Source organism: Mus caroli, unplaced genomic scaffold (genome assembly GCF_978045245.1).
Source record: "Mus caroli unplaced genomic scaffold, Mus_caroli_1 scaffold_7, whole genome shotgun sequence".
In the NCBI taxonomy this organism is placed as follows: domain Eukaryota; kingdom Metazoa; phylum Chordata; class Mammalia; order Rodentia; family Muridae; genus Mus; species Mus caroli.
Genome location: NW_028227262.1, coordinates 4,083,827 through 4,146,312, shown reverse-complemented (window position 1 = coordinate 4,146,312; position 62,486 = coordinate 4,083,827). Strand labels below are relative to the sequence as shown.

The 62,486-nt window shown below is 47.1% G+C and overlaps 1 pseudogene; it reads left to right on the top strand.

The window, feature by feature from the left end:
- Positions 1–20,093: 20,093 nt before the first annotated feature.
- LOC115031419 (small nucleolar RNA SNORA17) lies at positions 20,094–20,208 on the top strand (annotated as a pseudogene).
- The last annotated feature ends 42,278 nt before the right edge of the window (positions 20,209–62,486 follow it).

Genomic DNA, 62,486 nt, shown 5'->3' with positions numbered 1-62,486 from the left:
GAAAATAATCTCAAAGAGCAAGAAGCAGGGAGACATTTGCCATTGTAAAGGAAGAGCTGCTGGCACCACAGGCTGGCAGCCAAGGAGGTGACAAGATGTGGCTGGGCTCTGGCTAGAGTCGGAAAGGAGGCCTGCAGAATGTTGGTAGACTAAAGTGAAGTGGGAGAGAAAGAGACAAGACAAAATGATCCTAGGGATTGACTTCTGAGCAACTGAGGGAAAAGAACTTTAATTATATGCACACATACGGGAGTGCACGCACACATACACATGTACACACATGCATGCACATACTCACACATGTACACACATGCATGCATACACACATGCACACAAACACATACACACATATATGCATGCACATATACATGCACACACTTGCACATATATACTCATATGCAAACACATGCATACACATGCACACAATGTATACAATGCATACACACACGCACATGCATACTCACACATACACACAAGCACACATATACACATTCAGACACATATACATGCATGCACATACACACATGCACACTCACACACACAAGCACACATACACATGCATGCACACATGATCATACACATGCACATACACACACAAGCACACATACACATGCATGCACACATGGGCACACACATGCACACACACACAAGTACATATGCTCACATATATGCAGAGGCATGCACATGGGCACACATGTGTACAAACAGAGACAGCATGCAACATATTCATGATTTTCCTCAATCTATAAATAAAGCAATCACCAATCAATTGTGTGAAAGGTTGCCTGTCTACTCAATACCTCGCCTCAACATCATGTTTAGCTCTGTGCAACCACTCAAACTGTTCTCTGAACAATAGCGTGCTGGTCCACATACCAACCTTGGATTCTTCATGAGCAAGGCTGTGGCATTTTGACTTTTGAGAAACAACTGCTATTTTATAGATGTCATGGACTTGGGAGTGTTCTGTAAACCTAATCTGGTATTCCGCACTTGATAGCAGCTACAATTGCAAACTCCAGGTCCCACACCCCGCAAATGGGCCTAAATGTAATGCTTTGGCAAAGAGCACAGACGTTTGTACTTTGAAATGTGGTGTATCCTCTGCCAAGACTGTGGCGTTTGAAAACACACCCAGCAGGGCTGGCAACCTCTGAGGGGCTTGAGGAGCATAACTACGGCTTCAAAGTTAGCCTGACCCTCCTTATTTATGTTCTCTGTGGACACCTGGGAAATGTGTGTTTCTACCATAGCCTGAGATCTAATACTTACTCAACAAGGAGTATTTTCTTTGGCTGATAAATGAACATTTTGTGCTAGCTATCAACTCTAAAATAATACGCCCATATCAGATTTCCACTTTTTAAAATTTAAACCAAAAGAAATCCTGGCCAGCATACTTTCCAAGGGAAATGGATAGTGTCTGCCAAAGGCACTGCTGGCTCTCCATCATGCTGCCGAGTTTTAAAGACTCTAACCTTGATGACCACTGCTATTGGCAGAGACCACAGGAGATGAGGACGGCTTGGCTCAAATCACACACTGGCCCTGACCAGTCCTGCTCCTGGGCCCACTGTTGTGTCTGTGCAAGGCATTCCGGATCTTGGAATCAGTCTTCCCAAAGACTGACCCTCAGCAGACTGTCTGCGATTCTAGACTCCTTGGAAGTTTCTACAGCCTGGCAGCACCCATGGGTCCTGCCTGCTCTGACTTGCAAAGCTCTCCAGCCTTAGCCTGAGACCTCCAGCTGCATTTTGATGCAGGAAATGAGCCATTCCTTCCTCCCACCAAATTAAACCTTTTAACATAATTTTGAAATGTAATTGGCAAAGCTCACTCTACTGTAGTAAAGCACTCTGTAAATTCGCCAGAGTTTAATACCACCAGACCACACTGAACGAGGTTCCAGCAGACAAGGGAAGGACTTGGGAAGCAATTAGACCAACTGTGTTTACTTAAACTTGAAGATCTTGCCTCAATTATCTTTTTTTCCACTGGCAAGGCGTACCAGCCTGGGAGGCACAGGGTAACTGCTTCTGTGCTGCTGACTGGTGCGAGCGAGGGACCTGCTGACTGAGCTCAGCACTCTTGGTTTGCACACGGAGAGACCCGGTCCCAGAGGAGCTTAGCTATGGCCACCTGGGTCTTAGAATCACACTTTCTGTTGTCCCTAAAATCTAAGTATTTGTTTGGAGGGAGCTCCAGAGAATTAATGTTTTCAGAGTAGATGTTTTAAAGTTTTGGGTTTATTTGCTTGCTATTTGATCTGTGGTGGACATGCACAGGGGTTCATGCGCATCTACAGAGCGGTACCACGGGGTCACGTGACCATTTCTGGGGATCTTTTAAAAAAGACACCCAGTGAGTGCACCTCACCTCCCTTGACTTCTCTCTCCTTAGTCTGGCTGCCCAGTGTGGATTTGCCACCCTAGACATTGATTTGGGACAACACATGAGAAGTGATGTAGGAAGAGGCTGAGCTAATGACATCGTGGAGTCGCAGAGACTCTGATGAACTGAGAGGATTCACATTAAAGCACTGTTATTCAAGTAGATTCTAATATGTAAAATCCACCTTGGGGCTGGAGAGCTGGCTCAGAGGTTAAGAACCCTCACTGCTCTGGAAAGGACCTGGGTTCGGTTCCCAGAGCCCTCCTACAGCCTTCTCAGCATGTGTCACTGGCACACACAGACCATCTTCTCAAACTCGTAAGTAAAGAATAGAACCTTAAAAACATAGATCTGACAACATAAATGTCACACCACCTTGAAGGCTATATTTCTAAAACCCAGACTAGGTGATGTTCCCATTGAGAAACAGCTCCACACGGCTCACAGAAAACAGTGCAATGCCCTTGTCAAGCAATAAGCATCATGCCGCCTGACTTCCAACACGGTCTCAACAGCTTCACTCTTCTTGCTTAGCTCTGGTATCACTGAATCTCGAGCACCACACACAGTTCGTGGAACTGAACTTCCTCCCACTCTGCGTCTCTTGGCAGCAAGTTTTCTCTTTGTCCCTTAAAAGCACGCACCCTCCTCCTTGGATACCTCCCCATAACCCTACCCCTGACCTCTAACCTCTCTGTGTGACCCTGTCCTTGCTTTAACAACTGCCCCTGTACTCTATGTCCACATCTGGGAGGCTTTCAGGAGCTGGCGAGTTCAGCTAATTTAAACAGGACATGGACTGTTTTCAGGGAAAGAACCAGAGAACAAGAAGACAAGGTAGATATCAGTAAAGAGTTTACTCAGTGAAATTAATTTGCCACGGGGTTGGAGAGATGACTCAGTGGGCTAAAATGCTCGCTGCTTTTTGAGAACCTGGTTTCAGTTCCTGGAGATCCGACTCCCCTCGTGAGCTTTTGGATACACATGGTGTACATTCGTAACTCTCAAGACACTTACAGTACACATAGAATAAATGAATAGATAAATATTTTCTAAAAATCAGCTTACATCTAGAGACTTGGCAACACCCCTGGGATCTAATTACTTGTTTTTTAACAAGCACTGTGGTCCTGCGAAGTATGCTGGTGGTTTTTAACTTAATTATTCCCTATTAGGTTTTCCTCAGCCTGGAAGACCAACAGTTCTTCTAAGGTCCAAATACTCGGTATTTGGACATATTTGGGTCCAAATACTGAGGAGAAAACCCATATAAAAGAGTTGAGCACCATTAGATATATTAGATGGGAAGTGTGGGCGTATTAAATCTAATTACTGATTAAAGCAAACATAAAATGTTCAGAAACAAAGCTCAGGCTGTTGCAAGATCAGCAGCTGGCAATGTACTCAGACCCCCTCCCCCATCTAGGATTAATATAGAGGTTTGTAAAATTGGGTGAAATGGGAGATACAAGGGAATTAAGATGACTATTTTTGCTTTAGGTTTATTTACACCTTAACTAAGATAATCCAGTGTTAATTTTGGGTATCCACGAAGTTGTAGGAACATAGTAAGACAGAACCTCCCAAATCCTGGACCCTTTGGACAGTTAGAGATCATGTTATGTCTCACAAATATAATCCTAGCCAAAAGCATGTTTGCAGTCTACACTCAGAAGAACTCATCTCTCTCTGCGGGTTAAAGCATTTGCACGGGCAGTAAGTTACCATGGAAAACAAGGAAATAGCTTTCAAAATAGTCAGGGCTCTCCCTGGAGCAAAGGAGGGGTGAGCTAGAGATGGGCTTCGAGGGCCTTAAACACGTGTGCTCCTTGACTTATGGTACACTTAGCCTGCTCTGTCCTCTTGCCTTGCTGTTTCCTTCACTCGAACATGTAATTATACATGTATGTTGTACATGTAATTCTATGTGCATGTTATACATGTAATTATACATCTGATATACATGTAATACTATACAATGTATAGTGCACACTCCTGTTTACACAGTTACTTCCCAGTTTAAAAATGATGAACATAAATATTAGTAGGCAAATGTCAAGTGCTCTAATAAATGGACAAAAAAATCAGAAGTAAATGATCATTAGATGTTTAAAAATAGATTCAATATCACTATTAAAATGCAAGTTAAAAGCACAGTGATTTGCTATTTAAAGCCCAGCTCATGTGCTCAAATAGTTTGTCAGTATCCAGCAACCATCAAGCTGTGCAGGGACAGGAACGTGTGTGCATCTGGGCATCAAGTTAGATAAAGAAGTATTTGGGTTGTGTAGCTGAGCTACAAACACGGATGGACGATCTACAACCCAGACACAAGTCCAGGGTTCACACACAGTGAAGTTTACGGTAACATCGTTACCCTTGTGCTCTGGAAATGACCAAAGAGCTGATCACAGACGAAAGGATAAAGCCTTCAGTGTGTACTCCAGTCAGAAATCAGTCAACTGTGGTTGCAGACTCCTGGATGGACGAATGTTACCTACAAGCCAAGGAAAATAACCCAGGGATACCAAGAAGGAGGATGCCTCACGGAGAGTTAAAAGTGAAACGTGTACATCAGCACACGCGCGTGCACACACCAAGGTTCGTCTACAGTGGGAAAGTGCAAAGAATCCAGGGATCTGATGGCTACAAAGTCCCAGAGGATGGTTGCAGCTGCTGCTCTGCGGGCAAAAGGATTGACACATGGAGACATCAATACATTGCTAATGTTTGGTTCTATCTCCTGGGCTGAACAGTAGCTATAATAAAAATTATTCATTCTATTTTAAAGCCACAGATACATCTTCAATTATTTATATATTTCATTTTGCATTTATAAAAAATGTAAATGTAATTTGATGGCTAAGAAGATACGCTAGTAACATATCCTGTCTCAAAAGATAAAAACAAAAACTTGGCATGCACGAGGTGGATGGTGACTGAGGAATGACAGCTGAGGTTGTACAGTTGTCCTCTTGCCTCCACATGCACCCGCACACAGCCGCACACACACCTACACACACACACACACACACACACACACACACACACACACACACAGAACTTCCCAGGAAGAATTGACGAGATTTTACATCCTTATTTATGGTAGGAATAATTCACACACAGCTCCGAGTCTACAGACCAGATTTGAGAGTATGTATATGCGACAGTCGCTTATCGGTTTGCAAACACTCCACAACCTCTTACTCTGGGGTCTCCTGACTGGAAAGTGTCACATACAAGGCTGAGCCTGCAGTAACCACCTCCTGCATGCCAGGGCAAATGGACTTGAAATTAAACCCAAGAGAGCCTCCAAGTCTTCCCATAAAACAAAACTAATGCCTTTGATACAAAGACACCAGTTTATGAGAAGAAAATCAATACTTAATTTTCAGTTTTCTTGTTTCGCTTTTGCTGGAAACCAGCTAACTCTTTTTCTTAATGCTCTGTCAGATCTTAACACCCCACTTTATCTGCGTTAGATAAGAAAGTGCCAGAAGATTTCATCCCGTCTGCCCACCTCTCTCTGTAGGCAGAAATTTACCTTGCTTAATAAGTTAGGAAAATCAGTATGGTTCCAGAACACGCGAGCTTACTATGGGGAGACTGGGAAGTCTGAGGCGTACAGTCACCCGATTCACCACTGAGCAGCGCGCAGTGGCTCCTCGGTGGCATCTTTGCCTCTCAGGGTTTCTTTGCAGAGTAAGGAGCCCTCCTTCTTGCACTGTTCGGTCCAGACCATAACAACCTCCCCTTCTCTGAGGACGACACAGGACACTGATGATCTTGCTAATTCCTCAGGTGCTGAGGAACTCGGGACCTGCCTCTGCCTGCCAACCGCACATCCTCCGTCCTCCCCTTCCCACCCTCCGCCTCTCCCGCCTCTCATCCTCAGCCCTTCCGTCCTCCCGTCCTCACATTCTTGTATGGATGTGTGCTCTTGCTTTCGCTTTTCCTTAAGATTTATTTATTTTTATATTTTTAGCTTTCTCCCCCCCCCCCAGTGTGTGTGCGTGGGTGTGCACGGAGGCCAGGCAAGGGTGTTGGGCCCATTCAAGCTGAAGTTTGAGGCAGCTGTGAGCTGCCCCCACAAGGGGCTGCTCCTCACTACTGAGCCATCCTTCCAGCCCCTCTATTTGCTTTCCTAAAGGGCTTTTAACTGTCAGTGGTTACAGGTCCATTCCTTAAGGCTGGGTCTACTGCGTGGTAGACCCCTGGACTTTTCCAGAGGTCATAGTCACGTGTTTCGGCTCTATGCCTACTGGCTTCACTGAGTGAGATGAGAAGAGGAAAGGGGAGTCAGCTGGGAAACCCGAAGGCACAGTTTATTCTTCCGTGCGAGATGCTCTGTTTGTCCTTTTCAGTCTGCAGGTATTGAACGACCCTTTTATGAATTTCAGCAGAACACACACCCATCTTCTCATGCCGAGAAACATCTGGGCTCTTGGCAGAGTTTGCCTGACAGGACTCTGCACCCAGGGAGAGCTCTGTTTTCCGATGAAGAGCAGGAAGAAGGGAGTAGGGGCGGGTGCTGGTGCTCTCTGACTCACCACAGTGAGACGGTTCCCTCGCACATCTTGCCAGAGCTCGGTGATTGTCTTAATATTCTCAATTAGACAACCTTTAATTTTTATGAAGAACTGACTTAATGCCATTTAATTTCATAAAACCAAAACATGTGTCGTTCTTTTAATGTTTAAAATTCTATAAGGAACGCCCGTGGGATCTCTCACAAAGAAATATCACAAGCATGCTTGAAAAAATGAAGTCTGTCTTTCAGGACCAGGTATTAAAACTTCCTTATGGAACTGGTCAGACATTGATGTGCCTAATTCCCTGAACTCACGGTCAATATGGAGGCAAACACACCATTTGTACACTAATAATAAATAACTTTTAAAACCAGATTAGTAAACGTCTTCTGTTTGTTTGTTATTTGCATGTGTTCACCGCGTCTGTGCAGGCCAGCAGACAGCCGCGGGTGCTGTTCTTCAGCATAGCCTACTGCTTTGTTGAGCCAGGAACACCTGGCTGGGAGCACGCTAAGTTGGCTAAGTTGGCTGGCTTGCCGGTGAGCCTTTCCTCCTTGCTAGGATTGTAAGAGCATTGTGGTGGTTTGAACATGCTTGGCCCAGAGAGTGGCACTATTAGGAGCTGTGGCCTTGCTGGAGTAGGTGTGGCCTTGAAGTATGTCACTGTTTGAGAACCTCCTCCTAGCAACTCAGGTCTCCTGGCTGCCTTCTGATCAATATGCTGAACTTTCAGCTTCCTCTCCAGTGCCATGCCTGCCTGGACACCGCCACACTCCTGCCTTGAGGGTAATAGACTGAATCTCTGAATCTGTAAGCCAGCCCCAATTAAATGTTGCCCTTTTAAAGAGTTGCCTTGGTCACACAGTACCTAGCTCTCTGTGTAGGCTCTAGGGAACCTAATTCAGAGCCTCGATCTTGAGGCTATACTTTACCACACAAGCCTTTCCCTGGCTCAGCACATATATTCTGTTCTTTACAGTAGGGAGGCTGTCCTGGGTTATTTTATGTGTCAACTTGACACAAGCCAATGTCATCTGAGAGGAAGGAACCTCAATTCAGAAAATGCCTCCATAAGTAGGCAAGCCTGTAGGGCATTCTCTTAATTACTGATTTTGAGGGAGGGCTCAGCCCATTGTAGGTGGGGCCATCTCTGGGCTGGCAGTCCTGGGTTCTATAAGAAAACAGGCTGAGCAAGCCATGGAAAGCAAGCCAGTAAGCAGCACCCCTCCATGGCCTCTGCATCAGCTCCTGCCTCCAGGTTCGAGTTCCCTTCCTGACTTCCTTCGATGGTGGACTATGGTATGAAATCATAAGTGGAATAAATCAAACCCTTTCCTCCCCAAGCCGCTTTGGTCATGGTGCTTCCTCATGGCAATGGTGACCCTGACTAGGACAGAGGCTCAGACAACTGTGTTGTGGTGTCGGAGATGAAGAGGGAAAAATGTTCCTCAAAGTTAATGTACAAGGAGGCTGGGGAGGTTGCTCAGTGGGTGAAAAGTGCTCGCTGTGTAAGCATGAAGGCCTGGATTTGGATCTCCAAGATGACTGGCAGCATTTGCCTATAACTGCAGTTTGGAGAGGGGCAGGTGGGAAATGTGTGTATGTGTGTGTCTGTGTCTGTGTCTCTCTGTGTGTATGTGTGTGTGTGTGTGTGTGTGTGTGTGTGTATATATATATATATATATATATATATATATACACATGTATATATAAATTGCAAGTCTAGGAAAGCACAGACAGCTCTGGGAGCTGTGCTGAAGAGCAGAGGTTGAGTCTGCTGCTTCACCTACTGGCAAGAGCTACACAGGTAAGCACAAAGAACTGTGTGGTGGAAGACAGCGCAGGGGAATCAGCCTGAGAATGGCCCCGTGAAGCTGTCCAGTGTAACCGGTCCCCTCTGGTAAGAGACCTGCCATAGGAGAATGCTTGTGCCAACTTTGTGTGGTCATTTTTTTCCCCTTAAGTTTGTCCAAATAATGATTCTTGGAGCTTCTACTTTTTTTAGTTCAAATTCTGTCTCTCTTGGCCACATGGACTGGAACAAAAGCAGCCATCTTCCCTCAGACAGCTACTCAAGCATTGACGTCGTCAGTCCCTTTTCTGTTCTTGTCATGGCTCAAATATCTCTTCTTTAAGCAATCATTCGCCACATGATACGGTGATCAGGGTTCCTTCCCTCCATGAAGTCACCAGCTTCTTAACTCTGTATGTCTTCGTTCTCACACAGTGACACTCTCTGTTTACCACAGCTTTGAGATGACCTCAGTGTGCCATGGAACAGCCAGTCACCACTGACTCTGGACACGGAAGGACAAGAAGGGTGAGGCCACCTTCATTTGTACTTAGCTTAGTGGGCAGCACAGAACCATTAATGGAAGACATCCTTCCAGCTGGGGACAGGTCACGGGCTGAGGGGAGAAAGGGCCATGAAGGGCAGGGGGTCACACAAAGTGGTCCAGGAAAAAGGGACATGCACAGTGGGTTAACGTTCTGGGAGATGAACAACGGCTCAGAGGACGCAGAGGCCGACGTCACAGCCTTGGCCGCTCATTAGCTGGAGCAGAGGAGGAAGGGTCAGATGTATAAAGTCTACACAGCTCAGTTCCAGGAAGGGGCTGGGTTGGGTTTGGCCATAAGAGGTTTGATATGACAGCCAGGACTCACACTGAAAGAAAAATTGGAAAATCATTCATTCTAACTGGCACAGTTTAGGGGTAGAGGGTCTCAAAGTGATATCTTTATGGGAAGGGGGGGGGACCTCTAGGAAAGCCCTGTGTGCAGAACCAGCAAGAGCTGAAACAGTGGAGGAGAGTGTCACATGAGCTAGGCGTGGGGAGAACGGGAGCCTCCTGTTTATCCTCAGGTGCTGAGATGTGACACATAACGCACAGCCAAGGGTGGCTTTAGGAGACAGAAATCATGTTTGGGTGTTCAAATACTACTAGGTTATGAAGAAAGAGAAAACACAAAAGTAGATTTTTCCAATTAAGATAAGACTCACATGATAAAGGAAGATGTTTGATGCTCTGATGGTTGTTGGAGGCCTTTTACTTCATTTTGAGTTTTAGACTGGAATGACGTGAACAATGTCTGTGAGGGAACAGTGGAGGAGGAGAGAAAGGGATCAGGATGAGGGAGAGGAGGGATCAGGATGAGGGAGAGGAGGGATCAGGATGAGGGAGAGGAGGGATCAGGATGAGGGAGAGGAGGGATCAGGATGAGGGAGAGGGAGGATCAGGATGAGGGAGAGGAGGGATCAGGATGAGGGAGAGGAGGGATCAGGATGAGGGAGAGGAGGGATCAGGATGAGGGAGAGGGGGGATCAGGATGAGGGAGAGGAGGGATCAGGATGAGGGAGAGGGGGGATCAGGATGAGGGAGAGGAGGGATCAGGATGAGGGAGAGGAGGGATCAGGATGAGGGAGAGGAGGGATCAGGATGAGGGAGAGGAGGGATCAGGATGAGGGAGAGGAGGCATCAGGATGAGGGAGAGGAGGCTTCAGGATGAGGGAGAGGAGGGATCAGGATGAGGGAGAGGAGGCTTCAGGATGAGGGAGAGGAGGGATCAGGATGAGGGAGAGGAGGGATCAGGATGAGGGAGAGGGGGGATCAGGATGAGGGAGAGGGGGGATCAGGATGAGGGAGAGGGGGGATCAGGATGAGGGAGAGGAGGCATCAGGATGAGGGAGAGGAGGCTTCAGGATGAGGGAGAGGAGGGATCAGGATGAGGGAGAGGAGGGATCAGGATGAGGGAGAGGAGGGATCAGGATGAGGGAGAGGGGGGATCAGGATGAGGGAGAGGAGGGATCAGGATGAAGGAGAGGAGGGATCCGGTGGGAATATGTCTACATGCAATGTTTGACGACTATGCAGGTGAGTCCACATAGCCTATAGTCTTACTTTACATTTTAAAAACTGGTTACGTGTGTGTGTGTGTGTGTGTGTGTGTGTGTGTTGTAAGAGTGTGGTGGAACTTAAGAGGAAACATCTACTGGTAAACATGTTTTCTCCATTAAACAGCAAACTCAGTGAGGGGAGAGACTGTAGGTTAAGCATATATGCCACTGGGACCCTGACACAATTTGTCTACTCAGGCTTTCTGTGTGTTCACTGATGCAGATCTTCTCTCCTTGTTCCTCACTACAGAGTTAAGAACACCACCGAAGCTTCTGACGCAGAGATAGCAAATTAGAAGTTTTTGGAGTGACTGAAAAGCTTTTTGTTAAAACATGAATAAGGAGCTTGAATCTAATTTCATCCTTTTCTTAAATTAACCAGGTTTGAGGATTCTGATAAGAATTCTGAGGTCCCTAACATACATACACACACACACACACACACACACACACACACACACACACAACCCAGGCATATACAGATGCATACACACAGACACAGATGCAGACACACAGACAGACACAGACACACACAAACATATATGGACACAGATGCACACATACATACAGATACACACACTCAGACATACATGCAGACACACACAGACACACTGATACAGACACATACACACACAGACACAGAGACCGACATACTTCCTCCCTCCCTCCCTCCTCCCCGCTCCCTCTTTTGTTAGAGGTGCTGAGTAATCTCCCATAATTGTTGGTCTGTATTATGGATTTCATCCTGTGGGATTTGGAAAACCTTTGCTCCCTTCTTCTAGAATCCTTTCAATGTGATACCTGCCTAGCAAACTATTTATAACCTAACTCAAGCAAGTCCATGTCTGGGAAGTCTTTGAAGAACCAGTCAGGCTAAAGGAGCTCTCCTGCCTTCTATGCTACTTCAGTCCAATGTGTTTGCTGCACACCTGTCTGTGGCAGTGTCTGACGTACACAGGAACTCTGAAATGGTTCTTCTTAGCTAATGAATTAGACATTAAAGGACCTATCTACACACAGGAAACAGAAAAGGGAGTCAAGGGCTATAATAAACTTCTATTTTTTTAATGTGCCATACATCATATAGTATATAGAGAATATCATATATACACACACACACACACACACACATATATATATATGGCCTAATCCACAGATTCTGTTAATACTGACTTATCTGTCAAAGAGGATTTGAATGTTCACATAGGAGGTAGAGGGAGGACAGCAGAAGATGTAGGGACATCCATAAAAGCCACGTTTCCCCAGACACCATAGGAGTGAACAGTTGAGAGGGAAGACGAAGCTAGAGAAGTTCCTGCACAGGAGACATTCACGTGTCCTGGGAACTTACAGCCCCAGCAGACTGCAGTGCCCAGGGAGCACACTGGGAAAGGAGCCTGTAGATATGAAAAGCAGTTTTAGGTTTGAAAAGGTTTCCCTACTGCAGCACCACAGGCCAAGAGGCGAAACAACAGTTCATTCCCTGGAGGCTTCAAGACCAAGACATGGGCAGGGGCAGTTTCTCCCAGGCTCATGTCCTTGACAGGAATACCTGGTCTTTCCTAGTGTCTGCCTGTGCCCTCCTCTCCTCTTCCTACAAGGACATCAGTCATACGGTGTTAAGGTCCACACCGACAACTTCATCTTAGAGTTGATCACCGCTGAGAAGACCCCACGTCTGTAGTCATGTTCTGAGGAGCTGAGGATTTGGGATTCCACGTGAGGATTAGGAGGCGAGACCCAAGCAGAGTCCACTGTCTTATGCAGAGTTCTCCAGAGGAAGAGAGCCAATTACAGGAGAGAATTTACTGGACTGGCTTACACAATGGGGACTTGATAACCCAGCAATGGCTACCTGCAAGCTGGAAAGGCAGATAGCAGGTGCCCAGCCGAGAGCAGAGCACCTCCACAGTCTCCAGGTGCGTTCCTCAGGCCAGATCTTTTGGGGTGCTCAAGTTGACAACAGCAGAGGGAGGGGTGCAACTGAAAACGAGTGACTTAGGTCTCAGAATAAGCCTCGCTCACCAGATATGGGTATGTGCCATCAGGGCAGACAGGGTGCTCAAGGTCACTGGGGACAGTGTGCTGACCACGGTCGGTGGTGTGATTCTGTCAAACCCGTGAGCGCAACACCTGGGTGTATAAATAGGACAGAGCGGAGCTTGTGAGTTCCGTCAGCTGTTACTTTCGGGAGTCGCTGAAAGCGCCCTTCAGTTCTGGACTCTAAGTCAACAATGGCTGAGAAGATCCTGGACAAGGTCAGAGGAGAACCTCACATGCTTTTCTGCTGTTAGAAAACGAGGATTCTGGGCTCTCTCAGCCCAGCAGGGAGGCCAAGAGTCTCCCTCAAAGCATGCACTTGAACGAGACTGATCAGAGATTCTGCTGTCTGTAAATTAGAGATATAAAAGAAGCTATCTCTCAATGCTAGTGACATGGTTAGGAAAATATTTTACAACAATAGGAGTTTTTAAAAACTGAAGTTACTAGGGTGGACTTTAAACATAGGTAAATTTTATTTCAAATGATTTTTAACATGAACCACCTCAAGTTAACAACATATGGAATGTAATCAATTATTTGTTGATTCAACAAATCAGAAACTTTAAAACATTTATTTATTCTCTCTCTCTCTCTCTCTCTCTCTCTCTCTCTCTCTCTCTCTCTCTCTCTCTCTCTCTCTGTATGTGTGCGCTCGCGTGCCTGCCTGTGTTCACTTGTATCTCAGAGAACACAGGGAGGTCAGAAGACAACCTTCAGGACTAGACCCTCTTCTACTCTGTGGGTTCTAAGGACTGAACTCAAGCTTTGTGGCTCAGCAAATATTATTTCTTAAGTGCTGAGAACCATACATTAGGTACCTCTAGCCTATGCCTAGCACAGTCCCCCTCCTCACAAAGTTTACCTTAGTAGGGGAGAGAGACCACAGGCAGGCGCGCGCGCGCGCGCACACACACACACACACACACACACACACACACACACATGGGCACACACACAATGTGAAATGGCAACAACTTGTATGCAGTAAATCCATGAATCAGGAAAGGGAAAAAATGGAACTGATGCCACATCAAGTTGGAGCTCTCAGCAGAGGGCCCCCAGGACACACCTAAGCCGTGACCTGGTAGATGGATACTAACAGGTAATTTTCCAGTACTTATCTAACCAGTGACCTGGAAGACGAATACTAACATGTAATCCTCCAGGACATACCTAAGCAATGACCTGGAAGATGAATTCTAATAGATAATTCTCCAGGACATACTGAAACAGTGACCGGGATGAATACTAACAGATAAGCCCTCAGGACATACCTATGCAGTGACCCGGAAGATGAATTCTAACAGATATTTCTCCAGGACAAACCCAAACAGTGACCCAGAAGATGAATACTAACAGATATTTCTCCAGGACAAACCCAAGCAGTGACCCAGAAGATGAATTCTAACAGGTAACCTTCATTTGGCCAGACTTGAACTCAGCTCTGCTTTATTCCATGCCCATAACCTACACCAGGGGGAAACTGAGGCCCAAAGAGGTTAAGCCACTTACACAGGAGCATTGCTTCTTCCCACTGCTATTAATATTCACTTCAATAATTCAAGTGGAGGTTCTGTCGGGCATAGATATACTGCTCATTCATTTCTCACGAGCCATGCAGGGAAATGGGCACATTTAGCAGAACTCTGAGCTCCTCTGCCTTCAATGACATCTGTCCCTTGGTTCTAGGGTGCTTGCTACACAAACCGAGCATTTAGCTGACATGAGCCGACCTCAGAAGGCAGGTGTCCGCAGAGCAGACTGGAAGCATGTGAGATCTCGTGGAAAGTAGACAGTTTGGCTGTTACTAGAAGGAACAGCATCCGGCCCGCACAGTTAACATGCACGATGTCCCCCAGCCACTGGTGTGACCACTGCCCCTGGGTGACAGCTTCCCACGGCAAGTGTGCGCATACTTCACTCCTGTCAGTCAGAGTCGGCTCTTTCAGGTTCTGTCTGAGGTTCACCTCTTCAGACTATTGTTACCACACTTTACAAGCTGTCTGCAACACTTCCTGCTTGGCCCTCTGGGACTGTATATGTGACAATGACTGTAGGAATTTGCCCAAGTAGGACATTTTGATTGATTTCAACCAAGCCTGCCTATTAGAGGCACTAGGAGAGCAGTTAACAGCTCCAAAACCCAGGCTGAACCCTTGGAGATCTTGACCTTGGAGATCTTGATTTGAGTGCCCGCACCAGCATTCACAGGATTGCTAGCTCCCCGAGGGGCAGGGGGACCTGCTGCGTGGCTGTGGAGGAGCCTCTGGAGCAAGTGAAGAGAAGCCAAACAGGCAGATGAGGGAGTTCTGCACTCTCAACACCACTGATGACGCCTGCAATATCTTGGCTTCAAGACTCCTGAAAATACACATTACTCTTTGTGTGGGCACAGCTTCAAGTCCCCTGTACCACTGCTAAGACCTTAGGGAGGGTCAACACCAGAGCATCCAGGCCTGGATGGAAATGAATTCAGGAATCCAGGAAGCTGGGCTTGAAGGCAAAGCCAAGGGTCTGTTCTGTAATGGGTAAAGTCATTTGATCTTTAAGACCATGCCAACTACCTCAGTGGTGCACGGGTGGTATACATAAATGTCAAGACCTGACTTAGTGTGGTGTTGTGGAACACCATCTTCCTGGCGGGACGTGACTGTCACCTCCTTGAATTCTCATCAGCCGTGATTTCCCACTCGAGAACTACACAAGATGTGGCTGATTTCTCTCTCCCCACATGGGTGGGAGCGGGGCTTCCCAGGTTCTGTCCCTCTCTGAGGATATGGAAGTGGTTTACAGCTGCTTGGGGAGAGCGAGCTTTTCCAGTGACACAAAGGCTCATGAGTTCCCATGCACCTGTAAGGAACAAAGTGAGCTCACTGCTTCCCCAGGGCAGCTCTGAGTGGAATCACTTCTTTAGTTTGTTGGTGGTGCTCCACCTGGGGTGGAGCACACTCTGTTCACACACTGTAACCCAGGGGAAGTCCATGCAGCAGCTAGAAAGCACAAGGGTGACCACAAACCTGGAGAAGGTGATCATTGTTGTGTCTTGCTGCAGTCACAGAGACCAAGTACAGATCTTAAAACCCAGAGATCACTCAGCAAAGGAGAGAATTCACCAACCAACTTCAGCATCATGGAGTGATTTGCCCCAAAATAGAAAACAGGTTTCTGATTGGCCAACAGTCTGTTCTACCACCAGTGAGCCTTCGACCTGCACCTCCCTCACCCCCATCATGCTTGCTTATCCAGTAACATGATGCAATTCAACACAACACAGCAGGTCTGAGGACGTCGTGGGGCCTGAGTTCAGATCCCCAACACCCATGTAAAGCATAGCAGAGTACACTTGTAACCTCATCACTAGGGTGGCTGTGGGGGGAGGGGCTGGGGGTAGAGGGTGGGCAGGTGGAACTGGGGTTTGCTGGTCAGCACAGACAAACAGGTTAGCTTTAGGTTTAGTGAGAGATCCTGTCTCAAAACATAAACTGCAGAGTGGTAGAGAAAAACACTGACATTGGCTTATAGCCGCCAGACATGTACACCCCCCTGCCCCCGCATTTGTGTGCCGCTAAGAATACATTTGTTTATATCTCTCTGTCTCTGCACTTTTCCAGGCAGTTCTAAGAAAAGATCAAGAGGAAGAGTTGTTGGGTCGAGAACAGTGAAGCAGCACGCATGCGTGCGCTTGGGTAAGCCTACATGCCACGGGCCATTTGCTAGACATGGCCTCTTGGTGTAACCAGGAACTGCACACTCATAAGACCACCAGGCTGCTGGTGTACCATGGCAGTCTGGCTCACTAGAGCAGCCTTAACACGCAGGAATGAGATAAGGTGCATCCCGGGGGAAAGGGGGCACTGACGCCACTGTTGGTGTCATAGGTATCACATGCTCCACACGGTGCTGTGCACAGTGCTGCTTACAACCGGCGGCTCAGTCCGTTAGCTACCTGTGCAACAACACAGACACGTGGCCATGTCTCCTGATAGGATGTGATGCTGGCCATATCTAAATGCTGATGGCTAATCTACATCTCTACTCTAACACAGCCCCATGGCACCACCGTTGTGCACGTAGCTGCCTATAATCAAAGAGTCATTTGCGACCCTTGACCATAAAACACAAGGGCAGACCTGAAGGAGCAGGTGACCAGTTGGACTTAACGTATGGAAGAGCCAAATTAAAAAAAAAAGGGGGGGATACAAATGAATATGGAACACAGCATAAAGTAGGAGTGTGAAGCCCTGAGGTTGCCTTCTGGGACAGGCTTCAGATTGGCCAGGGACACTGGAGGCCCCATTCCACCCCAACATCTGCACCTAGGGCTTTGTACAGTATATTCACAGCTGCAGACACGTGCTAGGGGCAGCCTGGCTAGGGGACACACTGAGGTCCCAGAAGCCTATGGACACTGATTCTGCCACTTTCTCAAAGCCGACACTCAGCTTACCCTCTGGAGCCTCCTGGGCACTTCTGCCTTTCCTTTCCCGTGGGTTGCTTTTGCCAAAATGGCTGGCTGTTGTGTTCACAGTTAATGCAAAATAAATATAAAAAAAGCTCTGTCACTACAGGTCACAGAAGTGTGGGTTCTTTCCTTTCTTTGAAACGCCGGGTCATATGATATTTGTCTCGGCAAACCTTTGGCTTTAATAAAAGCCCCAGCAGAGAAAGTTTCGAGCCCTTCTCAGGGAACTCTTGCACCTCTGGGTCTCAGAAGTCATAGCTTTACAAATATCCAGGGGATTTACAGGAGATGCTGCATACAGCCTGTGAGCTTATGGTCTCAAGTTCACTTTAATTATAAATACACTGCAGAGGGAGGGAGATAGGAGAAGAGGGAAAGAGGGAGATGGGGTGGGAGGGGAAGGGGGGAGGGGGGAGAGGGAAGAAGAAGGGGGGGAGAGAGAGAGAGAGAGAGAGAGAGAGAGAGAGAGAGAGAGAGAGGGAGAGAGAGAGAGAGAGAGAGAGAGAGAGAGAGAGAGAGAGAGAGAGAGAGAGAGAGAGAGAGAGAGAGAGAGAGAGAAACTTGGCACACAGCTTCTGAGTGGCATTCAGAGGCTCTCACAGAGGTGGCCATGTGGCCTGTGTGTGCTCACTCTCTGGAGAATGCCCGCAGCATGCGCAGCCTTCTCCACACAGTGTTTTGAAATCATCCTTTCCCTGGGCAGTGAGGAACGCTAGTGTCCTCTCAGTCTGATTCCATTCCTGTCTACGTTCTCCATCCCAGTTTTCACACTTAACAAGGTAGAGAACACTCTGGCCATTTCCCCTTTGCTGTGGCTCTGCTGGAAGGAGGTGGGATGCCCGTTTTCAATGTAAGAGCTTAGTGTTTAACAGTGTGGAGAAACCCTGCTTCCATCCATTCCCGAGCAAGCCCTGTGTGAGTCTTGCCCTCTGCTAGGGCTCCAGGGACACAGTGCTTGTCCCCTGCGGACTTTCCATTTCATCTTCCTCTGGTCCTGTCTTCTCTTCCTGTTGAAGCCTGGCACTGCAGCCTTGGATTGAAGTGAATGCATTGAGGACACACACCAGTGTGTACAGTGAAGCCAAACAGTAAAGGTCTTGTACTCCCCCGCCCCATCTGCCACTCTCTCTGTGTATGTTCTTTCTCTATGCTTTACTGTATATGTACTACGTATACACAAGTGTATATGAGTGTATACACGAACTCTCACCATAAGGGCATTGAGGCATCACTATATACACCGTAAGTTTTACTGGCACCACACAACAGAGCATCAGCCCCAGCTTTACAGATGGAGAGATGCTGAAGCTTCAAGGGCTTGGGTAACTAATTTTAGCCAGTTGGGAGGTCCAATTTCAGGAGAGCTGATGTCAGAGGCCAGTTTCTGAGGTGCCTCCCTCGTCTGCTCTCCGTCAGCCACAGCTCTACAAGGCATGACAGCTAATGCAGAGTGTCAGATGACACCTAAGACCCCTCCGCACCCACAGGCTAGGAGAGAGCACTTGTGAATCTCTGCTGTGAAGGCACAAGCAGCAGCAACACACAGACCCACAGCCAGCTTCTGAGTGGTTCAGGCGGGGGCGGCAGGGTAGGCTGCAGTGGCAGGGGCAGCAGGGACTGCAAGGGAGGTGGGGGCTAGCAGGGAGGCAGGAGCCGAAAGGGCCAGGTCACACTTCTGTACCTGACAGTGCCAGCCCCTCAGAACTCCTTTTTCTCACAGTGCCTGTGAGGTTAGCAACCCTGATGTCTGGTCGGAACAGACCAGTCAGAAGGATGGTGGCAGCAGAGTAACACTGAAAGATGGGCGCGTTGAGAGAGCAAAACCGGCAGGTTACCACTTTTTGCTTGTGTGTTTGTTTAGTATAACTGTCTGAGGAAATGTTTCTGTTTCCTGTATGGATCGGAAACTGATTGGAACCTGGTAAGGCCAGAGGTGTCACTGCTGTGAAGCACAGCTCTGTGGTCAAACGGTGGAAACCTTCAGACCCTCTAATGAAATTGCCACACGGCTGCAGTGCAGACATGGTTTGGACTGGAGTCCATTCGAGGATGCTCGCCTTTGTTCTTACTTGTCTGTAGTTGTAATAAAAATAATCTGAGAAAAGCGACTTAAGGAAGGGATTCCTGTGGCTCATGGGGCATGGCACTGTCCAACGCAGCAGGGAGACCTGGCAGCAGAAGCCTGAGGTGACCTATGACACTGCAGCCATAGTCAGGAAGAAGAGAACCATGAATGCCTGAGCTCCCTCCCTGCCTCTTTGCATACAGTCCAGAATCCAGCCCAGGAAAGAGGGTGGGTCTTCCCAGTCAACTAAACCTACTCATTGGGCATGACCGGAGGCCAGTCCAACCAAGAGAGCCCCTAGCTGTGTCCAGAAGCATATCTCCTAGGGGATTCTACATTCTGTCAACTGGACAACCCTAACCATCACACGTACCCCCAACTGTCTCCATGGCTCTTTGTGAACTGCAAGGACAGAACATCACATCACCAATGAATGGAGTTTGTCCTAGTAAGAGTTACAGTTGCTGTCGTGAGCAGAGAAACTTGGGAGGAAAGGGTTTATTTCAGCGTACACTCCCAGGTAACTGGGAAGTCAGGGCAGGAACTCAAGCAGGGCAGGAACATGGAGGCAGGAGCCAATGCAAGACCGTGGCGGGGTGCTGCTTACTGGCTTGCTTTCCATGGCTTGCTCAGCCTGCTTTCTTACAGAAGCCAGGACCACCTGACCAGGGGTGAGCCCTTCCATATCAGTCACTAGTTAAGAAAATCCTAGAGCCATAGCGAGTGTGACTGTTGTGTCACATGTGCGTCAGTAGGTGGCAGAGAGAAGAGAGACCATGTCTACATTCTGCTATGTCTGAATGATTAGCAGCCTAAGACTCCTTGGAAAACAAACAAACCTGCAATGACCACCAGTCTGGTGCGAGGACAGGGAGCAAGCCAGAGTCTAGAAGAACCCCTCCTGGGACCATGGGCCTTGGGGCAAGAATGAGCCCAAGCCAGATGACCCTTGCATGGGGCCACCTGGGCAGGCCTGGATGAGGAGCTAGCCTGAGATGACCACCAGTGTGGTCCACTCAGGCATGGGGGGAGCAGGTGTTTCATGACAGAGATGACCCCAGACACTCGGAGACCCTGGGCACCACTAAGAGGAGCAAGCAAGTGGTAAGGAAATGGAAGAGAAAGAAACAGAAAGATGTGGGCACAATGAAGAGAGGCAGAACTGGAGACTCCAGGGTAGTGAGGAACCGCCGGATGTGAGTAGCTGGTGATGCCACCTGAGACCATGGTGGGACCCTGGCCTGTGCTGTCATTGGAGAACATGTCTGGGTCTGTGGCCCTGCAGCATCAAGGATCTGTTACCACCAAAGGCCAGCAAGGCATCTCAGGGTATCTGAGAGGAGTCCCAGTGGGGTTCCAGTATTGATGGAGTAGCAGAAGCCAGAGGCCTAGTATCAGACCAAAGAGTCACTGCAACAAACATTTGCAAGCAAAGAAGCGTGGGACACGCTGTGACACACTACAACTTCCATAATCAAAATGGTTTTTCTCTTTTTGTGGGGGATTCAAGAGTGGAGGGTGGGTATTAGGGGAGAGGAAGATGAGTGGGATTGGGCTACATGATGTGAAAGTCACAAGAACCGATTAGAGGTTGAATACAAAAGAAAAAGAAAAAAAATTGTCCAACAGTCTTTGCTATGGGTCCTTCTCGGATGACTCAAGCCGGTGTCAGACTGACATAAAGTTAGCCACCACAGGGCCCCTGGTTCTCATCTCAGACCCGACCAACTCGGCACATCATTAATTTCAGAGCTAACCGTATCCTCAGAGTCTGCCATCAGCCTGACTACAAAGACATCCAAGAGCTCCTTGGCTGCCTTTATTTTCAGGATTCATTTATAAAACCATGACTGAGCCCTCGGCTGGTATACACACTGTCCTAAAAGGGCCGATCTGAGGATTTAAGCCAATGGCTTTTGCTCCATACGGTGGACAGGCATTTAGCCAGCCCAGCCGGACAGCAGAAAGTTAAATGATCAAGATCAACCACAAACCTTTCTGAGGGAACGAGGCCTCCATGTTTACTACAAAGTTCAGAGATCATTTCTTACTGTCCTGTCAGAGAGAGTCACTACTAAACCACGGTTTTCACTGACTTTAGAGATGTGTTTTATGATTGTTGGGGGGAGGGAGGGACAATCTTTAAACCCTGCCAGGTGAGCAGTCTATGACGTCTTCTATGCTTTTTACAGAGGACCAGTCCTTATATAAGGTGGATTCTGCAGTAACAAAGATCTGTACCACGGAACCACATTTCGGGGTCTGCAAATACCCCTCACTAACTCCTCTCTCTCTGAGCTGACCCAAGGAAAATCTTACACGCTAACAAGGTCTTCAGAGCTTGTTTCTTGCCAGTGTCATATGATGCTCATGGGCCAGGCTCAAGCAGCATACTGCTCAACTTCTCGGTCATGTGCTGGGGAGAGGCAAGTATGGGGGAAGTTCTCCCTCCCTCCTTCCCTCCTTATATCCCTCCCTCTCCTCCTCTCCCTCCCTCTCCTCTCCTTTCTCCTTCCCTCCATCCTTCCCTCCTTCCCTCTCCTTTCTCCCTCCCTCCCTCCCTCCTTCCCTCTTTCCCTCTCCTTCTCTCCCTCCCTCTCTGCTTTCCTCTTTCCCTCCCTCTCTGAAGAGCTTGAAATGAAATGGAACAGTTCCTACTCTCGTGGCAACTTTCCCCGAAGCTCTGTGTACAAATTCAATGTGTTCTTTTCCTAGGTCATTTTATGTCTAAAGATAAATGTCGCCATGCCCAGACTGTCCTTCCTGAGTTGGAAGCAGAACAACCATAAAGCAAGGCTCTGGGGAGGAATGTTCTGTATGAATGAGTGACAATACTGCTTGGAAAGGCATCCTCCTGCATCACGCAGCTCTTTCAACGAGCTTCTCTGCATTTCTCTGAATTCTGGGATGACTTTTCTCATTGTATGGGACCATTATTCATGACTTCTCCAAGTGTGCCTTACTGCATATACTCATGACCATGAATTAAATGAGCTTAGGAAAAGCAGCTTGCTTGTAAACAATCATTTCCTTTTTAAAGACAAGGGTATTAAAGTTAAAATTTTAATGCAATGACAAAATTGCATATTATAACTTGAAGTTGATAAAGATATAGTGTTTTTATAGCTACCATTTTAAAGCTACATTAAAGCTTAAGAACCACGAATAGCATGAATGTCATGCTACATTTAATCATTTACACTATGAATTGCAAAACAGGGCTTGAGAGACCTCGCCCTCAGTATGCCGGTCGGTCACCAAGCCCGGCTACCTTCCCAGACTGGAAGACCAGTTCCTCTCATACACGAGAATCACTCCACTCTAGTTCCCACCCCTTTATTTACTCACTAGACCTTGGATCTGGAAAGACGTATTCTTCATCTGATGTAGGGGGACATTACAGATGTGATCAAGTTAAGCAGTGTGATGTGGGAGATTGCCCTCGGTGGCACAGGTGTGGAGTGTATGACGTCAAAAGCCATGCAGAAGCATCAGAGAAAGCAAGGTAATCAACAAGACAGAGGCCTGAGCTGTGTAGCCTGCCTGCCCTTAGGAAGAGTAACGGCCTCCAGAGCAGGCCAGGGCAAGTACAGGCTGTCTCTGTATCTGAAAGGAGCCTTCCTGCTGACTTTACTCTGGTGTCTTAGTTACTGTACTAAACACCAGGATCAAAGTAGCTTATAAATGACCATGTTTAATCTGGCTTACGTTTTCAAAGGGCAGGAGTCCATGATGGCAGCGTAAGCTGCTGAGAGCTCACATCTTGATCTGCCAAGTAGCATGCAGAGAGAACTCACTGGGAATGGTGCTGCCTTTTTTAAACCTCGAAGCCCACCCCAAGTGACACACCTCCTCCAACAAGGCCACACCTCCTAATCCTTCCCAGATAGTTCTACTACCTTGTGACCAAGTACTCAGTCAATCACTACATGAGCCTCTGGGGTCCATTCTCAGTCAGACCCCCACACATGGTTAGACTGAACAAGATACTGTCTCAAAAAAAAAAAAAAGCAAAATAAATTTGCATTATTTTAAGCTACTTTGATGGCACCGAGTCTATAGGAGTTTGCAATAAATTTACCATTGGGGGAGCTAGGCATGGTGGCACCCGCTTGTGTTCTCAATACTTGGTAGCTAGTGGCAGAGGGCTCAGAGTTAAAGGACAGCTTCAGCTACAGAGCAAGCCTGAGACCAGCTTGAACTGCAAAAATTTACATCTTAAAAAAATCCATACGCATACACATTTACATTCATGTCCATGAACATAACATATGCTGAAGCCTGTCCCAGTGGATGAGGAACGTGGTCAGTTCTCTCCCCCTAAAACAGCCTCAATTAATAGGAAGTGAGGAAGGATGACCTGGGGACACACAAAGGGACATGTCAGTTAAAAAACAAACTCTATGAGCACCAGCCCTCTGACTTCTGAATCGCTTCTTGCTCCCAGCATCTTTCAGCACGATAGAGCTCGCCTCTAAGTAGATGTGGCCAAGTTCTTCCGTTTTCCATCACCCCCACCCCCTTGGAGCAGGGTGGGGTTGGGTGGGACGGGATGGGACAGGGCACCAATGTTTTCTTATTTCCTCCCAGATCCTGGTAGAAACTCCAGGCAAGTGTTATTGAGATGTCAGCAGCTCCTCCCTTCAACCAGCTCCATACCTGTAGGCTGTCACTAAAGTGACTGTGTCTTCATCAGCTTCTTCCCAAACTGTTCTTAGGACTGAGGCCTCATGACAAGAAAGGCAAGCCAAAGAGACCCAGCCCCCAGCCCCAGTTCCCCACTGAGTGTCCTGTGCTTAGAGGACGCTACTTCAGATCCTCAGCGGCACTGGTTGTCAATCATTTTCTTGGTGGCAGTTGTTCTACCTGGGGTGGATTCTCAAAGCCAGTTTTAATTTTTAATTTCTCTGATGGCTAAGGGTGCTGAGCACTTAGTCCAAGCATCTACTGGCTGTCTGCTCTTCTTCTGAGAACTGTCCATTCAGCTTATTAGCACATCTGTTCATTGGATGATTTATTTTCTTCATGTTTACAGATCCAGGAGAGAAGGGAGAGAAGGGAAACTGGTGAGGGGGTGAATAGGAACAAAACATAATGGTGCATGTGTCTGATGATGTAATGATGAAGCCCGCAGCACTGTATGCTGTCTTAAAAAAAACTTATGAGCCTGGTGTCAGTCTAAGAGAGATGTGATGCTGTCCTACCTCAGTTATAGTTCAGCAGCAACACCAGGTCCTGCCTCTGAGTACAGGCAAATAAGAACAAAGAGCCTGGTGTGTGTGTGCGCGCATGTGTGCGCATCATGTGTGTGTTTGTGTGTGTCACGTGTGCATGTGTGTGTATTTGTGTGTGTCATGTATACATGTGTGTGCTTGTGTGTGTGTTTGCATGTGTCATGTGTGTATGTGTGTATGCTTGTGTGTGTTGTGTGTGCATATGTATAGGCGTGAGTGCTTGTGTATGTCGTGTGTGCATGTCTGTGCACATGGGTGCATGTGTCCATGTCTGTGTGTTTGTGCATGTCTGTGCATGTCTGTGTATTGTCTGTGTTTGTGCACATGTGTGATGTGTGCATGTGTATCTGTGCATGCATATGTGTGTGGTGTGCATGTGTGTGTCTGTGCATATGTGTGTTGAGTGCAGGTTGGCACACAATGACTCAGCAACTGCCATGTGCCCATCTCTGATCTAAGCACTGGCGTACACTCATCCTCAGCGTTGTGGTGTCTTTAGTGACACAGAGTACAGGCAGAGAGGTGCTTGTAGCTCAAATGGTTGGGAACTAGCTGGGTAAGGACAAAGAACTCAGTGTGTTTTCAAGTGCATGGTTTCAGTAATCAGTCCTGTATTTAGGCCAGGTGAATACAGAAGCAAGGTCATGGATGCTGAGGACATGCACGTGTGACAACATCATACACAGGCGATTTCAGTAAAATACAGTCATCATTGCAGGGGAGGGGGCAGCCGGAGAGTCAGTGGCAGCCCCCATTATGACACCTTCCATTCTGAATGTGGGCATGCTTTTACCACACTGCTTTCCGTGAACTTCAAACAGATCAAAGTGCTTGCTAACAGAGTACAATCATGTGCCCTAAAACGAAGCCACAGGCTTAGGAAATTATTGATGTGCTAATTGAACAGTGACATGAGACAAAGGACACAAAGTGTCTGAAAAACAGGGCAGCATCAGAAGCCATGGAAAAGAGGCTGGGTTTGAAAGTAGAGCAGCCTGCTTCTCACACGGAGAGCGTCTTCCAGATTGCCTCTTCATTACTGTGCATCCTGGACCCTCTGTTCCAACTAGATACAGCTCCCTGCTCCCTGGTGTTATTATGCACATTATAATGTATGTAAATTGCCTGTAAATAATAGATCATCAGTAAATATTAAACACTGCTAATTAAGGAGCCCGTGCTGCAGGGAGTCTATATTCACCATGAGAAGTTTTAATGAAGATGTTGAAGGACAAAGAATTTTCTCAATCAGGCCTTCCTGGCTGAGGGCCAGCAATGGGTTTCTTCCTGCCGTACGTTTATGAATTTGATGACAAACTCAGAGACCTGATGGTTGGCTTAGTGACATGTTCCCAGTAACTAGATAAAACTGTGATTCCAAAAGGAGAGATGGCAAGGGACAGTGTGATGTCTGGTGGACAGGATGTACCTGCCCATGCTCACACACTACATGGTGCTTGGAAATGGGTCCTGAGACCGTCTACTCTCTACCCCAATCTCGTTGGACCCTCTTAGGTTGCTCTAGCCTCCTCCCTCCTGAGTTGTCGTTTGATTATTCATCTTGGGTTACAGAGTTACCTTTCCTTCCGAGGTCTGCCTCTCTCTTGATGGACAGCTCAAGAACTGTCTCAAGAACTAACTAGTCTCAAGAACTCACGTCTTGTGTGTGTGTGTTTAAAGCTATCAAAGATGAAAAAAAAATCAGAGGCTAGAGAGATGGCTCAGTGGTTAAGAGCACTGACTGCTCTTCCAGAGGTCCTGAGTTCAGTTCCACCAACCATATGGTGGCTCACAACCATCTGTAATGGGGTCTGATGCCTCTTTCTGGTGTGTCTGAGGACAGCCAATCTTTATGTTTTGCTATAAGTAATCATTGATCATTGAAAGTGAGTGAGGGATATGTCTCAGACGATCTGTTACGATGAGTCTGTGCAGTTTGTAACCAGCAGACCTAAGTCCGCCTTAGCATGGTCAGGTTTCAGCATTTGGGTATGACCCCATTTATACACAAAAAATAAATAAATAATCCCCGTCTTTTAAAAAGGAGAAAAAGCAGACTGGGAATATGCAAAGCAAAGAACTAAGTGCATTTCAGAGAGGTCTTAACTGCACAGGAGGCAAGTGTCTCCAAGCCGAGTTCCTCAGTGCCCTGGAAGACTGTGCAGTGGGAAGCAGGTTTCTACTGCAGCTCAGCAAGGTCAACAGCAGATGTATTGTACCCCAAACCTTTCTTTCCAGAGTGTTGCATTGGAATCTTAATTTTTCTTAATGAATGAGTTCCTTTTATCACACGTTAGTTTTTAAATGTTCTAATTCAAATACCCCGAAGCTTCTCTGTGACCCTCAATTCCACAGTGGGTTGTGACCTCATACATCGTTGTGTGACTGATTGTGGGGTTGTGGGAAAGGCTTGGCATCAGGAAGAGCTTGAGAACACACAGTGACCAACAATTAACTCAGAATCGACCGTGTAGCGAGCCTGAAGTATTTCTGATGGTGCTCGCCTGTGCTGGGCACACCCCTGCACTGTGGCTGCAGTTCTGAGCTCCTGTGCACATCTTATATGGCAAAGCTGTCATGCCATGCAGTGCAGTGAATACTGGGCTCAGATTGCAACTGTTGTCTGCTATGAACACTGGTGTTTTTACTGCATGCAAACAGTCTTCTGTTCTTGCAACAACATAACGGTTTGATCTTCAAAAAGACTTTTGGTATCTTCCTACGTTGTTATTAGCATGTTAATTCCCGAATGAATATACCTCTTACAATGTAAAAAAATTGCTTGAGTTGTTGATTTGAGGTTTATTTAAACAACCATTAGATGAATTTGGGTTTGGGATTAGGGAGGAATTTCCAAGAATTTCAGATGACCCTAACATACTTCTGTGATTTTGTACTGTTTATTTCTCTGAAGAGGCATTCTTAATATTTTTAATAATTGCATATCACTATCATAAAAGCTTTAACCAGTGGCCCCCGATGCAGGCATCTGCATTCTAAAACAATGTGTATTACTGTTGGCTAACATGTCAACGTCTGGTGACACGTATGGCCCTGTCAGTGGCAGCTGATCAAAGTCCACATCTGAACCGGTCCTTTGATAGTTTGAATCTCGACGGCTTGTCATACCTAATTAGATCATCATTGTCTTAATTTCACTAATGCAGCTGAGAGGGAGCTCTTCCTCAGGAGAAGTGCTTGCTGCGCCATTATCTCGTTCCTCTCCCCACTGTGCACGGTGGTCCACCCTGTTCCTTTGTTAGCCGTGTGTCTGCTTTGATAGCGAGGATAGGGACAGTTAATGACAAATGACATCATTTGGAAATCTAATTACGCAGACACAGATCCCAATGTTTAAATAATGGCTTGCAGCCGAGAGCCAGTGGATGGCGATAATGCACACACACTGCACAAACACCCAATCCTCACAGTGGCTGCCTTGCTCCTTAATGTCCCAATATGGGCCGCATAAGGGTTTAGTAGTCAGTATGCATTCTGAGTGTGAGGAAGTTTGGTTTTGTGTCATTTGGTAAATAAGATGTGAAGATTAGCCCATGGTCTGTTTATGCATGGCAGTATATTACACGAGGATAACTTTATGTGGGATGTATATGTCCCACCTCCCTGACCCTTTCTCAAACCCTGATAGAATAATCTACAAAAGATTTAAACTTTTCAAATCTTTCCGGCTAAGTTCATGGCACACCAGACTGTGAATTCAGTTCCAACAAAACCCAAGAGCATTTCCTTTAGGACAAGGTAAGGGATAAACAAAAGTAGTTTTCCAATGGAGGCCCACACTGCTTGCCATGTGGTCTTTCCATGACTAAATTCAATGGAGTGTTTGTTTCCTGGGTCTGATGTACGGAAGCAGTCTAAACTAGAGCCAGAGGTGGCTTGCTGGTTAAGAACACTACCTGCTCTTCCAGAGGGTCTGAGTTCGGTTCCCCACCCATCCACATCGGGCAGCTCACGTCAGTCTCTAACTCCAGCTCAAGAGCAATTGGACACCTCTGGCCCCTGAGGGCACCTGTGCCCATGCCTGAATGCAGCAGATAAGAGAGGCCCTGTATGGAGTATCCTCCCTTGTGTCTGATACATGGCCTTTCTGGTCCCCCACTAGGCTGCACTTCTATAGTAACTGCTTTCTGTGATCTTTATGGTCCCAACATCCTCAACACCCACACTTCTTATTCACTGATATTTCTAATAGATGCTGACAGTCACAGCTGTTTAGGTGGACAGGCCTCCCCTATGCAGAAGCACAAGGCTGCTGTGCAGAGATCATGTGTGGCAAAGCCAGTGGCTCTCCCTCCCCACAGCCTCTCATCGATCAGGACCCTCTCTGGCTGCTTGTGATTTGTCCTTCGATTGTCCCATCTCCCTAGGCTCATCTGGGCTCAAGCATCCATTTCCCCTTTCAAAGGCCTCCTGCTTTTCTCTTGATGAGCTGCTGATATCCAACCCAGACCAGAGATCTCTTTACAGAGTCCCCTGGAGCGCTGCTGGATCTGGAGATGTCTGCAGAGCATGAGTCTGGTGTGGGCAAGTCTGTTTTTCAGTATTCCCTGGCATTCATTATTACAAGAGAAAGAAAGAAGAAAGAAAGAAAGAAAGAAAGAAAGAAAGAAAGAAAGAAAGAAAGAAAGAAAGAAAGAAAAACCAGAATAAAGATAGGCAAACAGAGAACATTGTATTTCAAAGACAGAAACTATCATAGTGTGGTCCTCTGGGCTCTATTGTATCAGCAGCTGTATGCCACGATTCATATTAATATAAGTGAAAAATTAATATAAGTGGAAAGAGTCTTTATGGTTTGCTATAAGTAATCATTGATCATCGAAAGTGAGTGAGGGGTGTGTCTCAGACGATCTGTTACGAGGAGTCTGTGCAGATTGTACCCAGCAGACCTAAGTCCACCTTAGCATGGTCAGGTTTCAGCATTTGGGTATGACTCCATTTATTAATAAAAGACCAACACTTGTTAAACGTTTTAATCTATCAAACTTGGGTCATAAATTTCTTTTCTGTCATTGTAACTAATTAAGTTCTTGATTGGTAAAACCCCAGATGGAAAGAATACTCGACCAACCCATTCATGAACAGAAAACAGGACAAGGATAAAAATCTACTCAGGAAAGCAAGCTATGAGGTTGCTATGTGAGGTTGCTATGTGTAGAGCGGCTAACGATGGTGGCTAATAGTGGAGCTGTGGGGTGGGGGAGCTGGCTCAGCTGTTTGCAGAACTCGCTGTCCTTCTAGAGGACCAGGGTTCAGTTCCTAGCAAACATGTTAGGCAGCTCACAACTGCCTGGAACTCCAGTTCCCAGGGATCCGATACACTCTTCTGGGCACCCATACGCTTCTTCTGTCTTGGGCTTTCCTTTGCTTGTCGGACTTACAAGGGCAATGATAAATTTCCTTCTTAGGTCCCATTGCTTCTCCTCGTGTTCAGATTCCGTGACTGGAGAAGCGGTTTTACCTGCATCAGGTATCTTTTTATGGATGGTTATTCTTAAGCCAGAAGATGCTTACACACTTTTAATTGGCCAAGAAATCAACTCTGTCTTTGGAGGTAAAAGGAAATACAGTCCACAAGTAATGATAATGGAAAAAGATGTCAGGCATAGGCCCCCTGATATGGTTTTTGTGTGGTCCCTTTGTAAATCTCACACTGAATTCTTAATTAAATAAGGTCCTATAACTTACACCAGGATGTTCAGTATGAGAGCAAAGGGCATATTCAGAGGATGTCCACTGCTGGTCCTACGTAAGTTATTCCGTGCAGACTGCAAGCCCAGTCTCTTTAAGCCAACAGTCCACCTGCTGGTCCCCACCACAGACTTTAGCAAATGTGTACGTGTGAGAAATGCCGTGAGTGTACTCGATTGCTTTGACTTTAAAGCACACCACTTGGACTTGGGAACTGAGCTCCATTTTGAACTGCGGATGTACGGCAATGCACAGGAGTAATCGTGCATCCCCCTCCCCTCCCCTGTGCTGACCTGGTTGGGTGTCTTGGACAGAGCAACCAAGGGGGTCAGCTAGCTCCCTGGAGAGAGACTGGGTAAAAGTACCATAATTATCTAACTTGCAATTCAGTGACAGATGCTTCTCAGAGGACTAAAATGCTGTAATCCTTGAGGGATTGATTATTCATGGTATTATTTCAAGACAGGATATTGATAGGTAGCCTGGGATGATGACCTGGGACTCACAGTGTAATTTAGGCAGTCCTCAAACTTGTGTGGCTGCCCCCCACGCCCAGGTTCAGCTTCCTAAGTGATAGACAACAGGCACTGTGGGATGCCTTATTGAGTGATTTATTTTATTTTTACTTTTACTTGCATGTGCACGTGCGTGTGTGTGTGTGTGTGTGTGCGTGTGTGTGTGTGTGTGTGTGTGTGTGTGTGTGCCACATGTCTGGTACCCTGAAGCTAAAGCCATCAGATGTAAGTGAGCGCTCAGAACTGAACTTTGGTTCTCTGCAAGAGCATGAAGTAGTCCTCATCGCATAGCCATCCTCTAGACCCAGAAATACAATTTTACTGATGATGAAAATGTTGATGGTGACGATGTACGCTCAAATCCTATGGCCTGAGTTGCTTCTGCCTCCCTGCTGTGAATGCCTCAGCTCTGACCAGCTGGACTCTCGGCCACAGAAGGCCCTCCTGTCACCTGCTGGGGATGAGGCCACCTCACTTGCCAGCAATTTATCCTGCAGGAAAGGCAGCATTCCAGACTCTGGGAACTGTTCTCTGGAAGGACCTAAAGTCTGCGTGGGCTGTCAATGTTTAAGGGGATGAGCTGCGGTAAGGAGCTTGGTGGTAAAGCCTCACCGCTGGCTGGATTTCTTGTTGCACTGACTAAACCTTCAGAGCTCGTCTAACAGGTGCATGTTTTCCTCTGGAATTGGGCGGTGGGGCTCATCCAGGGTAGAAGGTGAAGTGCCTGGAGAAGCCCCAGGGCCCTGATGAGAGGGCAGACATGCCAGGGTACAGGAGAGCTTGGGCCTTTGAGAAGTAAACCTTCCCTTTGGGAGAGAATACGAGAAGGTGAAGAAGATGGAGGAGAAGTTGGGATTGGTTATGCTGGGCGACTTAGAAGGTACTTTTCATAAATGCTACTGTTTGGTGTCTGTGGGTAGTCAGAGACTGCCATGTTCACTTTAGAGATGCCTGTAAACCATTTATTTTGTGATGTCTATGAGTATGTCACTGTGCTAAACTGTGACAGGCTCCCAGCCCGTGTCATATTCCCATTTCTCCACTGAGGGATCGGTGCACAGGCACTGGGGACGAGGGGCATACAGGCGGCTAAGCTACAGAGGCTGAGTTCCTTCGAGCACCATAAGGCAGGAGGTGAAGGCAGAGATGGTCATCTGCGTTAAGAGCCTTGCTCTCCTGCTCCACCTTTCTCCCACTTACTGAACGACACTTGGAGACTGTGGATGAGTTCTGTCTAGTTCTGCCTAGGCCCGGAGGTACAGACTTAGAACCCTGGCTACTTCTGGGGCTGACTCGGGAGAATCGCGAACTCAAGGTCTTGGACCGTGGAGGTGAGTTTAAGGCCAGCGTAGGCAGCTTTGTGAGATCCCGTATCAAAAGCCAAATGTGAGCAGGGGGCTGGGGATAGAGCTCAGAGAGGGCTTGCCTTGTGTAGGAGAGGCCCTGGGGCCCTACCAAACCAACAGAGAAACAGAAAGGTTTCTCTTTACATATTTAAATATATTGACCTTCATCTTCTCCCCTAACTCTTCCTACTCAGAATTTCCCGACCCTTGTCCTTTAAAAAAAAAAAATCAATCTAGACTAATGTGTGCTGCTGAGCTACGGCTCTGGCCTCCTAGCCGCCCATAGCGTTTGACAGCCCACGTGAATGAAAGTTCCCAGAGGAAAGCTGTCCCACAAAGATCAATTGACTGATTAGAACTGCAGCAGTGGGCAGAGGTTGGCAGGGGTTGGCAGGCCGCAGGTCCAGAGCTCAGTACCTCACCTCCAGCTCCACCTAACCGCGTGTCTAGCTGCAGCACCCTAGATGGCCATGCTCTGCTCACCTCTGTGTCAGAACTGCCATCCTGGAGTGACAGATAAAAGCCTTGCGTGTCTATTAACCTAGCAGACTCCTGGCTTTAACCAGCCTAAAGCTAAGAAGGTTACCGGACAGCCCGAAGCTTTCAGGAAACCTTCCTCCACGGTGCTCTAGCCGCCTCTCTGCCTTACCCACCCAGGTATTTTACATCTTCTCTTAATTTATTACATTCTTTGTTTTGCAAAACTATGAAACTGCTCTGTGTTGGAACACAGAATTCAGAGTGACCTAAACTTGTGTTCTCAGGCCACGGTCACTTAAGATGGTTCCAGAACAAACTGTTGTTTATTCCCTTTAACACAAGAGCTGTGTTTTTTTGTTGTTGTTCTTTTGTTTTTTTTTTTTGTTTGTTTGTTTTTTTTTCTTTTTCAAGTTGACACCCATAAACACAGTTCAAAATGGTGTGTGCAAATCAAGGTTGAGTCAATCCTAGACACGAGGGAGACCCAGAGCTCCAGGAGGCAACATTCCAGGCAGTGAGGTGCCTGACCTCTGAGGGGGGCAGGCGTGTGGGCCACATGATCTGCATGCTTAACGACTCCAGGCGAAGGGCCAGGCTGAGCAAGCCCACGAGCTGGGTGCAGACCCAACAAGTCCACCAAACTGACAGCTGAGGTGAGAGTTCACGTGAGCTACCATAGCTGAGTGCAACGCTCTGGCGGCTTAAACAGCAGAGAATCATTTCCTCATAGTTTCAGGCTAGGAGTCCAAGGTCAAGGTGGCAGGAGGTAGTTTCAGGAAAGGCATCTCTCCCTGGCCTGCAAGCAGCCACCTTTGTTGTTTCTCATATGATCCCTCTACTCAAAGGCTCATCTCTGAAGTGTCTTCCATGCCTTGTAAGGTGGCTAGTCAGTGTTCTCTAGGGTAACAGGACATACAGCTCTCTCTCTCTCTCTCTCTCTCTCTCTCTCTCTCTCTCTCTCTCTCTCTGTGTGTGTGTGTGTATACAAACAGGATGTAGTTCAGCTAATCCAACAATGGCTGGATATGAATCCAAGGTCCAAGAATCCAGTAGTCGCTCAGTCCAGGAGGCTGGATTTCTCAGCTGGTCTCCAGTTAACATTGGAATCCTGGAGAAGCTGGCTCTAAGGCTAGTGAAGGAATGGCTTCACAAGGCTAGCAAGGCCAGAGCAGGCAGGCAGAGAGCGGAAGTTTCTTTTTCCATGTCCTTACACGTGCTCCCCGCAGAAGGTATGGCTAGGATTAAAGGTGTGCCATCCTGCCTCAAAGATCCCTATTGGAAAAAGTGGATCTTCCTACTTCAAATTCAGCAGGCATGCCCTCCATTTCTGAATTACAGCTGCCTCAGTTATCTTTAAAACCTTTGTTTAAGGTCCTAGCTTCACATAGAGCCCTAGGGGTTAAGGGCTCAACATGTGAGTCATTGGTGGGGACTTCAGAGAAGTGATGTCTTCAGCAGACGCTTGAGGCATAAGCACCATGACACAGAAGGGGCCCGGACAGCACAAGACTGCACCGAGATTAGTCCCAGCCTCAGCATTGCCCTTTCCTATCTGCGAGAGTAATTCCAAACGTCTGTAGAGGCTAGCAGGACGAGAAGGAGAAAAATCAACCCCATAGCTCCTCTCTGTCTGCTCTGAGGGGCATAGAGAGGCAGCGAGTGGGCCAACCAGATCGTCCTGTATGCCCCCACTCCAGTTCTCCCACGGAGCCTGCTGCCATCTCTGGGTAAACCTTAAGGGGAAACACATCTGTGACTGCAGAAGGTGCCAGGTGAGGAATGCAGCATGAAAGCAAAGAGCCTCTGCCTGACTTCATGTTCCCAGGCTGGTGTAGGTCGGGCAGGACAACAGCCCACAGGCAAACACCGGCCAGGCCTGTGTACCCAGAGCACAGCTGGGCCATGGCTATGGGAAACTTCCTCAGCTCAGGGCCAAGCAGGTGTGCGAGAGGTCAGACCAGTTGAGTGGCTATGGCACCTGAGACTGAGGTCACCTTTCATGGTGACTCTCTGAGGGCCTGGGGGGACGGAACCAAAGCAGAGAGGACAACAGTGGGGCCCCAGTTCAATCGGTTGGGCAGTGGTCCCTGCAGAGCAAGCTGAGCAGGTCCAGCCTGTGTTCCCATTGTAGCCCACACTGGGACTGGCTAAGAGCTGGCTAGCATGCCTCCCGACTGATACCTGCTCAGGAAGTGCCTCGGGGAGCTAACTGAAACATTGTACTTCACGTTCTTTTTCTTCAGAACCCACCCAAAGCTTTCTGGTGTGGAGGAGCCGGTTTTTCTTAACTAACCATTTGCTGGATGCTACTGTGGAAACCTCATGCTTTCCCCGTCCCGGTCCCTGTCCCAGTCCTACTCATTGCAGTTTAAACAGATCCCAACCCCTGCCTGCCAGGATCAGGAGGGCGAGGCAGTACCCATACCTTACACACAGAGCTTCCAGGGAAATCACCCCTTACAGGCTTCCGTGTGCCTAGGGCATCCAAAACAGACCTCCCCTGCTCATTCCTCCCAGCATCTCCGTCTCATTACCTTCAGACACACTAACCTTAAAGAGATGCCCAGTGTCTGGCACCCATGTAGGACAAGACAGGGCATGTTTCAAAATGGCCTGGTAGAGCCCTGGAAGTCCAGGCGCCCCATGGGAGGCAGCCCTTGATGCCCAGGAAGAGCTCATCCTGACCGCCTGGCACATTGGTTCAGTGAGTAGCCCTTGATCCCCAGGCCCTTTCTCTGCCCATTATATCCGTCCTCCCCAAATGGAAGAAGATCCTGGGGAACACCGTTGTTTTTTGTTTGTTTGTTTGTTTTTTAATTAACCACTTTTGAAATCCTAAAACTGAGAGAGAGGAGGTTAGACATGATTAGGGCTTTACCAAATCGAATGCATGTTCCCCAAACTCTACTAACCTCTTTCCTGCATCATGCCTAGACTCTGCTGCCTCTGGGTTTGACATTAAAGCCAGGCTGGCCTGTGTGGCAGCCTCTCTGCGTCCTTCCCACTTCTACGGGAATCCTCATGGGAAAGTGTCCCTCCCTATCACCAGAGAGCTCCTGGGGGAGGTGGCATTTCAGTCTTTCTTTGGATGGGGAGAAGCTGTTGATATTATAGCATAGGAAGGTTTATAGTCCAGTAGCCGACATTTTCCCCTTCAGCATCCTGCTGTAAGTGCAGGTTTTCTCACGCGAGGCCAACACTTTATCGCTGACATCTAACCAAATAGAACCACAGGTAAGAACAGAAGGAAACGATCAAGACAGGAGGCATCGTGTCACGAAGACCTGAGCAAAATCACATCCACAGTAAAGTGCTGGAGACAGACAAGTGCTTCAGGAGAGGAACTCAGGACCATACTTACCTGCAGAATAAACAGCATCTCAGAGAAATAACCTAGCCCTGGCCTGAGCTGGGGAATCCAAGTAAACTAAACATAGGACACAAAGAGCCTGATTCCAAGCAGGGCTGGAAACTAAAAAAAAAAAAAAGAAACAAAAGAAGCCAAAAGAAGGAGGCAGGACAGTGTTAGACCAGGGTACCCATGAAAGGTGTGGGTACACTTCCCTGCACTGCAGTGAGGACCCCAAGACCCTTTCTGTTCTTCAGAGGACTTAGTGCATCCATACGGTAAGGGAGAGAAGTTTCTAAGCAGGTGATTCAGACCTGCAGTCCCAGCTCTTGGATGGTAGAGGCGAGAAGATCAGGGCGTCAAAGTATCTGGTAAATGCTGTGTTGTCTGGAGAAACGGGCTAACCAGGTGTGCCTTCCTCCAGGAGTCTGGCTAGACAATGGCAGGCTGATGGCCAGGACGCTGGACTGGAAGAGGCCAAACACTTGGGTGCAAAGAGAAGAATGAAGGACCTGAGCAGAGAGCAATCTGGTCAGGGCAGAGGTCAGCACGATCAAGGGGAGGAGTCAGCAGGTCAAGGGGAGCAGTCAGCAGGTCAAGGGGAGGGGTCAGTACAGTCAAGAGGAGGGGCCAGCGGGTCAAGGGGAGGAGTGAACAGGTCAAGGGGAGGGACCAGCACAGTCGAGGGGAGGGGTCTGAACTGAATTGTCCGGTGTATTTTGTTTTACTGCTGTTTTCTGTCTCACCAGAACAGGTAGCAGCCTCATTTTTGTCATCTGTTCATACTGATGAGGTCTTGGGGTCCTTAAGACAATAAATTTCCAGCTAGGTGTAGATTAATTTTAAAACAATAAGGATTAAACGTAGTAGCTTAAGACCAACAAATAAAAACAAAACAAAACAAAATAAATAAACAAAAAAACCCTAAAAGCTGGGCAGTGGTGGCACATGCCTTTAATCCCAGCACTTGGGAGGCAGAGGCAGGTGGATTTCTGAGTTTGAGGCCAGCCTGGTCTACAGAGTAAGTTCCAGGAAAGCCATGGTTATACAGAGAAATCCTGCCTCAAAATAAATAAATAAATAAATAAATAAGACCAACAAATATTTAAAAGTAAATGAAACAAACAACCAAAAAAAAAAAAAACCCTAGTAGAATTCACAACTTTACAGGAGAGCTAAGGAGCTTGTAGCCCTTAGAAATTAAAACTATGAATCTGTACTTCTCTGGATTTGAATGTTCCATGCTTTATTTAACTGAAGCAATTTTTAAAACCAGCATCTTACAACATTATAAAGCACCTTAGAATCATATGCGAAATAAAAACTTCAAATAAAGCAAGTCGTTGAATTACAATCACAACTGTAACGCGCGAGTTATACACATACACACACACACACACACACACAGTAGCAGCAGCAGCAGAGGAGGAGGCAGAGGAGAAGGCGGCAGGACAGCTCAGCAGCAGCGGTGGCAGAGGCAGCAGCAGCACACATGCCCCACTGTAGCCTTTGCAGCTGCTTCAGGCTATACAAAAACACAATATCAACAGCAACTTTCCGTCCAGTGAAATGGACACGGCGTGCCAAGCTCTTTACAAGTCCATAACGAGTGAGACAGTCTGGATGGAGCAGAACTGCCACGGTGGGTGGTCCCGAGCGAGCGTGTGCAGCTCAGTCATCCGTGGCCAGGACTGTCTTGGCAGGGAAGGGCAGGCCTGTGAGGCCCTTGCCCGGTTTTCCCAATCCCGGTAGCAGGGCCTCTCTTCCCTACATTCCTTTGCTGCAGACAAATCACAGCCCTCCAGCCTTCTCTCAGCTGTTGGAAGGCTCTGCCATCTGACATGCCTAAGTGGATTCGTACCAGGTCCATCTGTATGTCCTTCCAGCATTACACTGAGGTCAGAGCTTCACAAAGAAACTTGGTCTGGGAGACTGTAAGCCAGAGAGGAAAACTTCTCCTCTTAGTCAACATGTTATTGCTGTTTTAAACACGAGGCAATGGGAATATAAAGAGGAAACACTTATTTCACTCCTAGTTTTGAGGGTTTGGTCCACAGTCTGATGGGGACCCACAGCTTTGGGCCCATGACTACAGTAGTGTAGCTGGGGTGAGGGACACACGGTAGAGTTGGTGTAAAAAGAGGAGGGACCTGGATCCTATGATCCCTTCAGGAGCAAGCTGTGGTGCTCGGGAGTCTTCCCTCCAGGCCTTGGCAGTAGGACCTCCATGCAGAGGACTGAACCTGACCCATGAGCACCCGAGTCATGCAGATCCCATCACAGTGCCATCTTATTTGTGAGGAAACGACACTTTGCTGGGGACTGGTTCTAATGCTATGATTTAATAGGGAATCTGTGTATCCAAAGCTGAAGGTCCTTGTCCCCAATTGGTTTTTGGTTGATCAATAAAGAGGCCAGTGGCCAATAATTGGACAATAGGAGATGGGGTGGGAGCCTTAGGTTTGTGTGGGCTGGGACACGGAGGAGAGGAGGATCACCATGATTCGGAGGGAGGCGGGTCAGACTGAGGGAGGTGGGCCAGATTTAGAGCTGCAAAAGGAAAATCATTTGAGATATGGGTGAGAAGGAATGTGGCCCCCGAAAGGGTTGCCCAGAAGGAACAGGGCAGCAAGGGCAGATCATGGGGTTAGAGAGTGTTGTGTCAGGCGTACCGGAGGGAAATCTATGATAGTCGGGCAGCTAGCCAGGGCATTTCTAAAATAAGCTAATGTGTGTGTCTTTCATTCGTAGATCCAAAGACTTCCTGGGCGGGTGGGTGGAAGCACACGACCCTGCTGGGAGCCAAAGCTGGTGTAGCTAAAAACTCACCGCTACAACACTCAAAGTATGTTCTCCTGCCTATCATTTTTAGAGCAGTAAGTGATCCTGAGAAATTTCAGAGAATGTAAGAGAGGTATAAAATCCACTCAAGATCTGATTGGCATCATTGCAGGTCTGCAGTACGTCCAGCTCTGGGCCACGTCTGTCACTTGGTAACGAGCCATCTGGAAGCCCCCCCCTTTTTTTAAATGACTGAGCTCTGGAGATTTAGCTTGGTTGGTGAAGTGCTTGTCTAGCGAGACATAGCCCTGGTTCAGTGCCCAGCACCAAATAAACCGGGGCTAGTGGCACAAATCTGTAATCCCAGAACTCAGGAGGCGAAGGCAAAGGGCCCAGGAATCAAGTCATCCTATAGTAATATAGTAAGTTTTCTGGCCAGCCTGGGTTAAACAGACCCTTACTGAAAAAGAGGAGAGGAGGGGACGGAGTAGGAGGGGAGGGGAGGAAAGCAGAGGGGAGGAGGGAGGGATGGGAAGGGGTAGGCACAGGAGGAGTGGAGCAGAGCTGAGCTGAGCCTGTTATAAGTTGAACACTTAGGATTTTCTTGAAGGTTTTTTTTTTAATAGCTGGATATTTTTATACCTGTATATAACTGTTTTGATCGAATCCCCCTCCCCTACCCTCCCAACTTTTCTCTTCCAGCTTCAGGGGCTCTGTTTTAAAACTCACCAGCTATACTAGCGCCGCCTGTACACGCACAGCCATATGGGACCATGTGCTGGATGGTGCCCCAGGGACCACTTCCCTGAAGGAAGCCTATTCTCTCTCTTCTAGCAGGCTTCAATTGCCAATAGCTCCCTGGCTGACAGTGGAACTTCCCCATCCATGCTGGTGTTTTGGCTGCTGTGTTCTTATGTAGGGCTTATGCATGCAATCTATTAGCTCATGTGTCAAAAAGCCCTGTGGTGTTCAGCAAATGAGGTTTCACTGTGGCTCTCCACTACTCCTGATTGAACTCTTTTGGCCCCTCTGGTGCCCTGAGCCCTGAGCCCTGGGAGGTGGGGGCAGTGTGAGGGTGGTGGTGGAGGAGGATGATAGAGATGTCTCATTTTGAGATGCACAGCCTGTTAATTAACCTCTGTACACTGACCAGATGTGACTCTCTGGATTGATTCACATCTAACTGTAGAGGAAGGTTCTTTGATAAGGTTGAACAGAGCACCAATCTACTGATATAAACACGAGGACTAGGAGGTCAGCTTAATGCTTTGTTCGTTTAGCAGAATGAGAACATAAAGTTCTCCCCTTGGGCTTATGATCCATTTAGCCAATAGGAAAGTAGCTGGTTACCCCCATAATATTTACGTCACTACTCCCCCAAATGGGTGTATCTTACCAGGGAAGTCGTTATTGTAGCGTGTAGGATTCACAGATGGTTAACTTTTTATAAAGCCATCATTACCCTGACACCAAAACCAGGTAAAGGCCCAACCAAAATAGAAGACTATAGACCGATCTTCCTGGTGGAGACAGATGCAAAATTTCTCAATGTATTTGCAAACGAAATAAGAATATATCCAAAATGTCACCCACCCAACACAATCAAGTTGGCTTTTCCCAGAGATACAGGGATGGTTCAATGTATGTAAATTGGTAAATGCAGTCCACCATAAAAATAGACTCAAGGACAGAAATCATTTGATTATCTGATTAGATGTTAAAAACAAAACAAAACAAAACAAAAACAAAACCCTTTGGTGAAATACAACATCTCTTAGTGTTACAAGTCCTGAGGAACGTGGTGACATGGGGGACATTATTTTAATGTTACAAGTCCTGAGGAACGTGGTGACATGGGGGACATTATTTCGACATAGTCAAGGCAATACAACAAACCCATGGTCAACATCATGTAAAGTGTGACCAGGTGCCGAGCATTTTCCACTAATGTCACCAAGCATTTTCCACTAATGTCACCAAGCATTTTCCACTAATGTCAAGGACAAAAACAATGTCCACTCTTTGCTCTCCTGTTCAATATTGTGCTTCCAGTCTTGGCTTGAACAAAAAGGTGGGAGGAGAGAGAGGATGAACATAGACAGGAAGCAGTAACCGCATCCACATCTGCAGATGATACGATCCCATCTCTTAAAAACCTGCAAGACTCCAGACAACCTCCACAGCTGACAGACAAAGCAGGGGGAGACGGAACTCACACGTAAGTCAGCAGCCTCCCTACATTCCGATGACAAACCTACAGAGAAACAGATCTTGGAATAAACCTGAACAGCGAAGCACGGGGCACGTACAATGAAACCTTCAGGACCTGGAGACAGAAGTTAAAGACCAGAAGACAGAAAGACCTACCATGCTCATGGATTGGCAAGATTAACACCAAAAGCAATCTACAGAGTCGATGCAGTCCCTATCAAAACTCCGATGTGGTTCTTCATAGAGATCGAAAAACTAATCTCCCAATCCAACATGGAAACACAAAAGACTTAGGATAGCCAAAATAATCCTGAAGACTAGGAGCCTTGCTGAACGTATCACCATCCCAGATTTCAAGTTAAACAACAGAACCATAGGCATAAAAGAGCGCAGGATCGACATCAAAATAGGTACACTGGTCAGTGGAGTAAAACTGAGAGCCAGATATACATCCCTGAGTTTTGACAAAGAAGCCAAAAATTCACATGAATGAAAAGACAGCACCTTCAATGCCTTAAATTTTAAATATATTTCATTTTTCCACAGAATTCTCTGTAGCTATCTTACTCTGCTTCCCTTTGCGTAGCGCCTCTCACCACCAGTACATGTTAGTTTGGCGTTTGTTTGTTTGTTTGTTTGTTTGTTTTTTGTTTTTTTGTTTTTTGTTTTTTTTTTAGCTTACCATCCGTAGGAACGCAGTCTACGACGGGCCTGAGAGAGTGTAAGTCGGATGTTCAATGTCCAGCAAGCACATGGTAAACATTTGTTGACGGCTGAATGAGTATCACCCACGTGTCATCAACAGCTCAGCGTTTCCCACTTCAGGAAACAGATAGAAGATACAGGGCAAGGAGCCAAGGGAAGAGATACAGGTCCAGCGTATGCTCTGAGGTCAGCAGGTCACAGGTCGCAAGCTTAGTCCCTTTCATAGATTCCCTAACTAGATGTGCATCCGCCCAAGAGCTTAAAATTATAAACTGAAAAAAAAAAAATTAAACCCAGGCAGCAACAGCACGTCTTGTTTCCTTGCATTTGGTAATCAGCCAGGCCAGAGAAACCCCAGCGTTGGGGCCCAGGAGCTGTTGCCATAGTAACAGAAACAAGCCTGACTTCTTAGGTGAAGAGCCAGTGCTTTTATTAATCTCCAGGGAGAATGGCTTCTTTATCTTTTAAAATCTGTACTTTCTGTATGAAAGAAAGGGCTGCATCAGTCTTTAAAATACCTAGTTGGCTGTGCCAGCTGTGCGCTGCTGTGGCAAACATTAGAAAGAAGCTAGAAGAGGATCTACCCTGGCTGTACTGTCAGGGCTTCTGGTCCATGGTTGCTTTGCTCCATGTTTCTGGGCCAGCAGTGAGACCACAAACCATGGTGGAAGTACTTGGCAGAGGAAACGTCACAGCTCGCAGGAAATGAGAGGGAAAACAGGAAGGGACAGGGCAACACACGCTCCCCAAGGTGCTTCCAAGGAGCTACCGCCTTCATTCAGGCCACATGTTCAGAAGGGTCCGAGAAACCACCTAGCACCCACGATCACTGAGCAGCATGAGAGCCAGTGGGTGATGTCCACCATTATCTGCCTGGATGCTTGGTTTCTCACAGAACCTGGCTTTTGAGGGGGTGCATTTTCTCCGTGAGGCACAGACAGAAGCTTGTCCAGGCTACAAGCCCTTAAGAAAAGATGAAATCAGCCTTAAGGCCGTTTTACAGCTGGGCAAAGGGAAACATCAGATCAAGGGTGATCAGGTTCTGCCCCAATGGAGATGGGTGACTCAGATGATCAGAACTGTGGTCAGAGTGCATTCATTAGAACCCCAAAATATTCCAAAGCAGTGTAGGTGCGATCTTTTCCTTCACAAATGTTTGGGTGTGGGGTACAAACTGGATGCTTTAGACTACGTGCTGTTTAAGAAAACTGTTTATGGGGCTGGAGAGGTGGCTCAGTGGCTAAGAGCACTGGCTGCTCTTATAGAGGACTAGGGTTCAGTTCCCAGAACCCACAGGGCAGCTCATAGCCATCAGCAGCTTTAGCTCCAGGGAATCTGATGCCCCTTCTGACCTCTGTGGGCATCAGGCATGTGCATGGTGTAGAGACATACAGGCAGGTAAAACACCTATACACATAAAATTAAAAAAAAAAACTTTTAAAAGCATGAGTGGGTCAGACACAGACTCAGGTGATGTCTGTTCTGTACATGTGCACACGTGTGCAAGCATGAATGCATGTACACGACCCTGTATGGCACAAAGGAAACCAAAATAGATTCCTAGGTAATTAGCATAGCAATAACTTTTACAATTGCAAGATGAGTGACACCGGGCTCTTGTCATTTCCAGACATCCCCCTCCTATCCTGCTCTCTCTACTTCTGCTCGCTAGCCGAGTAGTCCTTTCCTACTGGGGGCTGGAGCTGTAGCGTGGTGGGCAAGTACTTGCATAGATAGGCTACACAGCCCCAGCTCTGCAGGCAAAACTTCCTGTGGAGCGGTTACTTTCTCTAAGAGATGCCAAAACTAATCAGTGTTTTACTTCCCCGGAAAAGGAAATGTGTGGTGAGTTATTATGCTAATAATCTATTAAGTCAAATTGATACACTGTTACTTCTCCTTTAGAAATAATGCGTATTTGTTTTAGAGATATGGGACATATGCAAAAATCGAATTACCAATAGAGAATGACTCACATCAATTACATTTGGTAGCTCTGTTTGCTCGGTGGTTAAGAGTTTTAAAAACATAAATGTAAATGCCACATTGCTTTTGATTCTGGCATCTCTAGTTTGTCAACATCTACAGTTTCTATTCCCATACTCCAGCACACTAGAACGGCAAGAGATGAAAACAGAACACTTTATATTTAATCTAGGATTAATCAGGAACATGTGTAATGCAGTCTAAAAACCACTCAGCCATCAGTGAAGTCTAATGCAAACGTAGCCTGAAGCCCTGCTTCTCCATATAAAATGGGGTGAGCTTCAGTCCTTTTGCCTTTTTAGGGTTCTGCTTCCCTCATCTCTCCACTTTAACTGGGTCTGATCCTTCATCAAGAAAGCCTGGCACAGCAAATGGGTACAGATGGCTCCCTCCTCACATCTTTCCTCTACAGGCATCGCATCCTTCCTTGAGAGCTTTCTGTCACAGAGCAGATGTCCAGTGTGTACATGTGACATACAGGAGAAAGGAAACATGTGGAGGGAAGGAGACAGAAAGACTGTGAGTCTGAGGCCAGTCTGGGCTACACAGTGAGTTTCAGGACAGCCTGGGCTACACAATAAGTTTTAGGACAGCTAGGTCTACACAGTGAAACCTTCTCTCAAAAGAACTAAGACAAGAGTCTCCACCATCTTTTCAGCTCCAAGATTGGATCACAACTTTCTACTCATTGGTAATGCAGAGTGGCTTCCTTGCCTGGGTTAAATGTCCATGCACTCTTGCAAACAGGAGTCATATTTGTATCTTGACCAAAATATTCAAGTTCAATTTAGACTCACCCACTAGAGACAGCCATGAGTCCCGACAGAGCTCTCAGTCTGAGTTGTGACTAACATAGCTAGTAACTACGGTGGGACCAGATTTTATTGTTAGCAAACATTGTGTGGTTAAAAACGTCATCATCCACACTCTTTGGATTTGTTGTGTCTCAATCAGCCATGATTTTAGTGCCTGGCTACCAAAGCTAGAGATTCTCAGGGCATCATCTTCAAGTGATGGCTTTGAGGACTCCCCAGGCTGGCACTCTCACATTCACCCATACTGCCCCTTCTATTACTCCACACACCCACCCAATCCCGCCTCTCCTGTAAAACCCCACTTGTAATTTTGCATCTTTTCTAGACTCCACATGTGGTCACTGCCTTGCTGAGTCTGGCTTACTTCACTTAACATGATGGCTTCACGTTCTTTCCATCTTCCTGAGATGGCATGCATGATCTGCTTCTTCTTTATGTCTGAGCAATGCTCTGCTCTGTCTGCTCCCTGGCTGGAGAGTGGCCGAATGGTTCTGATTGCAGCACTTGGCCATGGTGGGTGGCAGCACAGTAAACACAGGTGCACAACCATCTCTGTGGAATGCCATCTTGATTCCCGTGTGCACTGATGAACCATGGTGGCTAGCTCGTGTCGAAGTTTCAGTTGCAGGTTTTAGAAGCCATTCCAAATTATCTTTAGGAGTGGCTGTAGTAGCTCTCTCTCTCTCTCTCTCTCTCTCTCTCTCTCTCTCTCTCTCTCTCTCCCTCTCTCTCTCACCCACCCTCCAGTGCACAGGATCCCTTTCTTGAGTCTCACTAACTTTAGTTGTTGGTTATTTCCTTTATTCTGGCATTGTGACTGAATGTCAGAGCAGTTGTGATCTGCATTTCCCTTGTCAACTTGTCCCTGGTTGGCTTGTTTCACGTCTTACAATGGAGTCCTTGAATTCTATCTATATTCTGGACATTAGCTCTCTGGCTGATGGCTGGGAAGGAATTTCTACCATGCTCTGGGCTGGCTCTTTGCTCCAGCAGTGGCTTCCATGGCTCTGCAGAAGGCCTTTAGCTTCATGCTCTCATTTGCCACTCTGGCTTTTTCTTCCTGAGCTGTCGTGGTCCAGTCCAGAGAGTGGATTTCTTACCCGTATACCATGCAAGTCTCCAGGGGTTACCACTGCATTTTCCTATGGAATTCTGACATTAAGACTTTTGATCCATTCTGAGTCATTTAAAAAATCTCTCTCTCTCTCTCTCTCTCTCTCTCTCTCTCTCTCTGCATGTGTGTATGTGCATGTGAGTATGTGTGTGTGTTAGCATAAGTGCCTGTTGGAGACCAGAAAAGTGCATTAGATTCCCCGAACTGCAGTTACAGGTGGTTGTGAGACACCCAATGTGAGTTCTGGGAACAGAACTTGGGTCCTCTGTAAAAGCACCAAGCACTCTGTGCCACCAAGTCACTCCCCAGCCCTTGGGTTGAGTATTGTACTGTGTGATGGATTGGGTTGAGTATTGTACTGTGTGATAGGTTGGGTTGATTACTGTACTGTGTGATAGGTTGGGTTGATTACTGTACTGTGTGATAGGTTGGGTTGAGTACTGTACTGTGTGATGGGTTGGGTTGATTACTGTACTGTGTGATAGGTTGGGTTGAGTACTGTACTGTGTGATGGGTTGGGTTGAGTATTGTACTGTGTGATGGGTTGGGTTGAGTACTGTACTGTGTGATGGGTTGGGTTGAGTACTGTACTGTGTGATGGGTTGGGTTGATTACTGTACTGTGTGATAGGTTGGGTTGAGTACTGTACTGTGTGATGGGTTGGGTTGAGTACTGTACTGTGTGATGGGTTGGGTTGAGTACTATACTGTGTGATGGGTTGGGTTGAGTACTGTACTGTGTGATGGGTTGGGTTGAGTACTGTACTGTGTGATGGGTTGGGTTGAGTACTGTACTGTGTGATGGGTTGGGTTGAGTACTGTACTGTGTGATGGGTTGGGTTGAGTACTGTACTGTGTGATGGGTTGGGTTGAGTACTGTACTGTGTGATGGGTTGGGTTGAGTACTGTACTGTGTGATGGGTTGGGTTGAGTACTGTACTGTGTGATGGGTTGGGTTGAGTACTGTACTGTGTGATGGGTTGGGTTGAGTACTGTACTGTGTGATGGGTTGGGTTGATTACTGTACTGTGTGATGAGTTGGGTTGATTACTGTACTGTGTGATGAGTTGGGTTGATTACTGTACTGTGTGATAGGTTGGGTTGATTACTGTACTGTGTGATAGGTTGGGTTGATTACTGTACTGTGTGATGGGTTGGGTTGAGTACTGTACTGTGTGATGGGTTGGGTTGAGTATTGTACTGTGTGATAGGTTGGGTTGAGTATTGTACTGTGTGATAGGTTGGGTTGAGTATTGTACTGTGTGATAGGTTGGGTTGATTACTGTACTGTGTGATAGGTTGGGTTGATTACTGTACTGTGTGATAGGTTGGGTTGATTACTGTACTGTGTGATAGGTTGGGCTGAGTACTGTACTGTGTGATGGGTTGGGTTGATTACTGTACTGTGTGATAGGTTGGGTTGAGTATTGTACTGTGTGATAGGTTGGGCTGAGTACTGTACTGTGTGATAGGTTGGGTTGAGTACTGTACTGTGTGATGGGTTGGGCTGAGTACTGTACTGTGTGATGGGTTGGGTTGAGTATTGTACTGTGTGATAGGTTGGGTTGAGTATTGTACTGTGTGATAGGTTGGGTTGATTACTGTACTGTGTGATAGGTTGGGTTGAGTACTGTACTGTGTGATGGGTTGGGTTGATTATTGTACTGTGTGATAGGTTGGGTTGATTACTGTACTGTGTGATAGGTTGGGCTGAGTACTGTACTGTGTGATGGGTTGGATTGATTACTGTACTGTGTGATAGGTTGGGTTGAGTACTGTACTGTGTGATGGGTTGGGTTGATTACTGTACTGTGTGATAGGTTGGGTTGAGTATTGTACTGTGTGATAGGTTGGGTTGAGTACTGTACTGTGTGATGGGTTGGGTTGAGTACTTTACTGTGTGATAGGTTGGGTTGAGTATTGTACTGTGTGATAGGTTGGGTTGAGTACTGTACTGTGTGATAGGTTGGGTTGAGTATTGTACTGTGTGATGGGTTGGGTTGAGTACTGTACTGTGTGATGGGTTGGGTTGAGTATTGTACTGTGTGATGGATTGGGTTGAGTACTGTACTGTGTGATGGGTTGGGTTGAATACTGTACTGTGTGATAGGTTGGGTTGAGTACTGTACTGTGTGATAGGTTGGGTTGAGTACTGTACTGTGTGATAGGTTGGGTTGAGTATTGTACTGTGTGATGGGTTGGGCTGAGTACTGTACTGTGTGATAGGTTGGGTTGATTACTGTACTGTGTGATGGGTTGGGTTGAATACTTTACTGTGTGATAGGTTGGGTCTGGTTTCATTCTCCTACAGTTTCTCAAGCACTGCCTATTAAAGTGACTGTATTTCTCTTATTTGAATTTTAGTGTTGTTTTAGAGTTTCTGTGAAGAATATCACTGGTGTTTTCAGGAGCTCTGAACTATGCACCACTTTCAACAACAGGATTGGTCTGCTGATCCATGACAGGAGATCCGCCATCTTCCAAGGTCTCCAGTTCCACCAGTGCTTTATACTTTTGACTATAGAGGTTGTTGATTTCCTTTTGTTGGACTTAACTCCTGATGTACTCCTGCTTGATAATAGTCTGTTGTTGAGGCTCCGAGTTCTGTAACTATTTCTATTTCATTTGTTGAGATCCTCTGCTCCAAGATTTCTAACTGGCCCTTTCTTATTGCTGGATCTCTTGTTTGGGTTACAGATTGTCTTTTTTATTTCATCAACTTGCTTGTTTATAATATGCTGCATTTCTTGAGTTTCTTTAAAACATCTGGAGCCCTGGGTAGATGGCTGAGTCCATGAGGTGCCTGCGGAGTAAGTATGAGACCTGAGTTTGTATCCTAGTGTCCATGAAAAGCTGGGTGCAGTGTACACGTATCACCCTGAACTGTGGGGCAGTGGGCAGAGATAGATCCTTGGAGCTCAATGGCCAACCAGCCAGCCAGATAGTCAGCCTAGCCAAACTGATGAGCTTCAAGTTCATTGAAAGACCCTGACTCAACAAATGAGGTGGTATGTGATCAAGAAAGACACCCAACATTGAGCTCTGGTCTCCATGCATGCATGCATGCAGTGCATACATCTACATAAACATGTATATAACACACACACACTTTTAAGGAAATGTTTAATTTTTCCTTTTCGAGATATAGTTTCATTTTATAGCTGAGGCTAACCTGGAAGTCAGCACTGATTACTGAAATTGTGGCATTATTTTTGCCCTCGGGTCTCCAAGTGCTGTGATTAAAGTTGTGAGAGACCACACTGGGCTTCAGCCTCCTGTTCACTACGCAGAGGAGATCCACTGTGTTGCTGGAGTTTTGTTCTCTTCTGGAGGTGGCATGGTATCTGACTTTTTATCTTTTGCACTCCTGATGGTGACATCTAAACACCTGGCCAGGAGGTTCCCTCTATTGTTTTTCTTTTCGGTGATGGTGGGATTGTTCAAACCTTTGTGAACTTTGGACTTGTTCACACCTCTGTGAGCATTTGCTCTTAAACGTACTTATTGTGTGTCTGAAGGATGGTGTCCACACAGGCACCTATGTTTTTGAGTTTCTTCTGGCTTCACTTCCTTGATGGCCCCTATCATCTAACTTCCGAATATCTAGCAAGAGAGATCAGAAGACGAACAGAAACAACTAACACCCTGAACTTTGCTGTACACAGCAAAAGTGGGGGAAGGAAAGCAGCTGCTGCTCAGAGAAGGGCGGGACAGTGAGAAACAGCAAGATGAGGGAAGGCATTCAAGCAGGCAGAAGTGCACAAAGAAACGTCTAGAGAACGTGGAGAGAGCCATTTCAGGAAGGGATAAGGGGGTCATTAGAGAAGGTCAGTTCATGGGGACACTCTGCACCACCAGGAGGAAATAACCTTGGAAAGGCTCGTGTGGTGGGTTGAGAGGACCCTGATGAACAGGCAAAGAAGGCGTCATGCTCCGTGGGGTCAGTGAGGAGAAACTGAAGCTCCAAGAGAAGGAGGGGACACAGAAGGGCTCCAGCTGTCCTCATTAAAGTCTTCCAACTTCGGACACCAACACTCAGAGAAATTCGTTTCATGTCCCTAAAATAGTTGTCCCACAGCCTTCCCCTTAAATAGTTCACCATGTGACACAGTGAAGCCTGAAAACGCCCAGGATGAGCTCTCATTTCTGCAATGCAAAGTCTGATAACAAACATCGCTCATGTGGGGGTTGGTCCAGGAGCGCTACGGATGACTAAGGAGTGACTGGGAAAAGATTACTTCGCCACTGTGACTCGTCATTCCTTCATCCCTACAACTGGGTACTTACCACACTAACTCACTGGGTACTGTGAGGTTCACATGTGATTCATGCACATCACCTAACAATGTACCTGATAGACGTGACCATGGCATCCTTCATCTTCCAGAGTGCTCTGAGTGGCTGACTCCACTGACCTCTGCCTTTAAACACTGTTTCCTATCCTCCGTCATGTCTGATGGACTTGCTAAGCTCCCTCAGGAAGTGATGATGTGTGCAAAGGGCTTCCAGGTGAGGATGGCGTGACACAGACTATTTCACACACGCCAGACTGGGTTGAGAAGTCAGGGGACGGCTGAGCAGTGAAGGAGAACTCATGCTCACCTTTGGGGTAAGGCATAAGAAGGGTCTCAGTGACACATGACAGATGATCAAGTTGTAGAGTCACAGACTTAGAAGAATCCAGCCTTCCCAGAGTTTGAGAAGTCAGAAAGGAGGAGAGCATTGCAGAAGAGTAACCCCACCTCCTTTGACCTCTGGCCTTCTGTGGGCACCTCTCATTGGCTGACACTAAGTGGAAGCTAACTAACAAACATGTTGGATATATCCTATCCTCTAACCTATAAGGATATATCCTATCCTAACCTATAAGCCTCACCTAAGCTGAGTGTCTGCACTGAGAGAAACCAAGGTACAAAGGCTCCTCTGGGTTTTGCCCCTCGCTCCGACTCCTAGTGTCAGTGTGTACTCATGTCACATCATACGTCGTGTACGGTAAGAGGGCAGCATTACTGATGATTGGCAGGTGACCCTGCTTCCTGTGGGGAACCTCGATGATGTCAGTCACCACAGGGTGACACAAGGCAGCAGTGCGGGGCCGAGCTCCCACTCCAGTGCAGGTAACTAGCTTTTGTTTGCACATCAGTGTAGAATCCTTCCTGCCGTGCTCTTCTCCTGACCCCAGTGCCAGACAGGGGCCTCAAGCCGACAGAAAGTTTCTGAGCCCTGGTCTATGCTATCTATACATTTCACACAGAGAGAACACCATGCGCTATCCACTCTGTAGGCTTAGATATGAGAGGCCATTGAGATGGTTCAGGGAGCAGAGGCACCTGCTGCCAAGGCTGAGAGTCTGAGTTTAATCCCAAGATCTTTATGGTGGAAGGAGAGAACAACTCCTTCAAGCTGTCCCCTCGCCTGCACACACCTACACACACACACCTACATGCACACCTACACACACACCTACACACACCTATACACACAGACACACACAGACACACCTACACACACAGACAAACAGACACACACACACACCTACACACACCTACACACACAGACACATAGACACACACACACCCCTACACACAGACATACACCTACACATAGACACACACACATACAACCCTACATGCACACCTACACACACACACCTACATGCACACCTACACAAACACCTACACACACAGACACACACACACCTACACACAGACATATACACACCTACACGCACACGGACACATAAACACACACACACAACCCTACATGCACACCTACACACACACACCTACATGCACACCTACACAAACACCTACACACACACATATACACACCTACACGCACACAGACACATAGACACACACATCTACACATAGACACACACACACACAGACACACACAGACACACACACACAGACACACACACACACACCTACACACACACACACACAGACACACGGACACACACACCTACACATACACACACACCACTAACACCAAGAGAGAATGTTAGGAAACGTGCACAGCAGGAGGTTATATACTGTCACATCCAGTTACACAGCAGCCTCCGAGCTTCATGAGTTCACTGATGAGGCTGCCTTTCTCCCTCCTGTGGGCTGAGATACTGGAAAAACGTGTGGAGCAGAATACACAGTATGTTGAGTGAATAAGTTGCAGGGGAAGCTATACCGCTCATCAGCAAAGAGGGGGCCCCACTGTGCAGGAGCAGACTCTCTGAGATGATCAACGCTGGAGCAGCCTGGGAACTGTGGAAATTTAAGTGTCACCAAATGTCATCAATGGCAAAGCTGGGGCGGGGACGATCCACGTGAAAGGCATCGGAATGTTTGTTGAGTGAAGATGTGAATAGAAGAGGGAGGGAAGGGCGTGACTAATTCAGAGATTGTGTACTTACAAAGGTGTCCTTGTGGCAGCCTGGGAAACAAATTGCAGCAGAGCAGGCCACACTGCACACTGCTTCAGGAACCTATGGCAGACTGTGTCAGGGACTGATCTGTAGTAGTTATAGTAACTCAAACGAGACAGAGGGAAGGGTGGATTAGGAATATTTCAAAAGTAGAGTTGGTGGAGCTTTGAAAACGGTCAGCAGATAGGCAAGAAGGGAGACTGGAAGCTGGCACCCATGATTTGGGCCTGAACAAAGGGCGCCTGATGTACCACTCACCAAGACAGAGAAAGCAGCAGAGGGGCATGGTACAGCCTGGGTTCTGGAGACTGAAGTCCTTGTGTCTGTTGATGAGAAAAAAGGCTCCAGAGATACTTAGGTGCATCTTGAAAGCTAAAGTGGTTGATAGGGCTGGCAGCATTGTGATGGAAGCCAGGGATGCCATTGATATTGCTCTATGTGGGTGTGTAGAGAAACAAACAAAAACTGTATGTAGGACATACATTCTAGAAGGTTGGGAAAGTGGGCCTGAAGATCAGCATGTGAAGCAGCCTGAGGGATGAAGAGGAGTCATAGAAACAAGGGGAGAATTATTAAAGATGAGTCTCTAGAGTTAACAACTGCACTGTGCAATGCTCTTCTCCAGGCACGGCGTAGCTGTTGCTATCGTGCGCTATCGGTAGCTGTGATAACCCGAGTTTAACACCTACAGAGATGGGCTCGCTGGTGGTCCATCACTGTGGGAACAGGGCCTGGGAGGACGTAGCAGTTACTGAGGATCTAAGGCAGTTCACGGTTGACAGAAACTCAGTGGTGGGAGAGAAGCTGCTTTTTCCTGTGGTGTGGTTGTTCATAAGTTACCCACATTCCTGATCAGTCCTAATTAAACTAAGAGCTCACCAGCTCACCAAACCATACTTGGTCTTTTCTTGGTGCTGTATCTAGGGTGAGCAGATGTTTGCTCGTTGCCCTGGAAAAGCTCATGTAGCAAACCAGAGACACGGATATTAAACGTAGCTCGAAGAATGAGCGGGAAATGACTACAAAGTAAAGTCAACACAAGTGTTTCAAAGAGTTTGCTTCGGAAGGAGCACATGCCTTAACATGTTCCAAATCCATTGAATGTTCAATATTTATCAAAAGAGATATTGGCAATATTGCAGTGGGCTAAGGAAGAGCAATGCTGGCCCCAGAACTGTGGATAATCCCCATTCCTTGGACATGGCACACCCACAGACATAAAGTCGGCAGAGGTGAGGCTTCCGGGGAAGTTGCTTTAAACACGTGTCAGATTGTATTTTGCTCAAGGAAAATACATGAAAGCAGCTATTGTGAAAAGAGTAGAGCCAACAGATGCACTCTGACGGAAATGGACCTTTTTAGACGATGCAGTATGGGTCAGCAGGCCTGAGACTTCTCAGGAAGGAATATGGAACATAAGTCGGCATAAGAATGTGATAGAAAATGCTACCCCAGACCCGTGTTCTAGGGCACCAGATCCCCTGCAAGGAACTGCTTTAGAAGGCCCAGAAACCGATAGAAAGTGGTCATGCGGTTGGGGGGAGCATGGCTTAGAAAGTGGGTCATGGGGGTGGGCCTTAGGATGTGGTCATGGGGGAGGGGTGGGCCTTAGAAAATGGTCAGGTAGGGGCTGAGCCTTAGGAAGTGGTAGTGGGTGGTGAGCCTTAGGAAGAGGTCACAGGGTGGCGGGAAGACTGGGAAGGTGGTGGGAGGTGCGGAGGGGTTGGAGGAGGAGTGGGCCTTAGGAAGTGGGTCACTGGGGTGGGCCTCAGGAATTGGTCACAGGGTGGTGGGAAGGTTGGGAGTGGGTGGGGTGGGGTGGGGTGGGCCTTAGGAAGTGGGTTACAGAGGGTGGGCCTTGAGTGAACAAGTGGCTGAAGCCATGTTTCCATGCCAACATTTGAACCTTTACTAAATTATCTTGAGCACTGAGAAAATTCTGGATTTCTGATTACTAAAGACAAACATCCTGTCCCCCACCACCCCAGAGGGCGCTTTGCGCAACGCTCCTGACATTATTTACGGCTTGGAATTTATCCAGGAAAATTTACTTCGGAGCTCTCAGCATTTTCTGTAGGGTTTAATCTCTATGAGCAGTGAGCTTCTCACATGTGCAAGAATGAGAGGGACACTCGAGGTACAAGCAGAATGCTCGCTGGGTGTTCTCTGACAGAATCCTAAGAAGGCAAGGCTCTTGGACAACAGGAGCACGGGCAACAGAAACTTAGAGAGCAAAGCGTGCATGCCTGCCTGCCATGTGAAGAGCTGGAGGAGTGGGCCTGCGTACAGGTGGTGTGGGACCTTTGTGCTCCGTGTTATGTACCGCACTAGGCACATTCTCGAGGTCATGGCCAGGGGAGGGACTGGTGGAGACTGAGCTCCGGAGAGTAATGTAAGCCATAACACCTAGACAGGGAGCTAGCAAAAGTTAGTTCACTAAGTGGGGAAACGAGGGGGAGTCTGAGGGGGCACATCAAAACACTGCTACTCCCTGGACAAGAAGAGGGGCTAAAGCCAATGTTCTCTCCTCAAATCAGAAACTGAACCCATCAGTCAGGTCACTTGTGAGTTTCACAGTGGAGACTGAAAGCATGGGCACCTCTTTTACTTGTTACATTTTAACTTGAGGAACACATAGTGTTCTAGTTTGGATAGTTCACCAAACTAGATGCCTGTGACTGATAAAGGACAGATTAAAATCAACATGGGAGGAAAGGATTTATATGCCTTACAGGTTATGGGCAGGAACCTGGAGGTGGGGATTGAGGCCAAGGCCATGGAGGAAGGCTGTGTACTGGCTGCCCCCTCTGGCTTACGCAACCTGCTTTCTTGTACACCCAGGATCACCTGCCCCAGGTGATGTTGCCCCAGTGGGCTGGGCCTTCCCACATCTATCATATTAGTTAAGAAAATGACTCAGACTTGCCTTCTGGCAAATCTGATGAAGACAATCCATCAGGTGAGGTTCCCTCCTCCTAGGTGACTCTAGTTTGTATCAAGTTGAAGAAGGCAGGCACATGTGTGGTCACACACATACACACACACACACACACACACACATTCACACACACACATACACACACGCACACAAACACACACATACACACACAGATATACACAGAGACCCCCACACAGACACATACAGACATGCACATGCGCATACACACACATACACATACACATGTCCTATGAGACTGACAAGGGCTCTTTTGATCAGTGCCATTCTAATCAGAGCTTTACGGTGTTTCTCTTGCATAGGCTCCAACTGTGCTTCTGTTTCTACGTTTTAAAAATAAAAACAATTCTAAGAAGGGGCAAAGTGTCCTGAAATGAAAGGACGGACCATCTAGAGACTGCCATATCCGGGGATCCATCCCATAATCAGCCTCCAAATGCTGACACCATTGCATACACTAGCAGGACTTTGCTGAAAGGACCCTGATATAGCTGTCTCTTGTGAGGCTATGCCGGGGCCTAGCAAACACATAAGTGGATGCTCACAGTCAGCTATTGGATGGATCACAGGGCCCCCAATGGAGGAGCTGGAGGAAGTACCCAAGGAGCTAAAGGGATCTGCAACCCTATAGGTGGAACAACATTATGTACTAACCAGTACCCCCCAGAGTACTCTAGCTGCATATGTATCAGAGGATGGCCTAGTCGGCCATCAATGGAAAGAGAGGCCCATTGATCATGTAAACTTTATATGCCTCAGTATAGGGGAACGCCAGGGCCAAGAAGTGGGAGTGGGTGGGTAGGGGAGTGGGGTGGGAGGGTATGGGGGACTTTTGGGATAGCACTGGAAATGTAAATGAAGAAAATACCTATATTCATTTTTATAAATGAATAAAAACCCAAAAAATAAAAAATAAAAACAAAACCATCAGTGCAAATCTTCAAACCACTCATACACCTTTTCCAGTCCCTGCCTTGGTTCGTTTCTCCCATTACCTGTCTGGATTACAGTGGTTTGTAAGCGATTTACTCACAAATTTCCCAAATGTTTAACTGCACTTTCACAGGTCTGAGCCTCCTCCATGCTCACACTCATTGGGTGACAGAATACTTAATTATTTGTAGAAAAAGTAGGCTCACAAAGTCCCGTTCATGTCTAGATCACACGGCACTATTGTTGATATCCAGTGTGGGTCAAGATGATTGACCCTCAACATCCACAGGGCTACACAGTGGCTGACACTGGCTGTCAGGGAATCCAAAAGTAACCTGTGATGTAATCTGCCATTTCTGGCAGAATGCCACTTTTGTGGGTCTGTAAAAGTATGGCCTTGGGGTCAGAGCCACATGGGCTAGCGAGTATCCATTCTCTAGGCCTGTGTTTCCCTCCATGTATGTGTGCCTGTCTGTGCCTACCTGTGTGTAGCTCCTGTGTGCTGGTGTTTGCCTGAGCACCTGCTGGCAGTTGTTTGCTTGGTGGTCCTTGCCTAGAGTGAATGAAGAATGTCTTATCTGTCCTCAGCTCTCTAATCTCTGATCTCCTGTCCTGTGTGACCCTCTTTCTTTCTTGGAATCAAAACTCAGGTGTCACAGTATTGAAACAACAACAGAAACAGTGAGAAGCCACAGCGTAGAACCACACTCTGGACCATGGACAAGTCTTTGTGGGTGGACACACAATCACACTGGGAAAGCCCGTCCACGTTTGTTGTTTTGTCAACTTGACACAAGCTGAGGTCACCAGGGGAGAGGAAACCTCGGCTGAGAAAATGCCTCTATTAGACTGTAGGTAAGCCAGCCTGTGGGCCACTTGCTTGACTGACGATCAACTGCAAGGCCCAGACCACTGTGGGCGGTGCCACCCCAGGCAAACCTAAGTAGGATACTGGCCAACTGGGCAGTCTAGCACCTTCAGTGAGGAGCATGGAAGATGACTGGAGAGTGCAGCTGACATGACAATCTGGGTGATGGACCACAGTGGCAGAAAAAAACAGAAAAGAGACTGGAAAGCTGCTCAAGGCTCTAGCTTTGGAAATAACAATTCAAAGGCTGGGTCCAAAGGAAGGCTTCAAGATGTGGCCGTAGAATCCCGTCACACAGCATGTGCTTCAGAGACTCACTGGGAACTTGGCCTCTCACCTGTGTTTCTGACACACATATGACATGATAGACACTAAGCAGCACTGGCTCGCTCTTTAACGGAAGAAAATGTGAAGAACTGAGATGACTTTTTGCCTTCTACTTTGGCTGAGCCACGAACAAATAAGACACGGAGAGAAGAAAAAAAAAAAAAACAGGGTTGAGAGAAAATATAATAAATCTAGTTTGGGATGTGCTAAGATTCCTGGTGTGATATCCATCCATGTTGAGACTTCCAGAAACAGCTGGAGGAGGGGAGGGAAGAGGAGGGCAGAGCAGGGGAGAGCTGTTCTGGCTTCTGTGAGACGTCTTGATTAGATGAACTGACTGGAGGCCACACGTAGAGTAGGCAAAGCGACATGAAAGGACAGAAGGATGCTACAAAATGGAGAGGAGCTAGCAGAACAGAGGAAAGTGGAGTGGAGCAGGGGAGAGGAGAGGAGGGCAGAACAGAGGAGAGGAGCTGAGGGGAGGGAAGAGGAGGGAAGGGGGAGGAGCGCAGGGCAGAGCAGGGGAGAGGAGGGAAGAGGGGAGAAGGGGAAAGGAGAGACATCCATGTATGCACACAGAAGAGGAGGCTGGGAAGTGTAGCACACTGTTGTATGTGGGAAAACCGGAGATCTAAAGGAATCCACACGGTAAGGGATGGCTAAGAACACACCCAGCATGTGCTGGCAAGGGTGGAGGTGAGGAGGTAGGCTCACTAGTTTGTCTCAGCCTCCTGAGCTGTGGGCAGCTGCTGTCACTCCAGAAGCATCTGAAACTCCCCAGGGAGGGCCCAGACGAGGAAGTGCCTTAAAAGGGGCTCTTGTTGCCTAAAAGAGAAGCAGAACTGGGGAGCCCCTGTCACGGAGGGAGGCTCTATAGAAGGTCTGCTACCCAGTGCCTCATTAGCCAAGTCATCCCATTAACCACACTCACAGTCATCTGTATGATCCTTACTGAAGCTGTGACACTACCTGGTGGGACAGTGCTGAATCCCGAATGGCCATGCAAGGGACAGCGTGACATGGTTCCTGCCCCTGGAGCAGAGCAAGCAGGGCATGGGCCTCCACAAGTCCTGATGGTTTCTGGGGGTGTAAGGCTTGTTTGTATAATAATGTACATATTTCCATGTTCCTCCTTTGGGAAATATTCTCCCTGGCAAAGCTAATGACTCTGTGACAATTAGAAGCAGCATGAGTTCAAGAATATATAATTTCTCAACTATGCAAAACATAAGGATGCAATATGACTTGTATGAGGGGCTTCATGGACCTAAAAGAAGAGAGGCAGCTGTACCACGAGCCAGCTTGTCAGAAAGACATTAAGGAAGGAGATAAAGAGATTTTTGGAGTGGTGATCATAGGGCAAGATCCCACCAGCTAAGTTTATTGTTTGTGCTTATAAAGGCAGGCAGATTCCTGAGTTCCAGGTCAGCCTTGGACAGAAGGAGTTTATGCCCAAGTATGATAAGAATGGTAACCTCAGAATGGGATCCCACCCAGCTAAACTTACTGTCTGTGCTTAGAAAAGCAGGCAGATCTCTGAATTCATTTGCAATGTTAAAAAGGAAAGAAGGAAAAAAAGAATGTACTTGCTGTCTTTTTCTAAGAATCAAGGAGCTGTGGTCGGGGGTGGTGGGGGGTGCTGATTCATGGGATAATCAAACGGGAACCTGGAGTAAGTGACTGAGCTGATACGTAAATAAAGACTGGGCTTTGGCCTGCAAGGGATGAGCTAGCCAGAGAGGTTTTAGAATTTTTTTCTAGTGAGAAAAAGCAGGACACAGGCCATCAGCATGGACCACGATTGACTCTGAGTTGTTTTTTTCTACAATCTCAAATCCCCTTCTCTCAGGAACCCCTCCCTCTCCAAGCTGAGGCTGGCCCTTAGTAGGACAGTGTCCTACTTAGGTTTGCATGACCTTGAAAAAGACCACAACCATAAACAAATGCGTTAGGCTAAGGAAAGTGCATCCAACACCTGGCTTTAATATATTCACTGTGACTATCTTTTTTGTTTTATTAATTTTTATTACCAAATAAATTTTCTTTTTTTGTTTTTTGTTTTTTTTGGGGGAGGGGTTTGAGACAGGGTTTCTCTGTGTAGCCTTGGCTGTCCTGGAGCTCACTCTGTAGACCAGGCTGGCCTTGAACTCAGAAATCCGCCTGCCTCTGCCTCCCGAGTGCTGGGATTAAAGGCAAAAGACCTTCTCTGTAAAGTATATATCAGCATTGACCATTTCACCCCCAGCCTCCTTTCTCCCTCCCTGTAACAGATAACCCTGTCCCCACTTGCTTTCCTTCATAAGCTTATTCTAGGATATATTGTATAATTGACAACCCACATATACATGGTAACTCGGGGGTATTCACTTGTGTGAGTCTGGCTTATTTCATTTAACACAGTTATGTTTAGTCGCACTCAGTGTCATTTTCAAAGCCAACATCATCTTTTTGCCCAGATACTTTCTCTTCAAATTCTTTCCCCACATCTGTTCCTGCTGGTTTGGTTCCATCCACTGCAGTGTAGTCAGTGACTTAAAAACAAAAACAAAGAAAAAAAAGAGTTCACCTTTTGAAGGGCCTTAAAAACTTTCTTATTGCTTCTTGGATAAAGACTACCATACAGGCCGGGTGGTGGTGGCACACACCTTTAATCCCAGCACTTGGGAGGCAGAGGCAGGCGGATTTCTGAGTTCGAGGCCAGCCTGGTCTACAGAGTGAGTTCCCCAGGGCTACACGATCATGTGACCCCCTTGAGTGTGTGTACGCTTATGTAAAAATCAACTGTGTCCTGAATTCTATTCTTTGGTCATGGAGACCTTCTTCTTCTTCCTCAAAACCAACGGTGAGGAGCACAGTGTGGGGAGCACCTTACCATATGATCAGCTGTTTGGACATCTAAAAGAGGGAAGGGTATGGACGTAAGGAAGAAGCAAAGGACACAAGAATAAACTCTGACGGAGCTTCCTGAGCACACACAAGCAAAGTAAGTAAGAGCGGTGACTCAAGACAGACTCATAGAAAGCCAGACCTACTGAGTGGCGACCTCCATTTCTCTGTGAGAAAGCATGGTAAGTCAATCTGTCTGCGCAGCTGTGGGCATTGTGTCTTCCATGGTAACACATGCTAGGCGGTTCAGATGGGTGGACTCTGTCTCTAAAATGAGTTGGAATGTCCACAAGGTTTAACCTCCTTTAACAGTCAAATGCCATCAGAGATTCTCTGAGCCTCTGGTTAATGGTGGCTATAAAGCAGGACGGTCACCAAGAAAAAGAACAAAGACTGAAATGCAGCAAAGGCTCCAGGTGAGGCCATAGGATGACACACAGAGTACATGTTTGCATCTCCCCATTCCATGGCTGACTTATTCAACCGCCTCAGAGATTACTGCTTCTACCCAGCCTCAAGACATACAGCCTCCAGATATACAACCCCAAGGTCCTTGTTCTCTTTTCAAGTGGGCAGAGGGCCCTGAGTCACGCCACACAGCAGAATCTTACTTTCTAGCATCATAGACAAGAGTCTGCCTCTGTCTCCTCTATGCAAACTCCAAAGCCCTCCTCGGGGAGTTCTAAGGGCATCGATCTGCTGCCCTGTCATTCCACAGCCCTGACGCCACAGCTTCAGTCTGAAAAGCAATGATACCCAGAAACTGTGTAGGGGCTCAGGACATAAGAGCCACTTGTCTACCTACATACATGACTGACATTCCAGTCTGAGCCTAATCCAAAGGAGTGAAGAATCGATGGCCTTAAAATCTCTCAGAGAACTCAGAATGGTCAGTGTGACCAAGAAACACATTTGAACATTTGGGATAGCATTGGAAATGTAATTGAGGAAAATACGTAATAAAAAAATATTTAAAAAAAAAAAGAATGTTCTGTGTGCGCCATGGTGGCTGCCTTCGGAATCATCTCTGCTAGCGCTTGTGAACGCACAACTGGCTAAGAACGAGAATAGAAGGCTCACTCTAGTCCTTTCCCAAAGACCAGGATTCCATGGAGCTTTAGCAATGCAAGGGCATCAGTGCATTACATGGCATTATCCTCTGTGAGGAGGTCAGAGGGGTGAAGAGGTCAGAGTGGGTAAGGAGGTCAGAGGCGCCACACATGGCAGGGAGCTTTGTGATACTTTCTTCTGACATGTGCACCACAGACCTCAAGGAACACTTGTTGGGGAGGCGACTTCACAGGAAGAATAAAGTGTGAGAGTGTTCATATTTCCAGCCAGCTACTAGGTGGTAGTGTCAGCTGACAAAGGGGCAACAGGTGAGAACCACAAAGCATTTCATGGCAATTAACAATGGTAGCCAAGAGCTCCAGAGAACCCGGTGTCTTACTGTATTTTCTATTGCTACAGAAAACATAGTACTCTGTGTACAGTGGAGGTTAAAATTTCTCACAGATAAAGAGTCTAGGAAGGCCAAGAGCTTGGTTCCAACATTCTCCTGATCTCTGGTGAGAGCCTTCTTGCTGCATCATGACAAAGTGGGGGGCATCACACAGCAAGACAGGGCAGCCATACTAGTTCAGGTCTCCCTTCTTATCATGACAACACCACCGATGCCACAGGATCCCATCCAATCTTAATTACTCTTTCCCTACATCCAAATCTATTAGCAGAGTAACCCAGTTAGCTTTAATTATCAACCTGACACAGCCTAGAATCATCTGAAAGGAAAGTCTCCATTGAAAATTGGCCTAGACCAGACTGGTCTGTGGGATGCCTCTGCAATGTTGTGTTGCCTGTTAGTTCGTAAAGGTGGGCTCAGCCAACCATGGGCAGCGCTATTCCCTAGGCAGGTGCTCTTGGGCTGTAAAAGAAGCTCACTAAGCTCGAGCCCTGAATGAGGTAGTAAGAAGTGTTCTCAAAGCTCCGGGTCCCTGCTTGAGCTCCGCCCCCAGCTTTCCTCAGTAGCAGACTGTAAAGTGGAATAAAACTCTTCCTCTATTAAGTGTTTTTCCCCATATAAACCAGAGTAGTGAGGTAGAACTATGTGTTCAGTGTTAGAGATGGTAGTTGAATTAATGGCTCTCGAGGATATGGTCCAGAGATAGTATCTGGACAGACCTAAAGAGACAGCAAAACCACGAAACTTTCTACGCTGAGAGAAGCAAGGAGTATCCCCAGGTTGTTCCTGAATCAAAGGTGGGCAAGCCTGGGGATAAAACAGTTGTAGGAAATTGATGCCTCAAAAACGTATTTCAGAGTCATTCCTGGAAAAAAAAATCTATCGTCTTTTTGTTTATAGATCTTCCCTTTGAAAGAACTCCCTGAAAAGAATCACATCTGAGAAATGAGTCTCAAATAAGAGAAACACACATGAGCACTTGGTGTACAGGATAT